Source organism: Bufo bufo, chromosome 7, assembly GCF_905171765.1.
Source record: "Bufo bufo chromosome 7, aBufBuf1.1, whole genome shotgun sequence".
Taxonomy (NCBI): Eukaryota; Metazoa; Chordata; class Amphibia; order Anura; family Bufonidae; genus Bufo; species Bufo bufo.
The window spans coordinates 205,007,665-205,079,753 of record NC_053395.1 but is presented as its reverse complement, the minus strand read 5'-3'; the positions used below and the strand labels follow the sequence as shown (position 1 = coordinate 205,079,753).

At 46.4% G+C, this 72,089-nt stretch overlaps 1 protein-coding gene across 1 annotated transcript; it reads right to left on the bottom strand.

Annotated features, from left to right (window-relative positions):
- Positions 1-20,372: 20,372 nt before the first annotated feature.
- On the bottom strand, positions 20,373-59,554 carry STAM2 (signal transducing adaptor molecule 2). Its single transcript, XM_040441349.1, has 14 exons — positions 59,382-59,554; positions 53,836-53,920; positions 50,012-50,087; positions 49,795-49,890; positions 48,057-48,203; positions 47,850-47,919; positions 38,453-38,642; positions 37,188-37,282; positions 34,205-34,293; positions 32,956-33,043; positions 30,070-30,124; positions 28,380-28,533; positions 23,771-23,949; positions 20,373-21,780 (listed from the first exon to the last, which is right to left on the bottom strand). The coding sequence occupies exons 1-14, from the start codon at positions 59,419-59,421 to the stop codon at positions 21,591-21,593; spliced, it is 1,554 nt and encodes a 517-aa protein (XP_040297283.1). The 5' UTR covers positions 59,422-59,554; the 3' UTR covers positions 20,373-21,590.
- Positions 59,555-72,089: the final 12,535 nt, after the last annotated feature.

Sequence of the window (72,089 nt, the reverse complement as noted above, 5' to 3'; positions counted from 1 at the left end):
GTGATGACACCACCCCTGGATGAAGTATCACCGAAACGCGCATGGAGGTTGGCGTCATCCTGGACAGAGACACATCATGGGTAATTTATCTTAACAATATTAGGGCTCATGCACACGACCGTATATATTTTGCGGTCCGCAAAAAATACGGATGACGTCCGTATGCATTCCGTATTTTGCTGAATGGAACAGCTGGCCCCTAATAGAACAGTCCTATAACTGTCCGTAATGCAGACAGTGGATATAAAAAGTCTGTTAAAATGTCAGGTTTTTGTGCTGTAAGAAAATGAAACAAAAAAATATATCATTTCAGAACTTTTTCCACCTTTAATGTGACCTATAAACTGTATAACTCAATTGAAAAACAAACTGAAATCTTTTAGGTGAAGGGAAGAAAACGAACTGGGGATGTAGCTGTGTTCAGAATTAAGCAATCACATTCAGAATCCTGTTAAATAGGAGTCAGCATACACCGGCCATCATTTAAAGTGCCTCTGATTAACCCCAAATAAAGTTCAGCTGCTCTAGTTGGTCTTTCCTGAAATTTTCTTAGTCGCATCCCACAGCAAAAGCCATGGTCCACAGAGAGCTACCAAAGCATCAGAGGGATCTCATTGTTAAAAGGTATCAGTCAAGAGAAGGGTACAAAAGAATTTCCCAGGCATTAGATATACCATGGAACACAGTGAAGACAGTCATCATCAAGTGGAGAAAATATGGCCCAACAGTGACATCACCAAGAACTGGATGTTCCTCCAAAATTGATGAAAAGACGAGAAGAAAACTGGTCTGGGAGGCGACCAAGAGGCCTACAGAAACATTAAAGGAGCTGCAGGAATATCTGGCAAGTACTGGCTGTGTGGTACATGTGACAACAATCTCCCGTATTCTTCATATGTCTGGGCTATGGGGTAGAGTGGCAAGACGAAAGCCTTTTCTTATGAAGAAAAATATCCAAGCCAGGCTACATTTTAAAAAAACACATCTGAAGTCTCCCAAAAGTAAGTGGGAAAAGGTGTTATGGTCTGATGAAACCAAGGTTGAATTTTTTGGCCATAATTCCAAAAGATATGTTTGGCCCAAAAACAACACTGCCCATCACCAAAAGAACACCATCCCCACAGTGAAGCATGGTGGTGGCAGCATTATGCTTTGGGGGTGTTGTTCTTAGGCTGGAACTGGGGCCTTAGTTAAGCTAGAGGGAATTATGAACAGTTCCAAATATCAGTCAATATTGGCACAAAACCTTCAGGCTTCTGCTAGAAAGCTGAACATGAAGAGGAACTTCATCTTTCAGCATGACAACGACCCAAAGCATACATCCAAATCAACAAAGGAATGGCTTCACCAGAAGAAGATTAAAGTTTTGGAATGGCCCAGCCAGAGCCCAGACCTGAATCCGATTGAAAATCTGTGGGGTGATCTGAAGAGGGCTGTGCCCAGGAGATGCCCTCGCAATCTGACAGATTTGGAGTGTTTTTGCAAAAAAGAGTGGGCAAATCTTGCCAAGTCAAAATCTGCCATGCTGATAGACTCATACCCAAAAAGACTGAGTGCTGTAATAAAATCAAAAGATGCTTCAACAAAGTATTAGTTTAAGGGTGTGCACACTTATGCAACCATATTATTTTATTTTTATATTTTTTATTCCCTCTACCTAAAAGATTTCAGTTTGTTTTTCAATTGAGTTGCACAGTTTATAGGTCACATTAAAGGTGGAAAAAGTTCTGAAATGATTTATCTTTGTCTCATTTTTTTACATCACAGAAACCTGAGATTTTAACAGGGGTGTGTAGACTTTTTATATCCACTGTATATATATATATATAATCTCTGTACAACCCCTTCCTCATAGAAGAGTTGCCTATGACAGCCAAGAGACACCAGTGGTTACATTTGGCATAGGAACAATTTCTTCTGTGTATTAGCATTTCAAAAGAAAATAAATAAAAAAATAAAAAAATGGCATTTTCTTAAAATAATCTATGATCTCACACGATCTATAATGTGGTTTATTTTTATTATCTTGGAGGAAGTTGACAAGAGCATCGCAAGGTCACAGGATCCCCATAGTGCAATATTCTCTTCTGCATCTATCCCAAGGCCCCGGGACAGAAATATAAAATGGAGACCTTCCACAATGCCACTGGTCAGCGAACCATGTAGAGCCACCGCAATCCATTTATCAACACATGGAAGTGCAGGCTACATAGGAAAGGAATGCAATGCAGCAAGGACGACATAGGTGAAGGGTGTGCACCGTGTCCACTTACATATGACATCATTTTACCTGGCAACCGGGGGTTGTCCAGGTCTACAAAAAGTGGTCTGCTATTATCCAAAACCAGTATCACACCTGGCCTCGGGTTGTTCCAATTATTGCTGCATTCAAGTGAATGAGGAGGAGCTGCAATACCAGACACAGCCCATAGACAATGGTGGCGCTATTTCTGGAAAAGCAAAGCAAATCCTTATTTTTAAACCTGAACAACCCTTTTAATTTAGAGAGACTGTTAAAAAGTAATTTTAATAGACAAATTGCAAAACAGAAGAAAAGACTGTAACATTTGTGTCTTCATGCTACATAATGGAGATGTCAGGACTGTGGTAAGACCTCTGGGTCATGTTTAAAGGAACGTTACACAATCAGTGGCCCCGGAATGATGGCTCCCCACTTTTTGGCTGTTGCAGATACTCTTGTGTCACGATGAATCCAGGGATATCATAGACGAAATTAGGTTCTTTGTGAGTCATCCCATAATTTTTCTATCAAATTTTTTGTCATCTACAAATGGGGTTATCTTCTGCTGGACCTTTGTGTCAGGGTCCTCCACAGTTCGAATGTGTGTGGGTTACAATTATATAAAAGAAATTACCAGATTTTTTTACCTTATAAGATGCATCTGATTATAAGACGCACATAGGTTTTAGAGGAGGAAAGTCATAAAAAACCCTACCCTACAGGGAAATTTTCCAATAAGCCAATGCCCAGTGGAGCCACCGGGCCAGGTAAATAATGGTCTGATGCTCTCAGCATTAATTGTTAGAAGCATTAGGTACTCATATTGTCCTGATGAAGGGGGCAGTCCGCCCCTGAAACGCGTAGACCAATATAAATAAAGACCCACTTTATTTTATCTACCCGAGTCCTGTCTTCTGCAGCAGCGCCGCTTTTTATAAGGTTCACTTTTTTTAAACCTATCCACTATTCTATAGTGTAGGGCAGGCGGCTGTGGCAGTGAGGTTTTCTGTAGTGTGGGGCAGGCGGCTGTGGCAGTGAGGTATTCTGTAGTGCGGGGCAGGGCGGGCGGCGGCGGCGGCAGTGAAGCATTCAGTGAATCTGAATACCACCAGCCCGCACGTCCTTGATCTGCAGCCGAGGTCCATTCCAGAGGAAGAGAGACCAGAGCCATTCTCCTCCTCTGCACTGCCGCCCTGCATGTCACGCTGATTGGTGGTGATCGCTGGCGGGAACCGCTGCTCCGCTGCATCCACCAATCAGCTTACTCTTGCCAGGCTACACACGCCACTGCTGTTAGGAAAGGAGTGTTACTGGCTGCTGTGCTATCCCCTGGACCGTATCCACCTCTAATTTCTGGGAGAGTAACAGCCTGGATATAAAGGGGCGCTCAGGGCAGACCTGGACATTAAATATGTATTAAATATAACTATAACCCTTCTCATCCATAGGAATGCCCCAATGTACTGCAGTACATGGATGTATTCTTAAGGATAAGGGGGGTTATAGTTATATTTAATATAAACACTGTTGAGGGACTAAACCGTAATTGGTGTTTATTGGTAGGTATTTATATTGACAATAACCCCCCTCATCCTTAAGAACGCATCCATGTACTGCAGGATCAGGACGCATTCTTAAGGATGAAGGGAGGTATAGTCATATAACACAACAGTGCGTCATTCACAGATTCCCTTCATAACGGTGTGTAAGCAACAGATCCTCCATAACAGTGCGTCAGTAGCAGATGCCCCATAACAGTGTGAAATATTATTCTGTTATTTTATTACATTTTTTAGCACACCTTTTGGTTCAAAATATTTCTTTCTTATTTTCCTAACCTAGGTTCGTCTTATCTACAGGTGCGTCTTATAAAGCAAAAAATACGGTACTTATGTACCTGATCAACGCCCACAGGTGCCCTCCTGAACTCAACTGGATCACCGTCCTCTGGACAGTCATACAGTTGAATACTGTGGGAATGGCGGCAGTATTTTGTGCTGCACTGTGGTATTTGGTTCTGCTGGGGTGGTATTTTGTACTGCACTATGGTATTGCTGGCCCTGTCTACTTCTACTTAAAGTGGCCTTGGAAAAAAAATAAAAAGTGGCCCCATTTAGTAGGCAGGTCCAAATTGACAGAACGCGGGGCAACACAAGTAGGCGAGGACAGAAATACCTTAGTGCACCACAAAATACCGCCCCAGCAGAACCGAATACCACAGTGCAGCACAAGATACTGCCTCAGAAGAACCAAATATAACAGTGCAGCATAAAATACCGCCCCCAGCAGAACCGAATACCACAGTGCAGCACAAGATACTGCCTCAGAAGAACCAAATATAACAGTGCAGCATAAAATACCGCCCCCAGCAGAACCAAATACCACCGTGCAGGACAAAATATCACTGCTGCAGTATTCAACTGTATCACAGTCCTGAGGATGGCAATTAAAACGTTGAATTCAGGAGGGCACCTGGGTCGCTGGCCAGATGCGCCTAGCATTAATTAATACTGACAGTATCAGATGTGCCCTGCCGGTGGCTGTAAAGAGGGCTGAGGAGGCCTCCTGGGCATTGGCTCACTGGGGTCTGTCAATATGGACCCACCTACAACATGGGGCCACTTTTATTTTTTTTCCAAGGCGACTTTAAGTTCCCAGTCCATCCCTGCTCATCCCAGACCCCCAGTTTTCATCCGACCCCCAATGAGACCCCAAATCCCCATATCGATTGAGAAGGACCATAAATCGTTGTTCGTCGTTAAGTAATGTCTCTGTAAATTTTGGTCGTACCAAGTTTCCTGATGAGTCACAGAGGTGCGGTTTATTTCAGAAGGCATGTATTTGGGTGTTGTCAGGCTGCCCCCTTTTTTCTTGGTCTTGAGTGAGAATACACGTGAGACATGTGTGGGGGTTTAGCTCTATCTCCAGGGTCTCAATCACAGAATTCTCGCTGACAACCGTGTTGATTGTCCAAACAGTGCATTTATTTTTGACACCAGCACCAACAAACATGGTACAAAATGAAAACCTGCCCGTCTGGGCTCTACCTAAACATATAACATAAATTCCTGACTCACCTATACAGAGCGCAGTTCACACACTGTCTCTGGTGTGGCTTTCTCAGCCAGTAGTCCACCAGCCCCCAGGCTGTAGCACGGTCAGTCCAGACTATCTCCCAGCCTCATGGTCTCTCAGCCTTGTCCAGCTGAGACTACACTCACAGAGCCTCCAGTAGGACTGGGTTTCACAAAAACTCTGTCTCCTTTCCCAGACTGGGAGCCACACCCAAGTCTAGCAACAGGATTAAATACCATCCTTGGACATGGGCATATTCCGAAATCCCGGACTGGAGAATGGGGAACAGGCACCCACCCAACACATTGCCTGTTCCCAGTAAAACCTGCCCCGGACTAGCTGGAGCCAGCTAAGCTAACTGTCTGGGTGTCCACCAACTAACTTGGTGGCCACCTATATCTAGGGCCTTTACTCCACTAAGGCCGGGCCCCTTGGTGACACACTCCTGGTGCAAACACCACCCCTTTTTTCATGCTTCCCCGGGACTTTACTGCACCCATCACTATTCACATTGCCACACATGCTTTAAAACAATCGCCACGCTCCCCATGTGATTGTGGACACAAGTAAATGCGAAACCTTGTGTGCAAAACTGCACGTCTATGGAGCTTTCCATTTGGACTGACAAGCGTTTGGAGACGCGGCAACACAGAAGAAGATTTGTCTTATTAACAATATAGAAGCAAACTGAGCAATGAGCAGAGATGCATAGAAACGGGATGGAGAATGTTTGCCTGATGGTGGTTTAGTGGGTGGTTCTGGGGTTGGCCAAAACCATTAGGATAACAAACCTTCTCAGCATGGAAACACCTTAAAACCTGAGAACTCCATCTACAAGACCAAAATCTTCTGATGTAAATATCGGTTGACAGATCGGTCGACGATCCAAACAATGATCACCTTTATGAAACTTTTAGATGAAAATAGGAACATGTAAATTCTTATCATTCGTACGGAAATAGTTTGATCATTCACAAAGAAATATCTTTACGTGTACGTGTAAGAACCCTCACTTTACTTTCTAACTTGCTTATTATCATGTCATGGGACCTTTTTTTTTTTTTTTTTAACAAGAAGGGGTTGTTCAAAGGGGAGAAGCCCTTAAAAGAGACCTTGACTTATGAATAAGCAGTGAGCTATTGATCTCCTACCTGATCTGCTGAGGTCTCGTCGCTGATTCCAGGAATAAAGCAGCAACATCAATCCCAGTAGGTGATGAGCCACATTAGGTACTAAAAGGGTCGTCTACTTTAGAAAACCCATTTTCATTGCCCTGTTTTTGAATTCCACGTTAATACAAGGACCCTCATCTATCAGTCAGAAAAGAAACTGGTTCTAAAGAGTGTTTCTCACTCTATAGGACTCTTGGATTACATGAATATCCCCTTCCTTTCAGTAGGACCTGTGTAAATGCTTCCTATATCCTATGGTGGTGCTCCATGGGAACTGAGCATTTGCCAACAAGTTCCTCCACAGATTACAGCAGATCCCTGGGGGGCCTCGCTGTGAGATGCCTGTGATCAGCTTCTAATTTGCAGACAATTTTAATAAAAAGGTAGAAATTTTCATCAAAAGACTGCACGGTTGGGTCTGACCTCTCGGACCCCCACGATCCTGAAATCTAAAGAGCTGAAGATGTTTTGGATTGTTCTAACCCAGCCCTGTGCACGAACTCGTCCATGTTAAAGGGGGACAGCTGTGGTTCCCTGCGCAACCGGATAGCAGGGAGAATGTAAAGGGGCCGCAGTGACAAACCAATGCTGCAGTCATGTTATTTGCAGGATTGTGGGGGTTCCAGAGGTCATAATGTGATGGTATATCCTAGCGATGTGTTATCCCTATGGACTGTACTGACAATCCGCTCTCTCCTAACCTAGAAGTCCTAGGAGGACACAAGAGCCCTTGCATGAAAATGAAGGTTTACTACTACAAGTTGGAGGAATGAGGTCAACAGGACAGGTTCCCCTTAGATACAGATGTTTATGCAAAGAGGTACCTCCCAAGGAATTGAGAACCATCTCGTCAGAACTATTAGAAGTGGTCCTCTATGAGTCAAGATCCAACCTTCCAACAAGCCTTGGGATTTGACCAGGGAATTTAGCCAAGCAAGATGTCCATCTGTAGAGAGCTGTTTCGGGGTGCTTGTCCCTCATCAGTACGAAGAAGGATTCTGGCTCGGTGCCTTGGGCTTAGGCAGAGAGCTGAACCTCCTTAAAGAGACCAGTCCTGCATGGAGACTTACTGGAAGTAATCCAGGGCATGGAGACTCATTGGCAATGCTCCATGGGAAACGAATATGAAAAGATATATCTCCCAAAAAAAAGAGAAACATCTCGCCAAGTGGGTCTCCATGCAGGACTAGATTCAGCACCCCGCCTGAGCCAATACCCCTGCTTACTGTATCTCAGCTTCAGAGTGGACTTTTCCAGCAGAAGACCCAACAAGGGGACTCCTATGATGTCTTAAAGAGTCCTGTCCTAAAAAAAAAAGTCAAGGATGATAGAGATTTACTATTGTAGTTTGTGTTTCATTTCTACACCATTTTCGGGATCTCTGCTTGCTGCTGGTAGATGGATTCATTGATTACATCTGCAGAAAGCCGATCCTGATCATTTCCTGCTGTAGGGAGCAACGGTACATCGGAATGAAAGGTGTGCTTGTGAGAAGGACTAATGTTTCCATACACTGACAGCCAGCAGAAAATTCTAAATGCTGAGGAACTGAACATAATGTATATTAGAAAGTTATTAACATACACTTTGCTTACATCAGGGTAACATATGTGTGTGTGCGCATGTTGCTGACAAATTCATAGCTTTTAGATCTCCTGCTCCTGAATTCTGCCTGCATCTGCCATTAGGGGGAGCTCACTGCATAGAGATTAATACAGCTCCTAATAGACACTGCATGCAATGAGCTCCCTCTAGTGGCAGCTGCAGATAAACAGAATTTTACCATGTAACTCAATAACAATGTAAAGGCAGCAGGGGCAGTGCCCGTCACCACAGTCTCTCTAAGAGAGGCATGGTCGTTGCACTATGGCCACCTTGCTTAGCACCATTTTTGTATACGTATCAGGCAACCTTTCAGCTTTCCCACTTTGTTGTAAGGACAGACTCGTTTTTTACCCTTCAGAAAGTAAACCAATTCCACCTGTACTGTAACACTATAAATTGTTACTGTACTCTTGAGAATATATAATTTCATAACTGTGTACATGCCTTTAGCTAATTACCAATTAACACTGTCATTATTGCAAGAGCTCCTACAATCAGTAGGACGTCTCACTCAGCTTCTATTACGTTAATGACTTCCAACATATCAAGTGCATTGATGTCATTAATGAAAAAGCTACATTAAAATACATCATATACAATAGATAATGCAAAACGCTCAATATATTTCAAATCTTTCTACTGTATGTCCATATTATAATATGTTACATGTGATCATTGCTGCCCTCCTGTTAAAGCAGCAGTTTGTCCTCCAGAGAAGCTCTTCCTAATGTAACTGGTTGCAACCATAGCCAACCAAAGCTCAATTTGGTCACTTGGTCATCCAAGGCACATACATATAATTATATACCGGTAGTTCTCTGTTCTCCACTCCCCCTTATCCCTTTCTCACTCCAGTAAGTGGCCTTTATCACGTAGAGAAAGTCAATACAAGGCACTTACTAATGTATTGTTATTATCCATATTGCTTCCTTTGCTGGCTGGATTCATTTTTCCATCACATTGTACACTTATCGTTTCCATAGTTACGACCACAATGAAATCTATTCCATCAGAGGTGGCCGTGCTTGTACACTATAGGAAAAAGTGCTGGCCTCTCTGGTGGCCGGGACCATAAAAGCGCACATAGGCTGGAGCTTTTTCCTATACTGTGCAAGCACGGCCACTGATGCTGGATTGCAGGGTGGTCGTAACCATGGAAACGAGAAGTGTATAATGTGATGGAAAAATGAGATTAGCCAGCAAAGGAAGCAATATGGACAATCACAATACGTTAGTAAGTGCCTTGTATTAACTTTATCTACATGAGAAATGCCAATTGCTGAAGCGGGACAACCCCTTTAACTTATCTACAAAGAAGAAGGAATGCCAACAAGTGCACCAGAAACGGAAATCTATGCCCGTTAGGGGCTGACGTAGATTTCAGGTGTCATTTGCTCCATTTTTCTGCTGTAAATATTGGTAATTTTTTCCCCCCGACAGTTTGGCCATGCCCCTCCCACCCTTTTAGAAGTGGGCGGAGTTTAGCATAAACAGGCAAAAAGTTGCACATTTTTTGTGCAAAGAGGGGCTTTCAGTTTGCAACTTTTTAGCACCGCTTTTCAGGTGCAGAGGCCTTGATATATTCCTCCCTCAGTCTGTGATATGCTTGTTGTGAGCTAATTTGCATACATTTTTCCCATGAAGCATTGCCTGAACATAAGTCTCCATACACCTCTTTGATAAGAACCAGTACCCCCCAAGCCGTATCTAGGGCATCTCAGTAAGCCAAGCCCGTAACCTGCTCTGTGCTGATGAGGGGCAAGAAACCTGGAACAGTTCTGTCTACAGATGGCTCTCAGTCTCTGATTTGGCCGACTTGAGACCATTTTCATGGTTTCCAATTATTAGAGAAAATACCATTTTACAATACAACCCGACTTTGGATAGGTGATAACTTGAAAACTTGGCACAACCCCTTTAATTAGTTCAGGATGATTTTAAATCTCCTTAATATATTTCACATGCATTCATGAATGTATAATACAGTTATTATCCTACCTGTCTCAGGATGAAGCTCGTTGAGGTGGTACTCCCATCCGATCTCTTCAGCCTACTTCTTCTAGAACTTGTCCCTCTTGATACCTCAACAACAATGGGGGAAATTCTCTAAGTACATAGAAGACCGGACCAACATCTCTAGCTACTAGGCTTTCATTTGGATCTTAGTGACTCTCATATCTCCAACTACTCTGACCCAAGCAATATACAGAAGAACATTGGAAAACTAGGAAGACCCCTTAAATATCAAGTAGACCTGTGGCATGACACAGTATCTCCTATTGAATACCTTTCCTACAACCACACTACAGAAGCATATGGTCAACTTTTAATACCACCCTTCCCTGGCACTGCTTCCATCTGGTTCTCTGCCCTAACCTTCACATACAATGGGTGAACTTGACAAGAAACAACCTAAGACTATACCTGGAAGATTGGAGTGTGCAGTGCTTCAGTTATTCCGTTTTTGGGGTAGGAATTCCTGGACATGTCTACAAGAACATGTCCTCTCAGCTGGGGTAAAGGAAGATAACCATACGAAGCTCATCAGCCCTCTTGTGTTGGGTCCCACTAGTTCTCCACCACCAAGATCATCGTCAATGAGTCCTGTTCTACAGAGCTGTCATCTTCAGCACCACAGCTCCAAGCACAGCATTCAAGAGCAGGGAACTGACTGCTGAGATGACTGGATCACGGATGCTTCAGCAAAGTCTGTGCAGCTCAATAGCAAGTCCTCCATCCATCCAGTCGTAGATATTCACCCTTCTTCTTCAGCCTGGCAAAAGTAAAGGTGCTTGCCAGCTTTGACCTACCTCTCAAGGTCTTCCAGGAAGAGTGAGCTGGACTGGCAGTCTTGAAATGTAGATTGAACACAAGACTCTGATAGGCTGCTGATTCTCCCAAGACCTGCCTTAATCGAGGAGACGTGAATTAACCTGTGATGACCCAGAGAAAATGTTTCTTCTCAATTTTTTTCGGGGGATTTTAAGACTTTTCCAACCTCCTTACCTCAGTGCTGCATACATTTCACTTATTCTGTTTAGGATTCTTAATGAACTCTCCAAGGCATCGCCATATGTCTCTGAACGCATCAATGTTGTACTTTTCTTAAGGACAGCTTGTGCCGAGCTCTAACTGCAGCCTTCTCTATGTAGCGAGGAGTCTTGTTTCTTTCCCAAGCCTCTCGAAATCCTTAGTACTGCGCCACGCTTGGCAGAGACTTGGGAGGAAGCCAGATAATTGGTACCTTCATGTTCTTGCTCAGTCACTGTTCCTAGAGAATATTTTGAATCCAACCATCCTATTTATGGCACCTAAGACAATGTCATTGTTTTTTCTCATTCATAAGAAATTTAAAGCAGCAACAAAACGGCGAATAAAATGCACAAAGCTCTGCAATTACTACAATTACGTGCCGTTATATCCGTGTTTCTAGAGGCGTGCGAGATAAGGTAACGCTCACGAAGGCAGAGATTATTCGTCCAAAATCAGCCTCTCTCCAAACCAAATGGCTGAGAACAGGGAATAAGGGCGCCTTGACACGCTACAGATTTCCGCAGCTGAAAATGAGTCCCACTCAACCGAATTGGGTTTGCAGAAATCCCTCTGCTTGCCCCCTTATTCAAATGAATGGAACTGATTTTCAGTCGCAGAAGTGAAGGCAGCCTGACACACTGAAGTCATACACAGAGAAAAGAAAGGAGATACTTTTAGTTGAGTGTCTTAACAATGGAAGCGAAAGGGTAAAAAAACAAACCACAATTCAAGACCCTAAAAGGGGTTGGCCCATCTCAGACATTGGTGGCATATCACTAGATAGGGAGTTCCAAAACTTTCTGAGCTCAGCTATTTTCAGAACCTCTATAGTGGTGAATAGACAGCATGCCGCGCATGCGCACCCATCTCTCCATCGAATGTTATGGGACTGGTGGAAATATCCGAGCCAGCACATAGTGGTGAACAGAGGGCAGCCGTGATTGCGCGGTGCGCTTTCCTTCACTTCAGGGTTCTGGAGATAGGAGACAGTTCCAGAGTTGGGATCTGCAGATACTGTATGCTTAGTGTATGCACGTGTCCACTGAAGCCAATGACTGGCTTCAGCAGTCTTGTACCAGACATGATACTTTCACACTTGCGGCAGAGTGATCCGGCAAGCAGTTCTGCCACCGGAACTGCCTGCTGGATCCGGCAATCTGCATGAAAAAAGACAGCATTTGTAGACGGATCCGTCTCTTCGCATGTCATCCGGAGAAACGGAACTGTTATATATTTTTTTTTAACAGTATTACCGGTCTGCGTCTGGCATTTCAGTATTTTTAATGCACTTTAAACACTAATACATTTCAATGTAAATTAATGGCGGATTCTGGTAACTGATCCGGAATTTTGGACGGAGAAAATACTGCAGTATGCTGCGGTATTTCCTCCATCCAAAACGCCGTTCAGTGATTGAACTGAAGACATCCTGAACGGATTTCTCTCCTTCAGAATGCATGGGGATGAAACTGATCAGTTCTTTTCCAGTATTGAGCCCCTAGGACGGAACCCAGTGCCGGAAAAGAAAAAAACGCTAGTGTGAAAGTACCCTAAGGCTGGTGATTAGCCACAGGGTCACATGCATGCATGGCACGTCATTGCTATAGTGAAGTGAAAACAGCAAATTCCGGCAATAGCAAAGTTTTCCTTTAACTGTCCCATCAGGGGAGTTCTGCGTAGAAATCAAATTCAGAGAATTCATTTCTGCTCCTGGCAAAACTGACTTTTCAAGTCTCAAGATGACTTGAATTTCTTTCCATTTTTATGTGGCTTTTAGCTGACAAGACAGGTAGGTATGTAAGGCGGAGTTCAAATGCTGCAGAAACTTATGTAACTGGCCCCTTCATCTGAATGGGCTTGCAGAAACACATGCCCCTGCTGCAGAAACCTTAGGCTGCATGCATGTCTGCGTGCGGTCCTGGAAAGACGGCCTGTGTGTCCCTGACTCTGACACAAACTCATTGCATCTTAGTGATTTACGAGGCAGTGAGTTCCAATCTGACCGTGGGTCTATAATGCTGTACTCACATCATGTCAGTACAGTACAACAGACCCGTGGTCAGCTAGGAAATCACTGCATTGTAAATCACCACAGTGCAGTGAGTTCGGCCAAGGAGATGTGGCCGACACATGGGCCGTGTTTCCCGGACTGCACGCCGTTTGGATGAATTAGGCTTCTTGCACACGAACGTATTTTTATTTAGTGTCCGTTTGCGGACCGTATACGGAACCATTCATTTCAATGGGTCCGCAAAAAAAAACGGAAGGTACTCCGTCTGCATTCCGTTTCCGTTCCGCAAAAAAAAATAGAACATGTCCTATTATTGTCCGCATTACGGACAAGGATAGTACGGTTCTATGAAGGGCCATCTGTTCCGTTCCTTAAAATACGGAATGCACACGGATGTCATCCGTATTTTTTGCGGATTCGTTTTTGGGGACAGCAAAATACATACGGTCGTGTGCAAGAGGCCTTAGAAAGTAAAACATTCCGGCATAGTCACCTTGCTCGGCCCTGTGAATCAAGAAGAGGGAGGGGATGGAAGAGGAAGCAGTAGGAGCAAGCTAGTCCTACAAGACAGTAGGAGCCATTTATCAAAGACCAGCTTTTTTCGCCCTGGACGATGCGCATAATTTGACGAGGTGCGAATCCTCTGGCCGTGTGCACCTGGAGTAAAATTCTAATCCACTTCCAGAGTGGAGTCGTTTTTTGTCATCCTTTATGTCTGAAAATGACCGGGGGGGGGCGCGCCTTTCTTCTCTTGATTGACAGGGCCAGGCAGCGCTGCTCTCCTCCCGACTGTGTTGCAGAACGGGGTCTAGTTAATTATTATTTTTTTATTCAAAAACTCCATAGTGCCCGGTTTAAAGGGGTGACCCAGGAAACTATAGGCTAGGTCATCATTATCACATCGCCCCCCGCGTTCACCAGAGCTCTGCGGACTCCCAGCGCCGTACATTGTATAGTGTCTGTGCGTAGTAGTAGTATGTCACATGGCCTAGGAAGAGGCTGCGGAGCTCAGAGTACCCGGCCTCCTCAAACAGCTGATTGGCGGGGTCCTTGGGGTCGGACCCCCGCTGATCTGATATTGATGACCTATCATCAATATTATTTTCAGGACCTGTGAAATTCCTGGTGAAAGACTCCCTTTTGGAACTTACCACAGAGTCTTGTATCACTTGGATTTTCTGTAATTTATTTTTATTTATTTTTTTAAACAAACAACACCACTTTTTGGCAGAATTTTTTTAATTGGTAACAATCCTGAAAATAAATATAACAATTTATTATTGTGTAAGGAAGAAAGAATAAGCAGACATCCCATAAACACCATGAAACCTTCTCGTGATGCCAGAGCAAAGAATAAAATTATCATTACACTATCTACAAAGTGTTTCTCCGATAAAGTGATAAGATTACAAGTTAAACATTATCTTCCGCCGGCGCCCCTCCCCCTCACAATGCTGCCGGGTATGTACAAACCTAAGAGTAGTCCCCTCCGCCCAGAGAGAAATGGTTTACATAGGGTAAAGAGATGTATATATCTCCATCTTCACATAAACAGCCGTCTATAGAAGACATGGCCAACGCGTGCCTTTCGAGCTGCTGTCGGACTACAAGTATCAGCATGCCCTAATGCTTGATTCATCTATATACACCATTTATACATCTTATATATTATAAACTATCATCTGTAAATGCAGTCGGCCTACATCGGCTCGCGCTCATCCAGGTCGTTAGGCAGATTGGCGCTGGACGTTGCGTCAGACGACGTGAGAATTTTTTTTGGGACTGGGCAGCAATAAATCAAGAAAGTACAGAATATAAGAGGTGAAAGGAAAAAAAGAAGATACTGTAGATCTGGTGCGACCGCCGTGTAGAATTTAGGAAACAACAATCCCTATTGTATATAAAAAGGGGGGGAGGGGGGGTTCTGAAAATAAACTACATTTCCATTCTACATTAGGCGGCCATATTACCGATCCCTCATATTTGCTTCAGCGCCTTTGCTTGTGTATTAGGGAGTAATTGCACAACTGCCAATTGCCCAATATATTGTATAAAAAGCTTCCTTTAATAGTTGGGTGGATCTGGTTAAAGGGGTTATCTGGGAATTTGATACCGATACCCTATCCTCAGGGTAGGTCATCAATATCAGATGGACACCTGGGACCCCTGCTGATCAGCTGACCTGCGTGAGAGCTTAGGCCAGTGATGTCACCATACATCGGTCATGTGACCTAGGTGCAGCTCAGACTCATTGCAATACCAAGCACAGCCACTATACAGTATATGGCGCTGTGCTTGGTAAGCTCTGAAGAGACTGGCACGCCTGTGTACTCAGCGGCCTCTTCAAACAGCTGATCGGCAGGGGTCCAGGAGTCGGACCCCCACCAATCGGAGATCAATATCAAATTCCTGGATAATCCCTTTAAATGGGTATTCCCATCGCACACATTTACGGCATATCCACATCCATAACCAGAGGTGGAAACAGCACAGCACGCTCAGCTGCTTCCATCACTCTGACCACCTCTGCTAACCTCATCCAGGCAGGTCGGGGGCCCCATTCTAGAGATAGGTGCAGCTGTCAGACACGTAGGGCATATCCCAGAGATGCCCAACCTGCGGCCACCCAGCTGTTGCAAAACTACAACTCCCAGCATGCTCAGACAGCCTACAGCTATCAGGGCATGCTGGGAGTTGTAGTTTTGCAACAGCTGGAGGGCCGCAGGTTGGGCATCCCTGGCGTAGCCATAGGATATGCCATAAAAGTTAGAGGTGGAGATACCCCTTTAATGATGGAGAGCGGGTGCAGGCACAATCAGATGAGAGGAGAGACACGGAGCTGCGTTGGGTGGTCTCAGAGCTATCAGGGCATGTTGGGAGTTGTAGTTTTGCAGCTCTGTTCTTATTTGGTGGAATACAGAAGCGGGAAATGGCGCTTGTATTGTCCATTCGGCCCATGAAAAGCGGATACACAGAATTTGTCTGTTTGCCCCTATAAGCCCAAAGGGTGCCACCTGTAAATGGAGGGATTGGGGCAATTGTATTTTTCAGTGAACTGCTTATAATGCAATTCCCTAACATTTAAAGTGACTCCATACAAAATCTATCAAACTGCCTGTAAGGGTTTAAAGGGGCTTCCCAGGATTAGAGATAAAAACATGATCTTCTACTAAAAACAGCGCCACACCTGTCCATGGGTTGTGTCTGGTACTACAGCTCCACTGACCCAAATTAAGCTAAGCGGCCATCATCCTCACAGCCTGTGGAGAGGCGCAGAGCTGTTTTTGGAAGAAAGCAGCCACGGTTTTCTACAACACCTTTAAAGAGTCACTTCCAGAATACTTGTTTTTCTTTTTAGTTAAGGTGCATTTTTCTAGGCCACAGTCTGCGTCGCTCGCCACGTTCTTCCTGTGAAAAAAACGACAAAAATAGGCAGCGACGTCCACATATGGGGTCATCTCCTGTAATAAGTCAGCGTCTACAATCCAGCAGAAGGGGCAGAGTTACAAATGTGAAATGCAAAATCACCATACAAAATGGCCAATGGAGCCTGGATACAACAGCGCCGCCCTGCAGTACAAAGATGGTTGTGTATCAGCAAAACAGGCCCGCCGGTGGGAAAACACGTCACGGTTCAGAGGCATGGCGCTAGTAGACCCCCCATACACACAGAGAAGAGCCCAGTACTCCTACACTCAGCAGCCCTTGTTATTGCAGTACCTTCTGGAAACAGGAGGGGCCGCCGCCACCCGAGGTCTATTCTACAAAAGGGACATCTGAAGATTTTTGCGCGGCCCTTTCGTTTAACGTCTCTTGGTCTTGAAGGGGTAGCCCCCTCTGGGACACGGATAGCATATCGCAAGGAAATGCCATCCATGTTAGACAGGTGACAGAACAGGACCCTTGAAGTGAACAGAGAGAAGCAGCGCAGGCGCATCCACCATCCGTTCACTGCGCTTGCGAGATGTGCTCTCTATTCACCGCCATGGGACTTTTGAACGTAGATGAGCACGCTCACGTGGTGAATGGAGAGCATAATGGCGGCCCTGATCTCTAGGTAGGTCTCACCTCTGGGACCTGCACCAGTCTGACATTGATCCAAGCAATATGCCATCAATGTCCCAGATGGACCAACCCCTTTAAAGGGGTCTTAGGGGATTAGAATAAGCCTCTACTATTTCACTAGAAATAGCGCCACTCTTGTCCACTGGCTGTGTCTGGTAATGCAGCTCAGTGCCATTAAAGAGGGACGGACGATTCCCCCGACAAGTCTGTTCTGTGGCCTCCTTTCTAAGAACTCTGTGCTGCTCCTCTATTATTCCTCCTGTAATATTAATGAATGGACAACTGGGTGCTTCCATTCTCTTTGTCAGAGGGCCGTGCCACTACACGGTCTGGTAATAGCTGTGTGACCCACGGCTGATACCACCCACTGCATACCAGGAATAACAGAGGAACGGCACAATAAGGAGCTCTAGGAATGGCTATTTTATAAAAATATTATCAGAAGAATTGACAGGTCCTCTTTAACACGACTGAAACTAACCTGTGATACCGGACACGGCCTGTGGACAAGTGTGGCACCATTTCCAGTAAAAAATAAATAAAAAAAAGTTGTGTTCTACTCTCATACAACCCCTTTAAAAGTGAGAAAGCTGATCTGAGGAACGCATCTAGATACAAATAATCACTTTAAAACGAGGTTAAAATAAGAACTCCAGAGGCGTCTTTATCCGTGAAAATCTTTAAAAAAAAAAAAGTATTACATTTGTAGATGAAAAACCTATCTAAGAAGAATTACAACTTCAAGGGTTAGTCACCCAGCTTTCCCAGACTCCTGAATGCAATTCTGCCTGGTTATAGGTCCAGAGTCTATTATCCATGCATAAGCAGGGGCAGATATACAGTTGGGGGTTTTTGGGAAAGCTGGGTGACAACCAGCACCCATCCGCACCCTCACTGAGGATTGATATTTGATTGATATTTGCTGGTTGTTTCTTTGATTTCCCTTTTATTCTCAGTGCGAGGCGTATTCGAGATTTCAGTGATGACCTGAACCAACCGACTGGGAACAAAAAGGGGGGAAAAAAAATAATATCAATGAAGTGTAATTCCTTTTTATTACATAGGGTATAAGGCGGCATGGTGAATGGTGCCAGAGGGCGGCTTACCAAAGCATTTCTCACTAATGAAAGGGCATCTGTCAGCAGTTTTGTACCTATGACACCGGCTGACCTGTTACATGTGCACTTGGCAGCTGAAGGCATCTGTGTTGGTCCCATGTTCATATGTGTCCGCACTGCTGAGAAACATGAAGTTTTAATATATGCAAATGAGCCTCTAAAAGCAACGGGGGCGTTGACGTTGTTCTCTCTGCAATTTGATTGAAAGGCCCAAGCTGTTTAAATGTGTTTACACTGCCTGATCCTGTCAATCAAAGTAGAGAGGGTTCGGCAGTTGCAGAGAGAGCAACAGCAACGCCCCCATTGCTCCTAGAGGCTCATTTGCATATATTAAAACATCATTTTTCTCAGCAATGCGGACGCATAGGAACATGGGGCCAACATAGATGTCTTCAGCTGCCAAGCGCACATGTAACAGGTCGGCCAGTGTCATAGGTACAAAACTGCTGACAGATTAAATGGAGCTCAAGAGGAAAACGGAGGCAAAACCCAAATAACATGAAGATGGGATGAGATCGCAGAGTCAATAATTGCCAACTAAGAACCCTCCTAACATCGCAGATTCCCTGCCGACTTCCACCATGACATACCTGCATTGACATTTAGGCTTTATCCAGTTTTAAAGGGACTGTCTCAGGTTTCCTATGGCCGAATGCACACGGCCGAGAGCGGTCCGTGGTATGCCGGGCTGGATTCCTGTTCAGAGCAGGAGCGCACGGCGTCATTGGTTGCTATGAGGGCGTGTGCTTCATGCCGCCGCTGCACTACAGTAATGCACGCATATAGTGTATTACTGTAGTGCAGCGGCGGCATGAAGCCCACGGCGTCATAGCAACCAATGACGCCGTGCGCTCCTGCTCTGAACAGGAATCCAGCCCGGCATACCACGGACCGCTCTCGGCCGCGGAACACGGCCGCGTGCATTCGGTCTGTTTGAGGACAATACTGGAGAGCTGAGGCTGCGGAACTCGGGTGTGTATATGTATATATATATATATATAATTTAAAAGGATTTGCTGCAGTATTTTTAGCGTAAAAAGCCAGACTTGGCCTGGACTCAAAGAGAGAGTCTGAATAACCCCTCCCACAACCAGCTGTCAATCATTCTGGGTGGGCGGGGACAGACAGACCACCCGCCCTTTCTGGCTTTTCACAATATATATATTTATTTATTTTTTTATTAAACTTTTTTCATTTAAATCCCATTTTCCCCCCCAATTTGCTATCTAGTTTTTATTTCATGGCCCTCAAGCAGTGGTGACTCATTCATGAATACAGACCGCTCTCGCTGCTCAGCTCCTATTTTTCTCGCATTTCGTCAACCCCCTCATTGCGAGGATATTAATTACATCCCTGCAAAATCTCTCTAAATGCTTCACAGCCCCATTCACCTACCATTTTAGGAATGTGAATTCACACATCAACACGTACAGCGATCATAGGATCGGGTTAGGTCACAGAGTGACAGCGCGGTTAATGGTTTTCGAGGCGCACGTACGATTTTACGCGACTGCAAAAACCCCCGACAATGTTGGAATGATTGCGATAATTGCAAAATCACCTGCAAGGATGGTGAACGCGTCCACTGAGATAAGTCGCTTTGGAGAACCAAGGATTAGAAAAGCGAGATCTGCTGGATTTTCAGAAACAGCACCGCCCCAGTCCACGTCAGGTACTGCGGGCATGCGCCCTGCTGCTCCACATTCATTCTCTATGGGGCTCCCCGAAATTGTAGAGAGCTGCACTCGGCATTCCCATAGAGAATGAATGCATCACAAGGAGCATGCTCAGCCTGTCGCTCCATCAGGATGGGAACATGGAACCCTCATTTTCGGGATGGGGTCCCTCCCAGTGATCAGTTAGTTATCCTCTATCATGTGGGTACGGGGATAACTTTCAGATTTGGCAGAACCCTATTAAAGTAAATGGTGGAGAGTGCAAATGCTAAACCAGACACCGCTAAAAGTGTTCTGAGGGAGAAAGCTGGACACAAGCAATGGACCTGGCAGAAATAGGAGACATGGAGGAAGAAATTATACTTCTCCTTCCTGCGGGAAAAAAGAAATAAAAAATGATGGAAAACTGCAGTATACGCCGCATGTGCGATTCCAGCTTTCCAACCATCACAATTTGACCGTGCCAAAAAAAGGCAGAGAACCTACGGGCAAAACTGCAGCTACTTAAAGGGGTATTCCGGGAATGTCAAGTGATCCCCTATCCACAGGGTAGTGGATCAGTGCTGTGACTCCCATAATCATGGGCACCCGTACCCCGCAGGGCCATCCAAAATGAACGGAACGGCAAAACGCGCATGTGCACTGCCATACCATTCATCACTATGGGACCTGCCAGATCCTGTGGATAGGGGATAACTTGTAATTACCGGGGAAGTTTCCAGTTTCCAGAGCAATAGAGAAGCGTTTCATGACAACCCCCCTCAGGCTCAGCGTTTAGAGAGGTAGGTAGGCTGAAGCCCTCTAAATCAGCATTTTGGGAGTCTGTCCCCCACTAGTCAGAGCATCTACACTTTAAAAATGCAGCAAGCGAGAAATGTGACTTCCCAGGAAATGTGTTACCATTGTTTTTAAGACACAGGGAAAATGACGGCAGAAGAATTAGAACTGGTTACCTTTTACGTCTTTATAATGCGCTGCCTAAAAGCCTGGCCGTTTATACATCGTCTTAATTCAACCAGTTGGCGAAATTCTGCTGTTAATGGCTACGTAACCTGGAGCCGCTCAGTAGAAGGCGGTGTAATGTCGAACTGATCGCTGCCGCGCCGCTGTCTGGCAGGAGAGGACGCGGTACGGACTGTTGGAATCTCAGACCTGATCATGATTGGATCTACAAAACAATACTCTGATCTATGATGTATAAAACCACTGAGGAGCTGGGACTGACGGGACGCTTCCCCTTTAAACAGCACATCTCGGCTTAAATCTACCAATGGGGTTGACTAACTTTGCAAATACTTTGCTTTATTTATTTCGCACTGATTCCAAGTGACGTCACGGCTTTGCTCTATGATGGATGCCATTAAAAACAGAGAGCACGCGGCCGACGGTCATGTCACCGCTGCTCTGTGGTGACAAGAAGACCGCAACGTCAAATAATCAGTGGAGAAAGCAATGAATCTGCAAAGTCACTTCACTTTCTGAGTAGAACTAAACTGGAATGTTGTAAAATGCTGTTTGAAAGTAGAGTTTTCCTTTAAGAGGCTTGTGACTGATACACGTAAAGATGTACAGAGGCCTTTAAGGGGCACAGTCTCAGAGCAGGGGCTGCTGGTAGTAATTTTGGGCTTGTTGAGGGAGAGCGTGTAAGGGGGCAGCCACTGTGTAGCCGGGTCCGGGAGGCAATGAAGATGTAGTGTTCTGATAGGCTGACATATCGGCGGACATTCCCATTGGCTGGCCATAATTTGAATATGGAGGATTTGAACCCGCATCGTGTCCAGTGCTGCAAATAAAAGAAAAACAAATACTGATTGTAGCAGACATTAAAGGGGTTGTCTAGGCATACTATCCTACGTGATCAGACATCAGACATGGGGAGACACAAGTGCAAGCTGGGCAATGGTCTGTACCTGCAGGGATCGTACACGTGTTAGTATATGCATGGATGTACCGTGTTAGTGTTCATGCTGCTTTATATCCATCTAGTGGCTAGTTAGTATTTAAAGGGCATCTGTCTGCAGTTTTGTAGCTATGACACTGTCTGACCTGTTACGTGTGCGTTGGTCCCATGTTCCTATGTGCCCGCATTGCTGAGAAAAATGATGTTTTAATATATGCAAATGAGCATCTAGGAGCAACAGGGGCGTTGCAGTTACACCTGAAGACTCTGCTCTCTCTGCAGTTGCCGTGCCCTCTGCACCATGATTGACAGGCAGACGTGATGGCGTTTTCACTGCCTGGCCCTGTCAATAAAAGTGCAGAGGGCACAGCAGCTGCAGAGCTTCTAGGAGTAACGGAAACGCCACCGTGAGCTCTAGTGGCTCATTGGCATATATTAAAACATCACTTTTCTCAGCAATGTGGGCACATAGGAACGTGGCAATGTCCAAATAGAGTCAAATGAATGGGGCGGCACCGCTAATGTCCGTATGGTGATAGATGGCTTTTCACGTACCCTTCTCTTTCAAACAGCATTCGTGGTGCACAACCTGACGTTAGAAGTACATACAATCTTCGTATAGTAGATAAAGAAAAGAGGGCGGCACTCACCGCTGTAGTAGCAAAACCTCTTTATTCTTACACGATGGTACGGATAAAATAAACATTTCTTTATCTACTATACGAAGACATATGAACATGGGACCAACACAGATGCCTTCAGCTGCCAAGCGCACATGTCACAGGTCAGCCAGTGTCATAGGTACAGAACTGCTGACAGATGCCCTTTAATATTATAACTTTCCTATGCAGGCCGCTGTAGTGGTTGCCTCTGACCCTCCTGGCATCATAAATTCAGCTCATAGTAGCCATCGTTTCAAGATCAGCTCAAAAACAAGTAGCGTCCATCTTCATCTTCCTCACCAGACATAACGTGGCATCGCTGGTCAGTTCCATATTGTATATTCATGTAGACCGATTACTGTATTCAATGTTATTCTGCACAGACCACAGGCTCATTCACTACAGTACGTACACTCCTTTCTTTTCCTCAGTTCCACCCTTTCCTTGCAATGAAAGTAAGGCTACTTTCACACTGCCGTTTCTGGGTCCGCCTGTGAGATCTGTTTCAAGGCTCTCACAAGCGGCCCAAAACGGATCAGTTTTGCCCCAATGCATTCTGAATGGATAAGGATCTGCTCAGAATGCATCAGTTTGCCTCCGTTCAGCCTCCATTCCGCTCTGGAGGCAGACACCATAGCGCTGCTTGCAGCGTTTTGATGTCCGTCTGACTAAACTGAGCCAAACGGATCCGTCCTGACACACAATGTAAGTCGATGGGGACGGATCCGTTTTTACTGACACAATATGGTGCAATTGAAAACGGATCCGCCTCCCATTGACTTTCAGTGTAAGTCAAAACGGATCCGTTTGCATCATCATGAACAAAAAAATGCTAATTTTGTTCATGGTAATGCAAACGGGTCTGTTCTGAACGGATACAAGCATTTGCATTATAGGTGCGGATCCGTCTGTGCAGATACCAGACGGATCTGCACCTAAACGCAGGTGTGAAAGTAGTCTAAAAGTTGGATTTACTCCTCTGTGAATACATTGCTAGGAGGGATTTTACCTGCCTGTCAGCTTCTGCCTCGCTGACACATAAGGAGGAGAGAACAAGTCCTGTTAATTGAAATAGGAGCCATACAATAGTAGCTGAACATCAGACTGCACTGTGTCCATCCATGTCCGACATCAGATCGAGGGGGAGGATAGGTCTACACAACCCCTTTAATTTGATGAAAAGATCCAAACATGACAGGCAAGTAGATTACCTCAAATACGTCGTTTGAGCCGCCTGGGTGGTTACTGTTGAGTTGATGTTTGGTGGTAGAGATCTCAGGGGGCCTATCTGATCTGGGTTCATGCTGTATGCTTGAGAAAGTGCTGAAGGATGCACCTGGGGTATACCGTGCACCATATAGCTACCACCCTGAGGTTGTCCAGGATAACCCTAGGAAAAAAAAAAAAATAAAATACACATTATGCCACTGACTGAGGTATGAGTCTTCATGGTTACAGATTACGAACCCTGAGTGAAGTCTGATCCTACCGTTATGTTCCTCATTTGTAATCCAGAGTGTGGGTTAACGGACATAAGATCCGAATTTCTGTGCGTTTCTGCAACATCTCTTTATTTGTAACATATTTCTAATTTCTTTTTTTGGTGAGGATTAGATGCGGTCTTGCCGCAGGTCTCATCCTTCTTTTTAAAAAGGTGAAATCCACAGCTAAAACCGCAAACATAATTGACATGCTGCAGACTTTGAAATCCGCACGGCAGGTCAATTTACACACGGAGAAAAAAATCTGCAAAGTGTACATGACATTTGTGTAATCTCATACACTACGCTGGCACTGTACTACACTGTGGTTTTTCCCGCACAGGAATGCGCGTGGAAAAAGCACACGTATTCCTGAACATGTGCAGGTGGCCTAAAAGGAGGCAGATGGAAGGGAGTAACACATAACGGTAGGACTGGCCTAAGTGGAATTTATTAGTAACCACACATAGAACTGCATAGGAGCTTTGAACACAACACAGTAAGAATATTGCTTCTTTTTAGCTCATCACTCAAGTTGCAGCGTTCGATAAAATAAAAGCAAACATTTCTATTTACAAAGCTTGAAACAACCATCAGGACCCTGTGATTCATACTTCACAGAGAGAGAGAGAGAGAGAGAGAGTCGAAGCCAACCAGATGGGAATGGCAGGGGCCAGTAGCTGGATGCCTTGCACCAAGTCACCCTTTGAGGCATGGTGTCAGACCTGTCAACTAGCTAGATCGAGTGTCCAATAAAAGTTATGTTTTAGGTAGTTGGTCTCAGTGATAGCGATTTTGACTTTACAACTACCTTTTGATTATTTTTCCCTTGACGAGAATGACGAGCAGGTAACCTTTCCATAGACGGAGGATACAATCATGTGGTGAGAAGGAGGGGGCTTTTCTTAGGCCCCAGACCTGTGAGCAAAGTGCCTTGTTAACGAGCGCTGCCCTGAAGTCAGTACAGAGGTCGGCATAAAAATGGTCAAAGAGGAACAAGATGAAAGCAGATGCTTCCAGGAGATGTCATCTTGCCAGGTGTATGAAAAGACCAGAATCCAATTTGCTGCTTCTCCCGGACTAGCGCTGTCGCCGCAGTCAGAGATTCAGGCTGACCTTCATTATTCACAAGCTTCTGACTTACACGGGTCAGCTATTCTGAGACTTGCATAAGCAATCTCGGGAAGGGAGGCCTGAAATTTATGGTTCCCCTTTAAAATGAAGGGAAGGGGTTATGATTGGATTTTTTCTGTTTTGGGTAGGAGTAGATCTGGCATCTTAAAAGGGAGTTCGCCAGCACCTATAAAGTGGCGTTGAATAAAACTAACTTGGAAAACCGCATCTCCTTGAAATTGTGATTGTATTTTGAGAAGCGTCTGTAGCGCCCAGTGATGTGAACCTGCGCGCTACCCTCTGGTTCAAACATATCAAGCATTTGGCTGACCATGCACCTGCCCTACTTGCTCCACCCTTAGCCCCGGCAGAGGATTGGCAGTGGAGAGATGGTGTCAGGAGGAGGAGTGGGTAGGCTAATTGAGCTAGGAAGATGTACTGGGAGGATGTCAGCTGGCCAGAAGTCGGCACTATGAATCATGGGAACTGAAGTGCAGAACATGAAGCAGTCTCAAACTGGAAGTTTGTGATCTAAAAGCCGCCGAGTTCACCCGCACGATGGGCAAACTGTGAAATGAAGTAAAAAAAAAATAATAATATTTGGTGCATTAGGGCTCATGCACACAGCTGTAGCTGGTTTTGCAGTCCAGAAATTGCTGATCCGCAAAACACGGATACCGGCCACTTGCATTCTGCATTTTGCGCAAGGGCGCGTCCTGCCTTCTGTTAGAACTGCCTATTCTTTTCCGCAAAATGGGGCTGTGGAACGGACATACGGATGTGGACAGCACTCGGCGTGCTATCCGCATCTTTTGCGGCCCCATTGAAACGAATGGGTCTGCATCCGATACATGCGGACCAAAACCACGGTCGTGTGCATGAGCCCTAAATCAGATTAAAAATAGATAAATTAAAAAAAACATGGCGAGAACTTCTTCAAAATTGCAGATCAGCATCAGAAAACCTTTGAAATACAGCATATTACAGATACAGGTCTGTACGCGTATTAGCAAAACGACACAAAACATTGGTCGGCCCAGTATGTAGCACTTTTTAAACTGATCCAATCATCAAAAAAAAAGGAAAAACGCTAAATATGCAGTTAATGATTCAGCTGGGAACCGAATCCTGTGACAAAGGATTATGCCAAACCCTGAACTGAATCTTGAGCAGACATTTGCATATTAACATTAAGCAGAAGGGACCTCAATTCAATTATTTTTAGCTCTGGGAAACAAATGGGAAAATGAAGATTTGGGTAACGCCTGTAGAAATTTGTCAAGGGCCCTTAGGAGATCTCTATAGACCGGCGCTCGTACATATAAATGTTTTTGATGCCTATAACCCGGTCAGTTTTGAAGGTTTTGATTAAAACCTTTATGCACAACAGTGAGGCAGTACAGAACCCATAGCAAAATCTTTCTTATACATGGGGGACATCCAAATCCGCGACCTTCTGCGATCTCGGGCAATCACCGATCTCCACAAATCCCTTTGGTAGCAGAGTGACTACTGTCAGGGTGTAAGGCGAGTGCCCAGAATATCTACTGCAATGTTTCTCAACCTTTCCAATGCAAGGAATCCACAGGGATAAAAATTTCCAACTGAGTTCCCCCATAAACCATTCAGAGCATTCGTCAGCAGTTCCATCTGATTTGACAGAAAGAACAGAGCATTCTGAAGGATCTCATTATCAGTCAATGAAGTATGTCGGGGACGCTCTTGGTGTCAGTCAAGTGATGGATCCAGCACTGGGTCATGGTTTCCGTTCTGAACAGGGGAACAATATTCTGCCTATTCATATAGGATACACATCAAATCACAGCAGGAGATAGGACCCTCCATCAGCAGGCTGAACACAGACCGCACACCAGACACCTTCCCCTGTATACAGACCCCAGGATAGAACCCCCCTCTACACAGGCAAGTCCCCCCCCCCCCACCCTCATTTACTCTACATAACATTGTGTACACCAGAAAGATAAATCCATCATTAAAGCAGTAATCCGATCTCTAAAATATCCCCCCAATGCCCGGGTCCCTTGTACGGATTATACCCATCTGCCCTCGGTCACTTGCGTTGCTCCAGATCCCTGCACGGCCGTCGCTGCATCTCTCCGTCCCTTGGATTAAAACATCTGGTGACGGGGGGAGCAGCCAATAACAGACCACGCCGGTGACAAGCCCTCTCGCGGCCTGCTATTGGCTGACCCCCATAATTAAATGTTTTGATCCAAGCGACGGGGAGATGCAGTGGCGGCCCTGCAGGGATCTGGAGCAACGCAGGTCCCCGGGAGCAGATAAGTATAATCCATACAAGGGGCCCGGGCATTGGGGGGATATATTAGATACTGGATAACCCCTTTAAAAGAAGAAGTTCTCCAGGCTTTTGAGGAAATCTTGCCGATCTTCTGTCCTATGGATTAGTATTTACCCCGATGTCTCCGCGGCACTCACACAGGCTGCGGGCTTGGTCGCTCAGGTCCCGACCGGATGTGCGCCCTTCTCTTCCTCTTCAGATACATTTACTATTATGCTGAATAGGAAAAGAAGAGCACACATACGGTCGGGACCTGAGGGGAAGTGCCCGCAGATGGTGGCATCAGTGGTTCAATTAAGAGGTAAGTGCTAACTAATTAGGAGGACAGAAAAAAAAAGCAAGATTTCCTAAAAAGTCCAGAGAACCCGATTAACAAGGATTTGGCCCAAACTTAATGGCGCTGATCAAACCCCGCGGATCCAAGTTGATATCCCCTTACCTCTAGCAGTAGAGGAGACAAGAGAATTGGAATCATTTTAACTGTGGTGACCATTAAACAGTTAAAACCATCCCAACTCCAACAATTGAAGAGTAGGAGGGCACTTCCAAAAACAGAACATTTTACCGAACAAAACAGCGCAGCATTTACCAATGAGATTCTCTCACAGGTATCTGCGACCTCAGAGAGGTCATTTTGACTGGATTTTCCCTATACACTTTTATTAGTCCTATCGAACAATGTAATGAAGAGGCCTGTAAATCCCGGGTATCCTGACATTCACACTAAAGCTGCCTGCACATGATGTTGAAAAACCGCAGTGTAATACAGTCCCGGCAAAGTGAATGAGAACTGGGGACACAACCTTTGCTGCGATTCCAGTAACAGAGTCCACTGCCTTATTTAGACGAATTGGTCTTTTGTCTTAGAAAAAATGTTTACAATGAAACATAATAGGGCGCCCAAACCTGCATGGTGACCCCAAGTGACGTCGGGGGGTACTGCGTCTGTTGAGGAGGCTTGCTGTACATAGAATACATCGGAGCTTCATTCACGAGTTTGTTGTAGAGCTCCAAAGCTTCCAGCACCTTCACATTCAGTTCCGACAGCTCCGAATGTTTCCTGCAAACAGGAGGGACACTTAGAACTACACAAGCACAGCAGATAACTGCTCAAACATGAAGGCGCTCAGTGTAAGGGCTCATGCACACGACCGTATGCCCTCCGAGACATACGGTCCGTGAGCTGGCCATATGTCCCGGAGCGGCATACATCGTGCGCACCGGAGCGCACCGCATCATAGGTTACTATGATGCTGAGCGCATCGGGCCGCCCGCGGGGCTATTGTTCCGCACTCATAATATCATATGAGTGCGGGACAATAGTCTGGCGGGCGGCCCGATGCGCACAGCATCATAGTAACCTATGATGCTGTGCACTCCCGTGCGTACGATGTATGCCGCTCCGGGACATATGGCCCGCTCACGGACCGTATGTCTCGGAGGGCATACGGTCGTGTGCAAGAGCCCTAAGTGAGTGCACGTCGTGGGTGAAATACTAATGCGGCCCAACAAGTGCACCCATAAGGCACAGAGCAGTACAAAGCCTCAAATTTTAATCGCTGGCTTTGTGCCTCGCTAAACGATCAGTATACACGCACCATATCAATATCATTGCAGAAAGACTGTATCCATTAAAGGGCCCTCTCTCCTTGTTCATGCTTATTGCACTTGTCTGTATTACGTATGTGCACCCCTTGTACATGTACAGCGCCATGGAATGAAGGGCGCCTTAATAATATATAATAATAATATGGACACGAATAGACAACGGCATTAGACGTCTGAAATGGAGCAATGCTTCCTCGTTTCACGCTGTGACATGCACATTCGTACGGTATTACCAAACTAACCGTGAAGAAGAATTCATGGAAGCATTTTAATAAGGTAGAATACACATGACTAATGCCATTATTAGGGTAGGTTCACACAGAGGGGTTCATTCATTAAAAGACATGCGACTATGGTAAGCGAAAAAAAATTGTTGCAAGTGTCCTTTTTAACTGTCCGTGCAACAATATTTAGTAGCACGGCCGGTTTTATGCCATGTTCGACAGTTGGGTGGGACGGGAGTGTCGAAAACAGGCGTAAGTATTTGCAAAAAACTAAGCCAGCCCCTGGCGCAAGGACTGCCACAGAGCTTCATTTATGACGAGGAGAACGTCTCATCATAAATTAGACGAATCTTGAGGCAGCGCAAGAGGGAAACTGAGAACGGCATAAATAGCCAGTCTTCATAAATGTGCCCCAGAGTTTTGAGGCAGATTTTCCTGCAGGTTTTTCAGCCAATGTCAGAAGTGGATCCAAAAGGAACCGGAAGGACTTCAACTTCTCTCCTCAATGAAGGATCCACTTCTGGCTCCAGAAACCTGTAGGAAAATCTGCCTCAAAAAACTTCCTCCAAGAATTCGCAAGTTCAGGTTTTTTGAAGCCAAAATCAGGTATGGATCATAAAAGCAGAGTAGGTATTGAGGACAGATACCATCTCTCTTTTTTTAATCCACTCATTTTGACTCAAAAACTGCATTAAAAAATCTGAATGTGCGGCTTTATCCTTAGATAAATACGTGTCTGGCATCTGCAGGTTTTGAGGACGCACCTGTCAATCTCCTCTAACTTCTCATCAATCATTGGGCCCATTTGTTGACAGACATCTGGAAAAGAAGAGAGTGTGAAGACACGGAGAAGACGCTGCACCTCAATGATCAGTCGCCGATCTGTTCTATGCTCAGCTTTTTACATTTTACAGAAAAAAAAAATCTTTCCTTGAAGAGGATCTGTCACTTCACCTCTAAATACACAACAGTTCTAGAGCAAATATGCATTGTGCTCAGGGTGGATAAAAATCAATGATTAAAAAATATATATATATATATATATATATATATATATATATATATATATATATATATATATATATATATATATATATATATATTGGATTTTTTAAATTTAAATCTGATTTTTTTTTTTTATATAAAATGCTTTTTGAGGAAAATATATTACCATCCAAAGGTTATTCCATCATGAAATAAAGATTCGTTTTTTAATTATGTAGAATAAGGCTGTATATGTTTAATTTTTTGGGGTAAATAAATTCCATTAATCCATTCACCATGTCATGCTCTTCCAGAGGTTTTTGTAAGATTATTGGGCAGTTTCTCTGCCTACAAGATATTATCACAGATAATTGGTTTACTTTTGCAGTTCTCAAAACTGAATTTGACTCAGCAGAGATCACAGGCCTCTTCTTCACAGCTAAAATGTTATAACCTGAACAGAGTTGAGAAAAAGGCCTTAATCCTAACTTCTACAAACCTATGAATGCAGAATCAACCTAATCAAACTAATATGAAAAGTTGTTATTCTAAAAAGCTTCATCTACTTGCATATTATAAATTATACCAGCAAGAATTAGTCTTTATGTAGAAAACTTTGATTTAAATCAAGCCTTAGTGACTAGTGATTATAATCAAATCCACCCTGATTGTGCTTGTCCTCTGTTATTCCTTCTAGAAATGTAAGCTGAAACTAGAGTAAACTGGGTATTACCACACAGTGCGATCAGTGTGGACAGTAGCAGATTGTGTAGGGTATATACCCCTCTGACAAGGGGAAGGGTAACACCCAGTTGCCAATTCAAGCCTACATTTCTAGAAGGAATGACAGAGGAGAGGCATAACACAGCGTTGTAAGGAAACATGACCCAGAACGGCTATTTCATGAGGAACACACATATTGACTACAGCAGACATGTTAGGAGAGCGACAGATCCTCTTTAAACAGATTTCAATGAGTGGTAAACGCCATCAGTTTGATTGTGTTCCATTTCTATTGCTTTGGGAAGGCAGAAAATCGTAGTCTGCTAAGCTGTTATAATTAGTGGAAAAAATCTAATTAAAGTCTGTGTGATCTGTTAGGCCTCTGCCTCAATCTGCGCTTTGACACCAGCGTGGACAGGGCCAGAGTTTGCCTGTTCTGTAAACCATAGCACGAAGCTTCCTGTCGCCACCCAGTAGACGATATAGCCGGCTGCTACCTAGAAAGTTTACATTTTAATATCTCACTTTGTAGCTTGTACCTTTGTCTGACATCAGACGTGGAGAGACGTTATTGTATACTGTCCAAAACGTAACAACTATCATGCACGGGTCCTATGCTAATTACCGGGACCCGTGCACAATACTCGCTGGGCGACAGACATTCGGTAAGGGCTGTTTCGCACGAGCAGATGCCGTGCGTGTCATCCGCTGCGTGAATGGAAGCCAAGCCCCGCTCCCATTCACGCAGCGGAGGACGCGCACGGCATCCGCTCGTGTGAAACATCCCTAACCGTCCCTCCCAGTGTGCAGCTGGGTCTCCCCACATCCAGTGTCAGATCAGATGGGAAAGGATACCTGGACAATCCCTAAGGCCTCTTTCACACGGGCGTTACGGGAAAATGTGCGGGTGAACACCCGCGATTTTTCCGCACGAGTGCAAAACATTGTAATGCATTTTGCACTCGCGTGAGAAAAATTGCGCGTGTTTGGTACCCAAACCCGAACTTCTTCACAGAAGTTCGGGCTTGGGATCGGTGTTCTGTAGATTGTATTATTTTCCCTTATAACATGGTTATAAGGGAAAATAATAGCATTCTGAATACAGAATGCATAGTAAACTAGCGCTGGAGGGGTTAAAAATTTTTTTAACTCACCTTAATCCACTTGCTGGCGCTGCCAGCATCTCGTCTGCCTCCTTCTGTGCTGAACAGGACCTGTGGTGAGTATTCATTCCAGGATCTTTGATGACGTCACTCCGGTCATCACATGATCCATCACCATGGTAAAAGATCATGTGACGTACCATATGATGACCGGAGTGACGTCATCAAAGGTCCTGTAACTGTACTTAATGCTCACCACAGGTCCTATTCAACAAAGGAGACAGAAGCAGATGTCGGGCTACGCGATCAAGTGGACTAAGGTGAGTTAAATTATTATTATTATTTTTTTTTTAATCCCTCCAGCCCTATTGTACTATGCATTCTGTATTCAGAATGCTATTATTTTCCCTTATAACCATGTTATAAGGGAAAATAATAATGATCGGGTCTCCATCCCGATCGTCTCCTAGCAACTGTGCGTGAAAATCGCACCACATCCGCACTTGCTTACGGATGCTTGCGATTCTCACACAACCCCATTCACTTCTATGGGGCCTGTGTTGCGTGAAAAACGCTCAAAGAGGAGCATGCTGCGATTTTCACGCAACGCACAAGGAATGCGTGAAAATCACCGCTCATGTGCACAGCCCCATAGAAATGAATGGGTCAGTATTCAGTGCGGGTGCAATGCGTTCACCTCCCGCATCGCATCCGCGCGGAATACTCGCCCGTGTGAAAGGGGCCTAACAGTTCAATGGCTACTTGTACAGCAGGTGTCCTGGAACCGGGGAAACATTTTGCCTCCATATAAAATAAAGATATTTATGTATAATACAATACCTTCCAGATCAAGGAGATTGACTGAATCTGGCTTGGGGTCTGTTGGATCGATGCTCTGAAGTAAATGTAATGCCTGGTTCATTTTTTCCTGTAATAGAGCAGAGGATTCTTTGTTTGTATTTTATTACATTCACCTCAGAGTTTACAATGCTGTATTGTCATATTTACCGCAGCCAATGGAGCTTGTCATCCAAAGGGGTTATCCGAGTTTTTGTCTTAAATAAACCCCCCCAGCCATTGGGACCATTGGAGAAATCCATACTCCCCTGGTCCCCGCCATGCAGTTCCAGCTCCCTGGCTGTCTTTACTGGACTTATGATCCAGTCTGTCGATTTCCTGCATGGATGAAGGTCACGTGCGCCGCTGCAGTCAATGACCCCATGAAGAGATGCACGTAACACAGTCCGTGCAGGAAGTTGACAGACAGGGACCTGAAGTCTAGTGAAGACGGCCTAGGAGCCGGAACAGAGTGTTAGGAGACCAGGTGAGGATGGATTTCTCCACAGGTCCTGCTGGATGAGGGCAGATTTAAAAAATAAAACCTAGACAACCCCTACAAAAGGGTCTACCAGGATTTATAACCTATCCACTTGACATTTGTATTGGTGAGAACGCTGGAACCACATTGACTGCCTCCTCCCAACCTGAGGACCAGTAGTGGTCGAGCATGTGTCTCTCCACTCCATCAAGGTCTATGTCAGTTAAGGATGCAAACAAGACGGGGCAGTGGACTGGAGTCCCCCCACTGTAGTGATTGTGAGGGTCCCGGGGGTCAGAACATCTTACATTTACTACCTATCCATAGGACAGTTTTGAATACCCCTTTCCTGCCCTTATAACCTACACAGTCTGGCTACCTGGGTACTGTCTACAGCAGGGATCAGCAACCTCCGGCACTCCAGCTGTTGTGAAACTACAACTCCCATCCTCCTGTCACTTCTGTGAGAGTTACAAGAACAGCCAAGTAAGTTTGCACGCTGGGAGTTGTAGTTTCACAGCAGCTGGAGTGCCGAAGGTTGCTGATCCCGAGTATAGAGTATTGTATAATAACAGGCAAAAAAACTCAAACTATGATCTTTCTACGACAGCCATTGCATATCCACAGAACATAGTCTAGGCTCTACTTCTCTCATTTTATTGAAGTTGCTGTCCTGTTATCTTCCAGTTCACCTCCGAGTCCCACAGCCGCCATTGCTGACCTGATACCTCTGCTGTAAATAAGAGTCTTAAGGAAAAGAGCTGAACTTACTTCATCTATGAACACTGGCTCCGGTTCACATTTTGCTGCTGCTGCTGCTTCGAGGACCTCTTCTGAAGCGGGAGAGCTACAATCAGCAACTGCGAAACAGACATAAAATGCAGGAAATGGTGAAGAAGCATATCACAAAGCGGAAAACATAAAATATTTAATTATAAAAATATTCTTAAAAGGTGGCCAAGTGTATGGGGGGGGGGGGGGTGCATTGTAATACAGCCCTAATAGTATGGGGTTTTGGTTTTTGGATTACCCGCATAAACATGGGGAGAACACACAAACGCCATGCCTTTGGTCAGATTCAACACAGAAGACACCGTAGAGATGACACAGACATCAGGTCACAGGTTGCGGTGAGTGTCAGTGCCATCCGAAGCAGGAGAGGTAAGTTCATTTACTTATATATTCTTATGTCTGATGGAGCTTGGGGGTCTGATCTGAGGTTTGAGGAGGAATGGGGTCTGATATGAGGTCTAGGAAGGAATGGGGGGTCTGATACAGAGGTCTGAAAAGAAATGGGGGTCTGTTATGAAATCTGAATTTTTTTTTCTCTTATTTTCCTCCACTAGATGCGTCTTATGGAGCGAAAAATATGATATATACTAGGACTAATGAAATCATGGGTATATTTACAGTGTCTGGATGTGAATTCTGGCTTTTCTTGGGCTGGTGAACCAATGATGACCAACCATTTATGAAAATCATCATCGTTTTTCTTGTAAGGAGATGCATTTGCGTTGACCAAAGATGCTAAAGCCAACTACAAGGACAATAAGTCCCGATATGACCTTGGAAGTAACAACGGAAGAGGAGCAAAATGTGACCCAACTGCAATTATGCAAAGGGCGGAGGCTTCGGCGATGAGATGCAGCACATACACCGCATTGTAGTCTTCTCTATAGAAAAGCAGCTCATTAGGCAGACATCAATTAACATTTTCTGCTCAGGAAGCAGAGGAAACTGAGAACACAGCAGCCATCTGTCGGGCACTGCTCACACGCTTTTATTTGCATTTCCACGCAGACTGTAGCGGTGACATTTATCAAGCTGAATGCACTTATTCCCTCCAATTATTTACCTGCTCTTCAGCCATATAGATGGGGGGGGGGGGAATCACCATTCTACATTTAAAGGGTCTGTCCAGCTAGGAAACAAGCCGCTTTAATCTGACTCAAATGAAAACAGATGCAACATACTAACAGACTTTTATTAAGAAAGGCACCCTAATGTTGAAATGTCAGCGCTGGTCCTGGTTTCCGGCATCTCGGCTTCCACATAGATTTCGACATAGCAGACAGCTTCCCCTCCGAGTCAGTGACATGACTGCAGGGCGAATGACGCTCGGCCCTGTATGGCAGTGTATGTGGGAGTAGAGGTGCCGGACACAGGGAAGTGTTACCGGTGTACATCAAACAATCCACAGGGACAGGGGCCAAATACTCATCCTTTTGGGGCCCCCGTCAGGGCGGTAGGCATTGACAAACTTTTTTCTTAAACTGACAGAAGGCTCAGACGCAATATGCCCCAAGCCGGTTTAAAATGGCCACATTTTAATGTCGGTATTACGGCCAAGACTCAGATCCCCTCCCGTTTCTACTGAACACTATGGTGACTAAGGCCTCTTCCACACGAGTGTTACGGATTGCCTCAAGAAGCGTTCAGTGAAACTTGCGCAATTTTGGTAACAATTTTTTTCAGTTTTTTCTGCGCCTGCGTTCAGTGGTTTAGTTTTTTAAGCAGATGCAATCAGTTTGGTGAGTTTTTCACATGAATGAAAAAAGTTGAAGAATTACAAACATCTCCTAACAACCATCAGTGATGCCTCTGAACAGAAATACAGTGCAGTGGCAGACGTCTACAGGATATACCACAGTAAGTCACGTGTATCCCTTGGCAGCCTTTTTATGGCAATTACCCTCTGAAAAAAACAGGCATACCGACATATACCAGCCCAACGGAGGCCAAAAGGGCACTCTTAGGACCTCTGCTGAGAAATGCTTATGCTAGGTCTACACGACGACATGTGTCGCGCAAAACGATAGGGCACAACTACACTGCAACATATGTCACGCGACAATTTTTATGATGGTAGTCTATGGTGTCGCACTGCGACATGCGGCGACTGCGACAGTCGCAGAAAAATCCATCTTGAATGGGTTTTTTGCAACTGTCGTGTCGTAGTCGCAGCATGTCGCACTGCGACACTATAGACTACCATTATAAAAATTGTCGTGCGACAAAATGTTGCGCAACAAATGTCGTCGTGTAGACCTAGCCTTAAAAGGGATTGTTCACCTTTTGGGGGTGTTTGGGCAGGCCAGTCTAATGGCCAGACTTGCAATGGGAAGCATATTTACCTGCTCATTGCCAAAGGTTCCCGACTCCTCTGCCGACAATGACTGGCCACAGTGGTGACCTGGCCCCCTTGCGTCACATTAATTAGTCACATGACACAAGGGGGCAAGTCACCGCTGTGGCCAGTAATTGGCTGCAGAAGCATTGAAGCGGATCTTGTCCTGAGCGAGACAGCAGGGGACTGAAGGAGCCAGGACCCAGCAGCAAGGAGCAGGTAATTGTGCTTCTATTTAGAGGGTCTGCCCAAACACTCAGAAAAGGTGAACAACCCCTTTAATATACAAGCAGGGATTTTTTCCGGGACATGTTGAATGTAGGATTTAAATCCAGTGTGCACGGAGCCTAAACTCAGCAAAATAGAGCCAATGGGGATTTGGCTGCAATTTTGCATATATATTATACACAGCAGCATTACCTATGTATAGACCTGAAGACAGCCGCTGCACCCCTTTACAGGCACAGGTGTGACCCCATGCTAATGCTATGGATAATGTCATAATACCTCTAACGGCTGACTCAAGTAGACTTCTACTGTCAGTGACCACCCAGTGCCGGCAGTCACCTCTAAAGAGACAAAAATGACCGGATACGTTCCATTAACCTACTCTGCAACGTTACCTACCTGCCTCAGGCTCCACATTTAAGGTTGAAGAGACAAAATTAGATGGGAACAATCCAACACCTCTGTGATTTTCCCCCTTCCACCAGTTTGTGTCACTGCAAATGAATGTCAGATAAAACATGTTAGGTTGCACTTCCAGTGATCACATCCATTGCACCTATTTTCTATCAAACACATGATTTATTTGCTGATTTGCAACGTATATGATATGTATGCGCTCGGACACCGCGTGCTGATGTCTAGCTCGGTCGATCAGCGGACAGGAGGAGTGTGCAGAGTACAGGCAGTGTTACAAAAGCAGTGCTCCAAGGATTCGGCCCCGCCTCCTGGTGCCCCAACGTGCTCATTAGCATATAAAAACGCAGATATCTCTGCAGCTGTTTAAAATACACAGACAAAAGAAAGGCATCGTTTTAATCAACCCTATCAGGCTGTAGCCTGTTTTTATAGGCTTGATCATGATGACAGAGGCTCTTTAAAAAAAAAAAAAAAACTGCTATAGTTTGAAAAAACTAAAACAAAAAAACTAAAAAACAAACAAACACCAACATATTAATAAAAATCCCCTAGGTGTCATCATGTAAAAAAAATTGCAAAAATTATTTTGGTAGTCCAACAAGAAAGTTAAGGTCGTTTAACCACCATGTGGCTAAATCACAAAACAGCATCTGGGTCATTAAATGGTTAAAGGGGCTGCCTCACCTGGAACACTGGTGGCAATGTCAGATAGGTTCAGACCCGCACCTACCTGTTCATTCATTTCTTTTGCTATTTTCAGAAGTCCTGTAGAAATGAACTGAGAGCGGATCGTGCAAGTGGCGGCCACTGTTCTATTTGCTTTTATGGAATTGCTGGAAATAGGCGAGCTATTTTCCACACTCCTATATCAATAAATGGAGGGGCTGTCCATGCGCGGTGCACTCTGGTTCTCTTTGGGAGCTTAGTTCTGACCTGTACCTATCTGATATTGGTGGCATATCCTAGCGATATGCCACCAATCATCCAAGTAAGACAACCCCTTTAAGGGATAAACTGAGGCTACACCGTGGAGGACGCAATAACCATGAATGTCATGCAACCTATTCTGCAGCATGAAATATACAAAGAAAGGGAGAAGGGACTTGGCAGAAGAGTCACTATCCAGGCTGCCCACCGACCACACTGCTGACAGGTGAAGACTGAAACATGACCCCCATCATCCTGCATTTCCACATGACTACATGTCATCAGTTACACACGGTTTATGGATCAGAGATCCTTCTCACCTATCATCCAGCACAATGATGATTTCTCCACTTTTGAAAGTCAACTCGTTGTCCTCCACAGCTTCAAAGTCGTAAAGAGCTCGGACTTTCCTCCCCATCTTCTGACTGTCATGTTGTGCCTCCACCGTCGGGTATAAGGATTTGATCTCTGATGGTTGCGTCTTTTGCTCTTGCAGAGATAACTCAATTGCTGTGATTTGAGAGAAAATGCATTAGCTTTTAATACAGACAAAAAGAACATTTAGGATAATGGTTGAAGGTCCCAGGGTTGAGAAGGAAAACCAAAGGCAACTGCATCATGACCACCTGCAGTTCCCATGTAAAATCTTTTGGTAAACTAAGTCCAGTTCATTAAAGGGGTCGTCTCACTTCAGAAAATGGCATTGATCATGTAGAGAAAGCTAATACAAGGCACTTACTAATGTATTGTGAATCTCCATACTGCCTCCTTTGCTGGCTGGATTCATTTTACCATCACATTATACACTGTTCGTATCCAGGGGTTACGGCCACTGCTGCAGCGCAGATACAAGGTGCCTGGGATGGGAGCCTATGAGCGCTACCACGGTCCTGGCCACCAGAGAGGCCAGTGCTTTTTCCTACAGTCTGCAAGCACGACCACTGCTGTATTGTAGGGTGGTCATAACCCCTGCATACAAGCAGTGTATAATGTGATGGAAATGCATTAAGGCCTTCTAATACACCTTTGTGGACATTTTTTTTTTATTATTGCATTGTACTCATTTTTTTTATCTTTATAAAAAATATGGAATCCTTTTTTCTGTACAGAGCTGAGATGCTCTAGTTGCACCCTGTGGATTTTCTGTCTTTTATGTCAGACCAGGAGCTGACGGACTCCTTATCTCTGCTCTCTGACATTATAAACACTCATTAGAGCTCAGTGATTATCTTACTGATAAGAATGTGGCTTAAATAAGTGTTTATGACCTCTCAATACAGTTTAGAGATAAGGTTTATTAGATGACCGGCACAAAGTGAAAGTACCAGTCACACAGCTACATAAACAGCAGCTCAATATTTTTAATAACTGGCAATTGAAAAAATTATTTTTAACCAAAAATAAGCAATATGCAATAATAAAAAAAATTGCCTTTGAAGGTGTACATAGCCTTTAAACAGTATCTACTCAAGACTAGTATTATTATCTAGTAGCTAAACATGAATGTCTGTCCTAAATTGTGATTTAAATGCCTGTGTTTTCAGCTTTATTAGGTACTCACTACATGAATCCATATTATATTAGCACCATAAAGCCACCCCATTCCAATGTGGAGTTTAACACATGACCCTTATCTTCTTGAATATATCATTATTTTTGGACTATAAGGCGCACAAAATCTTGCTAAAGTGTGCAAGTGTCTTATAGTCCACAGTCAGGGTGGTCCAGCAGTGCCAGACCTTCCTGACTGTTTCTTTAATGATCTGGCAGCATGCTCATACAGTGTTTGCTGGATCAATGAGACAGCCAGTGGTATACTTCCAATGGAGGCAGACCATGCAGCTGCTATGGGACCCGTGAGGGGAAGGGGCCTAGACACCTAGAAATGCTGGGAGTTGTAGATCTCTGCTTTTATATCCGTCCCCATGTAATGTCCACTGATGCCCTACAATAACAGTTTAGACATGCTGGGGGTTGTAGTCCTCTCCTCTTATACCGTTCTCCAGATAATGTCCACTGATGCCCTATAATAACAGTCTGGACATGCTGAGAGTTGTAGTTCTCTCTTATACCCCTAGTATGGACATTCTGGGAGTTGTAGTTCTCTCCTCTTATACCACTCTCCCTATTATATACACCGATGCCCTATCACAATAGCATGGACATGCTGGTAGTTGTAGTTCTCTCCTCTTATACCCCTCTCCTCATAATGTCCACTGACGCCCTATAATAACAGTCTCGACATGCTGGGCATTGTAGTTCCCTCCTCTTATACCTCCTCCCTGTAATGTCCACTGGTGTTCCATAATAACAGTTTGGACACGCTGGGAGTTGTATTTTTCTCTTCTTTTACCCCCTCCTTGTGTTTCTCTCTAATTTCCAATAATAACAACCCAGTAATGATGATATTTGTGGTTCTCTTGTCATTATTATGATGTTCGGCACCATCAGAGGTGTGTATTAGGCTTTGTGCACATCTGCGCTAGTAAGTGTCACCATTCTGCTCTGTCATAGGAGGACAACAATGGAAGTCGCAGTAGTGCCGGATCTGGCACATCACGGACAAGCAGTTAATTTTACCCCAGTGCAAAATCTGTAACATGTGCCCAAGGTTCTACAAGTCATCTAGGCCTCTTGCACACAAACTTTTTTTTTTTCCTTTTATTTCCGTTTTTGCGTTCCGTATACGGTACCATTCATTTCAATAGGTCCGCAAAAAAAACGGAATGTACTCCGTATGCATTCTGTTTCCGTTCTAAGATAGAACATGTCCTATTAATGTGCGCATAACGGACAAGGATAGTACTGTTCTATTAGGGGCCAGATGTTCCGCAAAAAAGAGAATGCACACGGATGTCATCCGCATTTTTTGCGGATCCGTTTTTTGTGGACCGCAAAATACTGAAAAAGCCATACGGTCGTGTACAATAGGCCTTAGTGTGTGTGTGTGTGTGATATGCATACTGCAGAGCTGTATGTGTAATATATTTACTGTACAGGTGTGTGTGTGTGTGTGTGTGTGTGTGTGTGTGTGTGTGTGTGTGTGTTATGCATACCGCAGAACAGTGCATAATGTGCATAAAGCATTGCTGTGTATTTACAATATGTGTGCTGCAGGGCTGTGTGTGTATAATGTAGAGCTGAGTGTGTGTATGTTTGTATAATATCATGTTCATGGAGAGTTACTGCCACTAGGAGGCGACACTAAGCACAAAAGTGTGAGCTCCTCCCTCCAGCTATACCCTTCCTACAGGAACTAAGCTAAAACAGTTTGTGCAATAGCAGTAGGAGAAGCAAAAGAAAAAACAGAAAAACCAAAACAATTCCAAACCCAGAATTATGCAGGCCATGACGAGGCCCGCAGCCAGAGAAAATGGGTGGGTGCTATGTCCCCCCCAATGAATGAAAGAGAAAGATTTTACGGTAAGTATACAAATCTAGTTTTCTTATCCGTATCATTGGGGGACACAGGCTTGACCTTGGGACGTTACAGGGCAGTCCCAGGGGTGGGCCATAATGAAGAAGCCCTCCGGCCAATCAGAGAACCGCCATCTGCAATACTCTACACCCCAGAGAAGCGTCAGAAGAAGCAAAAGTGTGTACTCTGTAAAACTTGGAAAAGGTGTGTAAAGATGACCAGGTAGCCGCCTTGCACACCTGAAGGGCCAAAGCCCTGTGATGTACTGCCCAAGAGGCCCCCCACTGCCCGAGCAGAATGAGCAGTAACCAGGAAGGGTGGGGCCCGGTCACTGATGCGGTACGCTTCCACAATGGCCAAACGAATCCATCAGGAAATGGAAACTTTGAAAGCAGCCACCCCTTATCTCGGTCCCTCTGGAATGACGAATCGAGAATCCGTCCGTCGGAAAGAGGACGTCTGAGACAGATAGATGTGAATGGCCCGAACCAAATCCAGAGTGTGGAGCGACTGTTCAGGAGGATGAGACGGGGCAGGACAAAACAAAGGGAGAATGATCACTTCATTGAGATGGAATGCCGACACGACCTTCAGAAGGAAGGAGTGGACAGGGCGAAGGACCACTTTGTCCTGGTGGCGGATAAGGAAGAGAGACCGACGGGAAAGAGCCGCTAGCTCCAACACCCTACGGATGGAAGTGATTGCCACCAAAAAGGCCACCTTGTAGGATAGGAAGTGAAGAGACACCTGCTGCAAAGGTTCAAACGGAGAGGTCTGGAGAGCACTGAGCGCCAGATTAAGGTCCCACAGATTCAACGGAGGACGGTAAGGGGGCGCAGCGTGCACCACCCCCTGCAGGAAGGTCTGAACCGCAAAAAGCAAAGCCAGGTTTCGTTGAAAAAGAATGTAAAGGGCCGAAACTTGCCCTTTGAGGGAACTGATAGCCAGCCCCAAGTCCACGCCTGACTGCAGGACGGACAAGAGTCGAGGCAACGAGAACCGAATGGGAGACAACAGGTGGCGTTCATACCAACTAAAGTAAGACTTCCAGGTCCGGTGATAGATCCGGGAGGACGATGGTTTCCTAGCCCGAATCATGGTCTGGAGAATAGCATCCGAGAAACCCCAAGCCCTTAGTACGGCGGCTTCAACAGCCATGCCGTTAAATGTAGCGACCCTAAATTCAGGTGGAAGATCAGTCCCTGCGACAAGAGGTCCTCCAGAAAGGGAAAACGCCAGGGTTCGTCGGCATGGAGGGAGACTAGGGATGCGTGCCATACTCTGCGTGGCCAGTCCAGGATCCACAAGAATGAAGGGCAGACCTTCGGACCAGATTTTTGGGAGAAGACGGGGAATGAGCGGAAGAGGAGGGAACATGTAAGGAAACGTGAACTGCGTCCACAGGATCACAAGGGCGTCCGACGCCGAGGATCCTTGGACCTCGCCACAAAGGTCTCTACCTGCCATGGAATTGTCGGACTGAACCCGAATCGGATACCCCCAGAGACGGTCTGTCCAATGAACCAGAGAGAGACAAAATCGCGCACAATTCCAAAATATTGATCGGAAGTTGGCGTTCCTCGCAGGACCAGGAGCCCTGGACCGATAAATTGTTCAGAACTGGTGTCCGTCGTCAACACTATCCAGCGGAGGGGAAGGAAGGAGCGGCCCGACGTCAGCATCGGAGACATCAACCACCACCGAAGGTCTTGGTGCGTCGGACAGGGAGACGGATGAGTCGATCCAGGGAGGCTGGGGAACAGTCCCAAATGGACAGAATGCACAGCTGAAGAGCCCTGGTATGGAATTAAGCAAAGGGCACTGCTTCGAAGAAAGAGACCATGTGGCCCAGAGCCCTCATGCACTGTCGAATGGGAAGAGGCTGAGTCCGCAACAAAGGGAGGATCTGACGACAGAGAGCGGAGAGTTTGTCCGAGTGCAAGAAAATCTTGGCCTGATCGGTGTCGAACAGCATGCCCAGAAAGATCAGCTGCCGAGATGGATGAAGACATGACTTTAATAGGTTCAGAACCCATCCAAAGCATTCCAGGGTGTCCCGGACAATGCGCAGGCTGTCCGCTGTTGCCTGGAATGACGGACACTTGATCAGGATATCGTCCAAGTACGGAATCGCCACTATCCCCCTGGTAAGAAGCAGAGCCATGACTGAGGCCAGAATCTTGTTAAAGACTCTGGGAGCTGTGGCAAGACCAAACGGAAGGGCCACAAACTGGTAATGAAAAGGTCCCACTGCGAACCGAAGATATTTCTGGTGAGCGACGCAGTTGGGAACATGGAGGTAGAAGTCCTTGATGTCCATGCCCGGGTCCATGGATGCAATGACCGAACACAGGGTCTCCATTCGGAAGCGGCGGAGCCGAAGGAATCGGTTGAGGGCTTTCAGGGTCTAGGATGGGACGGACCGTTCCTTCTTGGGAACTACAAAGAGATTGGAGTAGAATCCGCGAAAACGGTCTTGAGGCGGAACCGGGACAATCACTCCCTGCCGCAGAAGGGAGATTATAGCCTGAAAAAAGAAATGGGTTGCGGATGCAGAGGTCGGAGGGGACGAGCGAAAAAACCGGGGCGGAGGTGGGGATCGGAACTCCAGTTTATAACCCTCCGATATGACTTCTCGCACCCAGACATCCGAGACATGAGCTAGCCAGACATGCTGGAACACATGAAGACGACCTCCCACTCGACTGGGGGGCGCCAGAGGCCACCCGTCATGCAGAGAAGGACTTGGGGGTATAGGGCTTAAAGCCCTGCTGGCGAGGACGCCAGGGAGGGCGAGGCTTAAAAGATGGCTTGTGCTTCTGCTCTGGGGCAGATTTGTCGACTGACCGCTTCAGGCTAGAGGAACTGCGAAAGGGCCGAAAGAGGTCTGTGTTTTTTTTAGATCTGTTAAAGCGCGTCCTGCTCTATGGCAAATGGGTGTTTTTACTCGCTTTAGCATGATAATCTCATCCAGACGCTTGCCGAAAAGTCTGCTACCTGCAAAGGGGAGGGACATCAAGGCCCGTTTAGAAGCATTATCCGCCGCCCAGCATGATAGCCACAGGGTACGGCGAATAGCCACCAAAAAGGCCGAAGAGCGAGCCAAAAGCCTGGCCGCGTCCGGAGAGGCCTCATAGATGTAAGAGCTGGAGTGGGAAAGTTGCACTGCAATATCCGAAAGTTCCTCCGGGGAGTCCCTAGAGACGAGGCCCTGACGTAGCTTGTTTCCCCACTCGGTCATAGCCTTACTAACCCATGTCGAGGCAAAAACCAGGCGCAGGGCAGTGCCAACTGCTACAAAAGAAGATTTGGCAAAGGATTCCAATTTCTTATCCCTTGGGTCAGAGAAGGAAGCCCCATCCGCCATAGACATGGTGGTATTCTCAGCCAGGCGGGATACCGGAGGGTCAACAATAGGAGAGGACGACTACCTCTTTGTCAAATCCTCTGGAAAGGGATAAAAGATGTCTAAGCATTTCTGTAAAGCAAAATGCCTGTCAGGGAAGTTCCATTCCTTGGAAAGGGAGGAATCAAACTCCAGGTGGTTGGGCAACACCTTTGGAGAGTGACGGGATAACCTGAAGAAAAAAAACAGAACCGGCAGAGGAGGGCACAGGTCCTCAACCCATAAGGTTTCTATAACCGATGCGATGAGATTGTCTACCATAGTGGACAGTTTGGAAGACTGGTCCTCCGGTAAGACAAAGTCAGCATCTGACAACTTTTCCTCAGAACACGTCTCTATAATGAGGACGCGTCAGAGAGACTCTATGGGAGGTGGATGAAATGGGGGGGCGCAGACGCCCTTCGAGGAGAGGGTGGTCTGGCCCGTTTTGCAGGGCGGCAGCAGAGGGGTCCCCAGAGTCTGACTGGTCAGAGGGTGGCCGTGTGGCTAAACGCCCCAGCATGTCCACAATGGCCCTTTTGGAATGGGAAACGTCCTGCACCATCTTAGACAGAGAGCGCACCCACTCCGGCTCTACCATGGGCTGGGCCGGAGGGGCGACTGGGACAGGGTCAGAGCCACTTGGTGGTGGAGCAGAGCAAGAGGAGCAGAGGGGGTCCGACTGACCAGATGGGAATTTTGAGCGACAAGAAGCACATGCAAAATGTTGCATGGAAGTGACCGCCGGCTTTGGGGCCTGGGATCTGGGTTCGGACATAGCGAGTACCTGTGGTGAAAGGTAGATGGGTAAAGCTAGACCCTGTTGGGAGGAGGGGAAAGAGCTTACCCGGCATGTGCCCCTTACTGCAGCCTGTCCTGAGCAGGAGATGGGTGGATTCAGAGAAACCAGCGCAAAAAATTTGCGCCAGAAAGCCAGATGAAGGAAGGGGAAGCGGGGAGAACTCATGCCCCGCCCCCATAATGGAGTCGGCCGCCCGCAAAAAAGAAAAAGGAGCGCATCAACTGACTCCCCAGGACTCTCCCCCACACCCCCAGTACAGTGGTGGTGCTGCAAGGAGCCCTGGCCGAGCGGAGATGCTGGCCGGGTGAGAAGTATCCGCGGCAAGCGGATCGGAAGTAGGCCGCAGTAGAAGCCAGGGCCTCAATTTACAAGTGGCCCCGGCAGAGGAGAATAGCGGAACTCCACATGAAACAGGTGTCGGTCGGGCAGGTAGGGGGGTTAGGGTGTTTAGGGCCCAGAAAGAAGCTTGGAAAGTACAGAGGGCTTCCCTTCACCCCACCTCCACAGGAGAGCTGACATGCAGCTGTTAACTCTTTTCCTGCCTGGGGGGACTCTTTTCCTGCCTGGCTTTGTGGAAGCCATCCTAGTAAGTAAACTGTGAAGGGGAGAGGGGGGCTTGGAGCCAGGAATACTTACCTGTCCGGCATCTTCTGCCCCCCTGGTTCCAGCCGGGTCACCACCTTCGGTGTGCGGCCCTTTGGGGAGGGCCACTACACCGGGACAGAGGGGACTTTTAGTGGTGACCTGAAGGCTGGTGGGATGCAGAGGCTTTAAGAACCTCTGGTCCTCGTCTTCTGGAAGGAGCAGCGGGCTTGGGGACCCCCTGGTCTCCCATCTGCTGGGTCGGAGTGCAGGCAGCTAGCACCGCCTGTAATTCCGCTGGAAGAAAGGAAAAAATAAAATCAGCAGACCTGCAAAGCAGGAAGATCTGCCTCCTACAGAAACTAAGCTAAAACTGGTTTAGCTTAGTCCCTGTAGGAAGAGTATAGCTGGAGGAAGGAGCTCACACTTTTGTGCTTAGTGTCGCCTCCTAGTGGCAATAGCTATACCCAAGGTCAAGCCTGTGTCCTCCAATGATTTTCTGTTGCCTAAACCTGGGGTGCGTCTTATAGTCCAAAAATACATTATATTGTAAATGTTCCAAAAAAGTGAGGCTCTGTTGACATAAAAGGGGTTATCCGAGAGAAAATAAAAATAAATGTCCCCCATATGCCCGCGGCCCTCACACTGAATGTACTTACCTGGCTCCCGGCGCCACTCCTGATCCCCACACAGCTGCTGCTGCTTCTCCCCGTGCACGGATCAAAACATCCAGTGTTGGGAGGGGGGCGGGGTCAGGAGTGAAGCAGCCAATGGCAGGCGGTGACGGGGACGAGCCTCCCTACCATCACGGGTGACGCTAGGGAGGCTCCCCTCTGTCACCGCCTGCCACTGGCTGCTCCCCCCCCGACACTGTATGTTTTAATCTGCACACAGGGAAACACAGCAGTGGCGGTGCGGGGCCCAGGAGCAGCACGGGGAGCGGGGAGCCGGGTAAGTAGATTTAGTGTGAGGAGCCCGGGCATATGTGGGACATTTTTATAGTCTCGGATAATCCCTTTAATGTTAAGGGATCCAATCATAACAGATTTCAAATAGATCCCAACAAATTAGGACAGATCCCAGTGGCTTATAATGAAGTCTGTCTGGTTATCATTGACAGCAGGTACAGATCTGCGCGCTCTGATATTCTTGCTGTTAAAATTCAAAGGAACCTCTGGCTGGAAATGAGAAACACAGAGAGGACGTACAGTACTCCATAGAGGAGGAGATGAGGGGTTATTGAGTCCCTTGGGAGAGGAACTATATGACTATGTGGCATTTGGAGAAAAAAGTAAAAAAGGTTGTTGTGCACCCTTGATTCAAAATGTTGAATGTTGTGGGACCCCTCTAGAAGAGGATCACAGGAGTCTTCTGTTGCAGTAACAAATTGTGTGACAAAGGGAAATTATATCCACGCTTGCTCTGTAGTAAAGTCACAAAGCAATACCCAACAGTGTGATCGCTACTCCCTTTCACTGCGCTGGATTTACATTATCGGCATGCGGCCAGTCACGCCTGAAATAAACCTACCTTTAGCGATATCTTCGTCCTCTTTGTTCTTGGTGGTTACTGTCCCGTTCTTCGGAGTATTTGTGGCGCTCTGAGGAATAACAAGAACATTTGAAGCACACTCTCTATCAGCAGGGGGAGGTTCAAAGAAAGAATGCAGTAATGCGAGCGCTCGCCGCCCAGACACGAACACACGAGTTAGATAAGATCATCGCAAAGTCAACGCACCTGAGAGCCGGAAGTAGGAAATGTCACTCCTTCTTCTTTCAGGGACTTGATGGTGGCCGATATTAAGCTGAACTGGGGATCTTTCTGAAATTCATCGGACCATTCCACCATCATCGCTTTCAGTTTCTCCGATACTTTTGGATGTGCCTAGAAATTGGTAAGTAACATGACAGGCTGGTACTCGGGGAGCCGGCTGGTTTGTATCTTTGCAGCGCACACTGTGTATTTCTGTATCACATGGCGGTATTTGTGCAGATAATGAAATGCGCTAACACCATATTTGGGATATGTACCGCAAATGCGACATATGCACGAGGCCTAAGGCTAGGTTCATCCACCATTTTTACCAGACAGTTTAGGTATATGTCTTTTACTGCATCCTGCAAAACAATGCTGCATACTGGTAATGCTCTGTTCACATCATGCTTTTCATATACGCTGGAGGTATATAGCAGGAAATGTTTTTTGTTTTGTTTTTTGCAGTGGCCACTGTAAAGGTAAGCACGGTCTGCTGTTTTTTTTTTTTTACTATACATTAATATAAAGATACGGAGATGGATAGATAGATTAGATAGATACATAGATGGGTAGACACAACAATAGCATTTAAAGCAGAAGCTGATTACAGTTAGAAGCAGCCGTGCAACTGCACACAGCAAGGAGATGATGGGAGTGGTGCTAGCAGAAATGGGAGTAGTAGCGCTTGCGCTCTCCATTCACTTCTATGGGAGTTCCAGAAATAGTAGAGCGAGTTCACTCAGCTCTTTTTGGAACTCCCTTAGAAGTGAATGGAGAGCGCAGTGCTCTCTCCTTCAATTTGGGGGACCTGTACCTTTCTGACATTGGTGACATATGCTAGTGATACTCCACCAATGTGGGAGGGGGTGAGGGGCTGTATCATCTCAGACAATGGGGGCATATTGTTAGGATATGCCCCCATTGTCTGATAGGTGCAGGACCCGCACCTATCTCGTAAACGGAGCCTTGAAAGTCACGGAGGGCGCACCGCCGCCCTCGATTCATTTGTATGGGGCCACCGAAAATAGCTGAGCGTTGGCTCCCCTATTTCCATCTGCCCCATAGAAATGAATGAGAGCGGTGGCCGCACATGCACGGTGCGTACTCCGTGACCTCCTAGCAATATGCCCCCCATTGTCTGAGAGGATACAACCCCTTTAATGTCTTTTACTCTTTGACTTTAGATTTTACCACTTCAGATTTCAATGTTTTATGTTTGAATGTATATCCAGGCATTATAAAAACACATCTATCATCTCCCTTATGTGCAATCCTCGCTGCGTTGGGCTAATTCTAAGGGCCCTTGCACACGACCGTATGCCGTCCGAAACATACGGTCCGTGAGCGGGCCATATGTCCCGGAGCGGCATTAATCGTGCGCACGGGAGTACACAGCATCATAGATTATAATGACACGTAGGGCCGCCCGCGGTGCTATTGACCTGCACTCATAAGATCATATGAGTGCAGGAGAACGGCCCGATGTCCACAGCATCATTGCAATCTATGATGCCGAGTGCTCCCGTGCACACGATCAATGCCGCTCACGGACCGTAGGTCTCGGAGGGCACACGGTCGTGTGCAAGGGCCCCAAGGCTCGGCTTTAGCACAGAGGTTCAGGCGGAGAAGGCCGTTTATTGAAGGTTAAGCAGAAATCAATAACGTTGTTGTTGGAAGTGGTGGCAAACATAAGAAATGAAGAAGCTAATTATAAGCGTACCTTATTTATAACTCCGCGCACCTCGCTGGCAAAATCTCTGGAACATATTTCTAGATGAAAAGCCTTCCCGCAGTTTGACACGCAGGCCCCTAATAGCTACAGGGGGGGCAGGAGAAAAGGCATTTTGATGAGATGTATTTCTTAGCTCACAGGATGTTAAGTAACTGCTGTGTCTGGGAAGGAGTATGGAAATCGATAGAAGGCGGAATCTACTCACGGTGAGAGCGTGCAGGGCGACGTGGGGGACCTTGTGATTAACCCTTTTCATTATCGCCTTCAGGCCGTCCTTGGTCCTGGAAAAGGAAAAAACACAGCAGCCTCCATTACCGACGGCAGACTGAATGTATACCGGTTCAGCAAAGTCCCAGAGCGTACAATGATCATAATGAATGTATTTTATCTGAGAATTATATATTCTGGACCTTATAAAAGGAGGGTCTTCCAAATGACAGATATTTATAGTTTATACCATACAGAGGGCTCCACCTCTGGACGGTCAGATTCCTATATACACATTTCAGACGTTTATGGCATCTCCAGAGATATAAATATCCATTGGACTGAAGTGGTGGCCGCACATGCACGGCTCTCAGTTCTGTAAAAAGCCAAGCATGCTTGCGAAAAAGGTAAAAAAAAGTTGTACTAAATTTCAGCCTGCAATCTTCATTTCTTCATTCATTTTCAGGATCGCTCCTCCAAACTTTCAGATTGCAAGCCACTCCTAGTTTCAGATGTGTCTCATGTGGATACGTCCCATACGGTAATGCATGCTGGCGAGGTCCGTGTCCAGGATGTTGCTGTCTTCACTAGCTCTCACATATCAGGGCAGCTTCACTCCTGGAATGATTTCAGCTCATGCGGAATCTAGTCTCCCTTGTGCGGACGGTCACGTGTGATTCCCCTACCGCCTGGGTGCTCTGCTTTCCTCTTCATGCCTATACAGTTTACTGTATGTGATTCTCCCCTGCAAACTGCCTCGTGCGCTTTCCTATCTACAGCCTGCCCGGTTTGCCTTTCCATATAATTTAGAAGTGCACCCCCTTCTCTACACTATGATCTCCTGTGTCCCCCCCCCCCCCCCCCCTCTCTCTGCTGCTATAACTAAAGGCCCCTTTACCTTGCCTGATGTCCAGGCAGATTATCGCTCGAGTTTGTAGGAAAGCTAGTCAGCAATTATCTGTCAGTATAAATGTGCCGCCGATTCCTCGGGTAACAGGATTGTTGGTGCGGTCACCTGAATCTTCATTTGCCATCACCCGTTCGTGCCGTCTAAACAGCGCTCTTCTGCCAGCAGACCACGATTCTGTACGGGGACGAGCGATGGCGTTAGCGATCACTCCTCCCCATACTGTGGAGGAGATCGCCTAGAGGCTCATTTGCATGTTTTTAAATGTCATCTTTCTCAGCAATGTGGGCACATATGAACATGGGACCAACACAGATGTCTTCAGCTGCCAAGGGCACATGTAACAGGTCAGCCAGTGTCATAGGTACAAAACTGCTGACAGATGTCCTTTAAGGAAGACTATTCACATAGGTGTTTAAAGGGGCATCACCATCTCAGTCGCTCATATCTGCAGCAGCCAGTGGTGGTCGGAGTTGAGAAACAGGCTGCGCTGTCTCCATAACTCTCATTCACTTCCATTGGAGTTACGGAAACAGCGTAGCAAAGCCCAGCTGGCTTTTTCCCAGCCACCTCATAAAAGACCTCATCCATGAACAGATAAGACAGTAATAACCCATTAACTTAACGTTTAGGAAGGAGATAAAAGGTGTCCATAGCCTTTAAACAGTTCTCATTCCCCATCCAAGCACCCTGGCGCCCCTGTCAGGATCCCGATCTATCGGACACTTATGGCATTTCCATAAATATCTAATGTAGGAAACCTCGGCTAACATGTCACTACATGAACGTCTGGCCCTGGTGTACAGGTCTAGCCATATGGTCCTTGGATGATGAACCCTGTGATGGCCGCTCCAGGAGGGACATTGTTCGTCCACATATGATAACGATTGACGTCATCCATACAGGAAGGTATATACAGGTGGGAAATGTCTTTATAAGGTCCTGTAACCAAACCATAGAGCCTGTGTACACGAAAGAATGCAAAACCGTACCAAGGAACAACCTTTATTTGCCGAAATTCTAATACCCCTTTTATATTACAGGGCCCAATGACACCAATGCCAATGTACAGTGTGTCTGAGCGACAATTCATCTAAGGCGCACCATGAACAGAAAAATCTGCTCCGTGCCTCAGCGCGTACACTAAAACCGGTACAGTCGTTAGTTAAAGAGGTATTCCCATCTCAGACAGTGGGGGGCATAGCACTAGGATACGTTCCCATTGTCTGATAGGTGCGGGTCTCACCTATATTGCAAGCAGCGTTTTGGCGTCCTCATTCAGAGCGGAACGGAGCCAAACTGATGCATTCCGAGCGGATCCTTATCCATTCAGAATGCATTGGGGCTGAACTGATCCGTTTTGAACCGTTAGTGAGATCCCTGAAACGGATCTCACAAACGGAATTCAAAACGCCAGTGTGAAAGTAGCCTTACATGGATAACAAGCTGCTATATGGAAGCAGTAAGGACTTGTTACACAAAGTGTATAAGAAAACGATACAGTCTTTTATTACACAGTTATTAAAGGGGTCGTCTCAGGCAGGTAACCCCCGTCCAGGTGCCTATAAAGCATACAGGTATGGTAGCTCAGGGCGGCGAGTTGGTCTGTAAAAACGGCTCCTGCTCCGACCCCAGCTGTCCCCGTATTACTAGGATGGCCGTGTAATTATCCCTGCGGCGGTCGCGGCAGAGGAAATGCCTATCTGCCCGCAGCTTCCCCTATCAAATCATCTGTGACTGCTGCAGCCAATGACGTCTTGTGTCGGCCATGTGGCACGTCACTGGGTCATTTGCTGCATGGGTGACACTTTACTGCAGCAGCAGCAGTCACGTGACCCGGCGTCAAACCAGATTGTGATGCAGAGAGACCCGGCAGGGTGGCGATGGAGCCGAAACCCAGCGGCAGGAGTCCGCTAAGTATCATTTCCACGAGGGGTCCAGCCACGATGTGGGTTCTGATGAAAAGCTGCACAAAGATGAGCAAGAGCCTTTTAAGTTGCACAAAAAGAATCTAGCGTACATGCATCGCACCACATTTAATATGACACTTTTCACACCTCGTGGGGCAAGGGGACATAGTAGGACAGGCGAGACCGAATTTACACCAACCCGTGCCAAAATTAAGCCAAATTTGGTACAAAGTAAGCCAACCAACAGGTGGTGTAAAGGTAAGTAAAGATGCACGAAATGTATCACCTGCCACTGTGATAAATTTGGCGCGTGCTCAGACCGCCTGTTGAAGTTTACACCGTCTAAAAATTATAGTGTACCCGTACTTTAGCAAAACTTTTGATATGTCATATCGGAGGTTCTGATTGGTGGGGGTCCGAGTGCTGAGACCCCAAACGATTGCTAGAACAAGGAGTAAGAAGAGTCCACATAGGGCGCAGGAGATAGAAGACGGGCTCATAGACTCTCTATTGAGCTCTATGAGGGAGATTTACCATTCCCTGTGTGCGGGAAAAGTGCCGTTAAAGTCGCGACTTCTAAAAGGGGGCGTGGCCTGCCAACGCAACAAACTTATCTTCATTTACGCTGTAAATTAAGCCAGAAATCTACGGCGTCTGAGCGGTGACAGATTTCTGGTTAGGCGCGCAGACTGCAGGAGGATGTGCCTCCTCTGGCAGTGCAGAAAACGCCAGTCTTGAGAAGTCTCCCCTTATGTGTGGGCATTTCTTTCTCCTCGTTCTAGAGATCAGTGTGGGGGTCTCAGTACTCGGACCCAAACGTTTTGCTATAGTACAGGCGACTGTAAATGGGATTAGTAAACCCACCCCTCTGTGTGATACCATACCATGTGGCATAAATAAAAGCAGGGCGACACCTGCGGCACGCGGGTCCCCTATGGTCAGCTACAAGTGAGCGACACGTTGGGGTCGTTCCAGACTTCAGAAAACAAGGGACTGAAACCTTACCCATTGGGGGTGTTCGCGATTTTGTCGCAGATGTCCATGATGAGGCCCCAGTCTTCAGCCGTGTTGTATTCATTGGTTGCTTTCTCTGAAAATAACAGAAACCAGAAATTAGCGATAAAATCAGGCAGAACCCACACAATATGTCAAGGTGGAGCTCAAAAGATGAACTTCTAATGATGATAAAACAACTGCTAACCCCTGTGCCCTCACTGCAGACTGCTAGCCATTCATTCATAACTTCTAGCAGGAATAATAAAGGAACGTCACAACGTAGAGCCATAAGAATAGAGGCTCCAGAATTGTTATCACATGGGGGATGCAAGTAGACAATTCGGGAGAGGTGACGGCTAACCAGGTTATAGACGTACCTTACTTTGGGACTAGTTTGGCAGTGCTGGTAAAGAGTTACTCCAGAAGATTACGACACGGAGTTACCCTTTAGTCACCGCTCCGGACATGTCGCAAGTACTTGTCATATAACAGAATGCACAGTCATAGTAGGGGTCTCCCGCCCGGGCCCCTCACACCCACACAGTACAAGCTCAGTCCTCCTGAACGGCCTCCTCCCATGACATGGATTACAGTCCTCAGTTGCTTAGTGCTCTCCTGTCCATTCCTCTGTTATTCCTCCTGTAACGTAGGCCAGTATCAGCACTGATTGGACAGCGTCAGGCCGTCTAGGGACCCGCTACTTAAAAGATTAAGCCCCACCCCCTGACTAAGCCCCGCCCCAGTCTGTCCTCTGAAGAAGAAGAAGGGGCAACAAGAGATCTGTTCTCTGCAAAACGTTCCGTTTGCCGCTGAGGCTCGACATTGGCGGCATGCCTGCAGCGGTGGTGAGGATCGGCGGTGCTGGGACGGAGGGGGGGGGTGGTGAGCGTACGAGCATAAATGTCCGACTGCAAGTCCCAATGAAGACGAGGATGGGACGTGGGCAGCGCCGCAGCATATGCTGGTGATATGTCGTCACGAGTCCACAGGCGAGAGCAGATATAATGAGTGACCTCCAGTGATAAAAGCCGTAAGTACTAGATGAGAATAATCATAGCCGTGATGACCCGCGCCTTCATCCCTGTAATAATCAGGTTCTCCCTGTGACGCACAAACACTCCACCATGACGCAGCTAAAGCGGTAATAGCGATTCCATCTGTGCCGACTAGAGAACGGTCACTAATTCTCACTGGGGGGGGGGGGGGGTATTACGACCTGTCATCTACCTATAACTCTGCATTAGTACTGCTGTGAAATCTACCGCCAAATATGTCCAAAATACAAAGTCTTACGAAATTCCGTTTCCAGAGCACAGGACACGCGGCAGCGCTGATCCATCAAGATCGGCGTGTGCTGCCAGAGGAGCAGGCCTCGTCATAGATTAAATGCCTCCCTCGGCAGTCCAAGTGCCGGACACCATTTATACCCGGTTTTGGCATAAATGATGACAAATGTGCCTGGGCCCACGGTCCCGCCGAAAATGCCAGTTGCGAATAATGTACGACAATGGCTTTTAAAAAGCCGGAAGCCTGGTTTTTAGCCTTTTTAACAGCAAATCCATAGAGTAAGGGGGATGATAAATCTCTAGTATTTTTTAGCAGCGTTCAGGTAAAAAAAAAAAAAAAAAAAAACAGCTCCAGATGGAAGTCTAGGGGAAATATTAAACACAGGACAAATAGACGATTATATGTGTTGCCGTTTTTTTTTCACACTAGTGATTCCTTTTTTTTGGGAGGGGAATCAAAGGCATTTTTTTTTCAAATTGCAACGGGCTCTGGGTCTGGCCCTTTCCCCTTCTCCCTCTCTCTAGATACACACTATGGGGCACATTTATTAAGACCAGCGTTTTAGGCGCCGGTCTTAATAAGCCCCTGTAGCTGGCAGTGGTTCCGCCTAAGTCATGAAAAGGCGCCGGCGTCTCCATAACTTTGGCGCATCCAGCGCCGGTTCTAAATGTAAGACCGCTCCCTTGCCGTCTTACATTTAAACCAGGCATAGAAAATGGTAAAGGACAACGCGCCCCCTTTTTTTGACCTGGCGTGAGCAGGGAAGAAGTCGAAGACTCTGACGCACCGTGGCGCCAGATGTATGACCCCCTATATTGCCAAATGAAGCCTGAAAAAAAATCCCACAAAAACCACTGGTCAAGTGAGGTTTATTTGAGCCATTTATGGGGAGAAGTGAAGCCTGAATCGCGCCCGTCATTAGGCATCAGGTGTGTTTTATGACTGCAGCGCTCACTGCTCGGAGCCGGATTTACTTGGCTTCAGCTACACAGGGAGGCGCGGTGCGGAGGGGATCTGCGGGCGGCCGCTCACCTTTGAACACTATTATTACAGGTTATAGATTTATAAATAGGGACCGCGCTCACTGGCGCTTTACAGCATTCCACGTCCAGCCTTTATTATAGTCCATAGCTGCATTCACAGATCTGCTGGTTGAAACTGGAAACAATCAGCAAGCAGGTCATAAAAAAAAACACAATGAAAGCAAGATGGACAACTCTGATATGGGTCACTTCAGCAAGTGGTGTTTATCATGTGGAGAAAGTCAATACAAGGCACTTACTAATGTATTCCGATTGTCCATATTGCTTCCTTTGCTGGGCGGATTCATTTTTACACCACATTATATACTGCTCTCCAGCTGCAATCCAGCAGCGGTGGTCGTGCTTGGACAGTATGGCCTCTTTCACACGGGCGTCACGTTTTGGCTCAGGATGCGTCCCGGGTGCATTGCGGCAAACCCGCGCAAGTAGGTACCCAATTGCAGTCAGTTTTGACTGCGATTGCGTTCCGTTGTTCAGTTTTTATCGCGCGGGTGCAATGTGTTTTGCACGTGCGTGATAAAAAACTGAATGTGGTACCCAGACCCGAACTTCTTCACAGAAGTTCGGGTTTTGGGATCGGTGTTCTGTAGATTGTATTATTCTCCCTTATAACATGGTTATAAGGGAAAATAATAGCATTCTGAATACAGACTGCATAGTAAAACAGCGCTGGAGGGGTTAAAAATAAATAAATAATGTGCGACTGCACATTAATCCACTTGCTCGCGCAAGCCCGGCTTCTCTTCTTCCTTCATCTGTGAGGAAAAGGACCTGTAATGACGTCACTGCGCTCATCACATGGTCCATTATATGATACATCACCATGCAAATAGATCATGTGATGGACCATGTGATGAGCGCAGTGACGTCATTACAGGTCCTTTTCCTCACAGATGAAGGAAGAAGAGAAGCCGGGCTTGCGCGAGCAAGTGGATTAATGTGCAGTCGCACATTATTTATTTATTTTTAACCCCTCCAGCGCTGTTTTACTATGCATTCTGTATTCAGAATGCTATTATTTTCCCTTATAACCATGTTATAAGGGAAAATAATAATGATCGGGTCCCCATCCCGATCGTCACCTAGCAACCGTGCGTGAAAATCGCACCGCATCCGCACTTGCTTGCGTTTTTCACGCAGCCCCATTCACTTCTATGGGGCCTGTGTTGCGTGAAAAACGCACAATATAGAGCATGCTGCGATTTTCACGCAACGCACAAGTGATGCGTGAAAATCACCGCTCATGCGCACAGCCCCATAGAAATGAATGGGTCCGGATTCAGTGCGGGTGCGTGCAATGCGTTCACCTCACGCATTGCACCCGCGTGGAAATCTCGCCCGTGTGGAAGAGGCCCATAGGAAAAAGCGCAGGTCTCTCTGGTGGCCGAGACTGCGGGAATGCACATAGACTGGTGCTTTTTCCTACAGTGTGCAAGCACGACCACCGCTGCTGGATTGCAGGGTGGTCGTAACCATGGAAACGAGCAGTGTATAATGTGGTGGAAAAATGAATCCAGCCAGCAAAGGAGGCAATATGGACAATCACAATACATTAGTAAGTGCCTTGTATTAACTTTCTCTACATGATAAATGCTATTTGCTGAAGTGAGACGACCCCTTTAAATACTGATGATGACTATCCCGAGAATCTGCTGTCACACGGTCACTGCACAGTGAATGGAGTCTTCTGCTTCCAGCCCCGGCAGCTGTCCATAATCAGCAGAATGGAAGGACCCCCACCAATCGGATATCGATGACCTATCCTGAAAGGACCCAAAAGTGGATGATCCTCGTGGACAGCCCTGGATCAGGCTGCGATTTGAAAAAAATGTCACTGACCCAAAAAAAAAACACAACACACCTCAAAGGTGCAAAAGCATCACCACAAAAAATCCCTGCTAATCCTGGGTTTAATATTTCCCCCAGACTTCCAGGTGACATCTGGAGCTGCGGTTTTTTGGCCTAAAAATGAATAGCAAAAAACTGCACGAAAAACACCAGAAATAACCTCCGTGTGACACCTTCCTAAAGAAAGACTCCTACAGGAGTCAGTCAGCGGTCGCCCGAGGAGAAGGAGCCTCCTGTAAAAGTGATCTGTGACACAGCGTCTGCGGGGAGAGAGAAGCGGCGCCTAGGGAGCGTCGCTCATCACAAAAGTTATCGGCAGTCAGGACAAGAAAAAAGTCCATGGAGGCGTATTACGACATGTGCCGTACTGCTGCACGGGCGAGGGAACTACCCTTAGGGCTCATGTACATGAACGCATTTTCTTTCCGTGTCCGTTCCATTTTTTTTTGGCGGACAGTATGCGGAACCATTCATTTTAACGGGTCCGCAAAAAAGATACGGAAGTTAGGGCCTCATGCACACGGCCGTTGTTTTGTTCCGCATCCGAGCCGCAGTTTTGGCGGCTCAGATGCGGACCCATTCACTTCAATGGGGCAGCAAAAGATGCGGACAGCACTCCGTGTGCTGTCCGCATCCGTCGCTCCGTTCCGTGGCGCCGCCAAAAAAAATATAACCTGCCCTATTCTTGTCCGCGCTTTGCGGACAAGACTAGGGCAGGTTATATTAAAGGCTGTCCGTGCCGTTCCGCAGCACACGGACGCCATCCGTGGTTTGCGGACCGCAAAACACACAACGGTCGAGTGCATGAGGCCTTACTCTGTGTGCATTCCGTTTCCGTATTTACGTTCAGCAAAAAAATAGAACATGTCCTATTACTGTCCGCATTACGGACAAGGATAGGACTGTTCTATGAAGGGCCAGCTGTTCCGTTCCACAAAATACGGAACGCACACGGACGTCATCCGTATTTTTTGCGGACCGCAAAATAAATACGGTCGGGTGCATGAGCCCTTAAAGGGATAGGCCATTAGCACCTTAAAGGGGATGATGTCACCTGAGCCAAGAAAAAGAAGAAAGAGTTAAACACGTGACTCTGTAAAGGACAAGTGACAACTGCCTCATCACATCCTGTATGGGGGACACACAGTCAGCGGCCAGATGCAGGAAAACTGGAGCAGTTGCCCCTAGCAACCAATCAGATTGCAGCTTCTAGCGGACTGGAAAATGAAAGCGGCCCCTTGATTGGTTGCTACTGACAACCGCTCCATACTTCCCAGCCCTGATTATGCAGCCATGTCGTCACTATACGGAGCCTATGAGCGCTGATCCTACGGGGTGGTCGGTGTCTCCGGTCCTTTATCCCGGGGCCTAACTCACCGACATCCTGGTCGAAGGGGTTGGAGCTGAACAGCGGCATGGCTGTGAAGGGGGGAGACGTCTCCGTGAACCAGGCTTCTGTCAGACTCTTCCTCGTCCGGCTTCTCCCCGTCACAACATCCAGGACAACTGGCTTCCGTGTGCTCGGGGCTGTCCCTTCCCCGCCTCTCAGGAAAATCAGTTCATTCCTACGTCCGTTAATGTGCGCCCCCCGTCATGACCGTTCTCCCTGAGTACAGACACATATGAACGCCGTCTAGAACGCGGCCGTTTCAGATCTGCAGCTTCTATCCGTGCGGTTTGGTTTCAGGCACTGACAGGGACAGCCCGGGGTGAGGGCCTTCGTCTATCAGAGGTCCTCAGCAGTAGGAAGAGCAGCGACGCTGTGATGAGGAGTGTCACGTGAATGACGTCATCGGGATGATAGCGCAGAAGTGGAGGGTGGGGGCGTTGACGAGGCTCTGACGTCATGAATTAAAGGGGGTGAACTGTGGGGGGGTCTCTGTTGTTTGACAGCCGCATTTATTTAGCCCCTTAAAACTTTATGACTTTGTAGAAAATTTGTAGTTTATTTTTTAAGAACTTAAGGACATAGAAATTTATTAGCCAAGAGCCAGGACTTTTTCTATTTATTTTTATAATATATTTTTTAAATTATAATTTTTTTTTGTTTTTGGGGGTAAAAAAAACTGCACTTTTGCCAATTTCTTGGGGTTTAGTTTTTATTGTGATGTCATTCACATGTATTCCACAGCTCGATCTGGTGACAGTGACACCAAATTTCTAATTATTATTATTTTTCATGTTTTACTGCTTTTGCATTTAAAAAAATCACCCTTTTATTTAAAAAATAATTGTTTTTGCGACGCCATATATTATTTTTTTTACTTTTCTGTTGCTGCACCCACCAGCTATAGCGCGGCCACAGCTCCATCCGTCTGCACCATCCGCACGACAGTTAAAGGGGATGTCCAGTTCTACAACAGTGTCCCCCGGACAGCGCTGTATTGAAGGGGTTTTCCGGTGTAGTTGCTGACAGGCCCAAGCCGCTTCCTCATCCTGCAGGGACTGGAAGCGGCCAGGAACGGGGCAGTGGCAGGATCGGGGACAGGTGTGTTTATTTTAAAATGGGCGAAGGTTAGTTGTATTGGGGTTGTCAGCAACTAGGCCCAAAAACCCCTTTAATACAGTGTTGTCCGGGCAGTCCCTTTAACATTAAAAATGTCACCTGCTCCATTCCTGTGCCGAGGGTCCGGTCCTACCACTTTTGTGTAAATTCCCTGGTGGGGTCACGTGCGCCTGCGGCCAGGAACCGACCTCACCAGCGACATGTCCTCAGGCGGCACATGACTTCTGGGTCACGGAAGCGTGCATTGCTTTGGTCTACTTGGCGGAGAGGACACGCCCATTCTCTTCAGGGGGTCTATGAAAACCATAAACTAGGACTGAAACGATTACTCGAATACAAAAAAATCCTCCATGCACATTTTTGGAATCGAAGATTCGTTTGTGTCATGTGACCACGGAGCGGGAGTGAAGCGCTTGCTGTTACTTACTGCTCCGTGGTTACCCGCCGGCCCGCACCGCGCTGCACTTTCAGCCCTGACACATCGTCAGGACATAGTGCACGTATTCGCGCACTAAGACCCGACGCTGTGTGTTGTCAGGACGACAGTTCAGCGCGCGGAGAAGAAGACGGAGGAGCTGTGGAGCGGCGCCCCCTACAGGAAAGGTAAGTACAGACACTGGGGGGGCGAGCTGATGGCACTTATAGGATGGGGGCCACAAAATGTCTCAATTCTACTGGCAGGCAGCACCTGAAGGAGTACAGTGCCACCCTGCTCAATGATTCAAGTTTGTCCACAAATCCTAACTATAAGGCTCCATTCACACGTCCGTGGCTGCGGACAAGAATAGGACATGTTCTATCTTTTGCGGAGCTGCGGACCCGAAGATCGAGGCCGCGCTCCGCGGATGCGGACAGCACACTGTGTGCTGTCCGCATCCATTCCGTCCCCAAATGAATGGGTCCGCACCCGTTCCGCAAAACGGATGCGGACCCATTTGCGGACGTGTGAATGGAGCCTAAAGCTGTCCAGATACAGGAGATAACGCCCTCCCGATCCCCCCATACACAGAGACGCTCAGCCATGCATGTGAATGGGAGAAGGGAATAATCTGGTACCAGACCCCTCTGGCTGGCGGCTGATCTCCAAGAATAAAAGGGTTGTACAAGTGAAATCCAACACGTCGACCCTTCTCTCCCTGATATCTGACGTCGCGGGAGATCCCACACACATTAGATGGTCAACCGACATACATCTAATGTCATGGCCAGCTTTAGAAATATGAAGGGTTAAAATCAGCAGTATATTACTGCAAGACATCAGTCTTAACTGTAGACTAAAGCGGAGGAAATCTTACAGGACAAATGTATAGAAGAAGCTGGAGATCAGAGATGAGCCGCTGGCCAAGGATACAAAAGAATAAACTGAAGGCACTTAGGGGGGCAGCACGTGGCACTTAGGGGGGCAGCTCATGGAACTTAGGGGGGCAGCCCATGGCACTGGGGGGAATGGAGCTGAAGGCACTGGGGGAACAGAGCTGATGGTACGGGGGGGGGGGGGAGGTGATGGCACTAAGGGGAACTGATGCACTTGGGCTGATCGCACAGGGGGGAACCAAGGGTGTTGGGGACTGAAGGCGGGGGGGGGGGTCTGATGAGTTTTTATAAAGGATTACTCGAAGGATTTTTTCTTATTAGATTACTCGATTAATCGTAAAAAATAATCGGTACAATACTCGATTAGTAAAATAATCGTTGACTGCAGCCCTACCATAAACAGAACAGAGACGCCATCTGTGCACCATCTGTTTTTCACTGATCCATGGCATCGAAAAGGTTCTGTTCTTTGCAGATCAACCACAGATATGTCCTGAACTTGGACAGACGGACGTGTGAATACACCTGTAGCTGTGAGGGAAACTAGTTAAAGGTTAAAAGTTTTTTATTTGTTTTATTAATATTTTGATAATATCTTAAAAATAAAGCCAGAAATGGCGGATGTGTAAACATAAAACATCCGTGAGGTAAGGTCAATTGGTCATGTGACATAAGGGGGGGGGGGGGGGGTGTAGGTCACTGTCGCGGCCACTAATAGGCTACAGCGGTGCCAAAGCGGATGTCTACAAGTGGGGGACCTGAGCCGGTCGGGGAGTGAAGGAGCTAGGACCCAGTAGTGGGGAGCAGGTCTTGCCAGGAGGGGGGTTTGCCAGAAATCCCCAAAAGGTGGCCAACCCCTCTGAGCTTACATACTTGATCCGATTCTACTGCTTATAGCGTTGGTTTAAAATTATTATTTTTGTTCTGAAAAAAGCCACTACAGTTTTTTGAGCCAAAGCCAGAAGTGGATCTAGCAGGAAGAAAAAGTATACATTATTCCGATATATTTCCTGTTCATTTTAAAGAGGCTTTATGAGCATGATCAACCCAACTCATTTTTCCATACGCAAATGAGCAACTTGGAGCACCAAGGGGCAGGGCTGAATCCTTGGAGCACTGCTTTTGTAACATCCCCTCCTACCTCCTTAAAGGAGTTGTCCGGGTTAAGAGCTGTACCCAGACATAACCAGAATTTCACCAGGGCAGCCCCCCTGACAAGAGCATCGGAGCAGTTCATGCTTCAAAGCTCTCCTTTGCCCTACGCTGAAGGCATTTTTTGGCCTTCCGGTGACGAACCGGGCTCTCCTTCGTGCTGCCAGGCGGAGGCTTCCGCCCAACAGTGAGCCCGGTGACATCACCGGCACTGAGGGGCGGGCTTTAGCGCTGCCCTATGCTGTAAAACGGCTAGGGCAGCGCTAAAGCCCGCCCATCAGAGCCGGTGCCGTCACCGGACACACTGCCGGGCGGAAGCCTCCCCCTGGCAGTGTGTTATGGTAAATAAAAGAGCCCTTGCCCCGCCTCCTGGTGCTCAAACTTCACATTTGCATATGAATAAAAACACAGATTTCTCTCTGTTTAGCATACAGACAAAAGAAAGGTATTGTTTTATTCTGCATGATCAAACCCATCAGGCAGCGTGCCACGTTTAATAGGGTTGATCATGCTGACAGAGCTTCTTTAAAACCACCTCCGGACCGCTGTACGCACAAACACGTCCTGGAGGTGGTTGTTTCATTCCACCTGGACGCGCCGGCGCGTCCTCTCGCGAGACGCGAGATTTCGGTCACAGCCGGCCCGCGCATGCGCATCGCGGGCCGGCAAAAGTTAAAGGACTATTTCATCAGCAACCTGCCAGCCAATGATCGTCGCTGGCAGGTTGCTGATTTTTCAAAAATCGAATCACAAGCCAGATAACAGATCATATTAGTAAATATGATCTGTTATATGGCTTCTCTGCCCCTCTGCTGGTCCTTTTCGTCGGTTGGTTCCAGCACAGGAGCAGACTGAACTGTGAGTACACACAAAACACTACCCTTAGCCCCTGATCACCTTCCATCACCCCCATCATCCAAATTAACCCCTTGATCGCCCCCTGTCAATCACTTAGTGAAAGACAAAAAGTGATCAGTGTAAACTGACACTTTTTTTTCACTAGTATTGGCTGTTAGGTTTTAGGGATAGTTTAGGCCCCTTGGTTAGGTAGTTAGCGTGAGTTAGCGCCCAGCCCACCGCACCGCAGTCACTGATTCGCTGATTAGCGTATCGCTAATCAGCATTTGTACTTTTATAGTATCTGTAAGTGATCAAAACTGATCACGGTCAGATCTATAATAGTATTAGTGTCACCTTAGCTCGCCCTCCACCCAAAACGCAGTGTTTGCCCGATCAGGCCTGATCGGTCGCCCACACGTGCGTTCACCCACGCCCGCCGCACCGCAGTGACAAAAAATAATTTTTTTTTGATCACTGCACATTCACTTTACACGCTCTGCGGCGATAAAAAAATCAGTTTTGATATTTTTTATCAACCGCAGCAGCCTCCGGTACTTCGCTAGCCTCCCCTTTGTAAGACAGGCTTGCTTTTTTTCTTGGGTAGTCTCAGGGAATACCCCTAAATTTAGTAGTCCAAAATGTCAAACAGGGGGTATTCTTCTGAAGAGGCCTACAGGATTCTGACCCAGTCGGATGAGGAGTGGGAACCCTCATCTGACGAATCTAGCGGGTCAGAATATGAACCTGTGGAAAGCAGTGGCTCTCTGACCCAAAGTTCGGACGAGGAGGTGGAGGTCCCTGGCAGCACCAGGCGTACCCGGCCCCGTGTCGCTAGACCACAGGTTGCGCAGGATCCGCTTCAAGAGCAGCAGAGTGGGGCTGTCGCTGCCGGATCACGTGGTGAGGCATACACCAGCAGCGCAGCCCTTCCTGGACCTAGTACCAGCACTGCCGTACAACATGGTGAAGTAGCGAGCACCAGAAGGGCAGTTGAAGCTGGTACGGTGGCACGTGCACTAGTTACCCCGTCGCAGCCACCGCACAGACAGGCCCGTAGAGCCCCTAGAATCCCTGAGGTGCTGGCAAACCCTGATTGGCAGTCACCAACTTCAGCCGCACCTGTAGTTCCCCCTTTCACCGCCCAGTCTGGAGTTCGGGTTGAGACGGCTCAGATCAGTACGGCCCTGGGATTTTTTGAGCTGTTCTTGACTGCAGGGCTCTTGGACTTAGTCGTGGCAGAGACAAACCGGTATGCCACACAATTTATAACCGCAAACCCGGGAAGCTATTATGCCCAGCCTTTCCGGTGGAAACCAGTCCAAGTTTCCGAACTTAAAATTTTTCTGGGCCTTCTCCTCAACATGGGCCTGACAAAAAAGCATGAATTGCGGTCATATTGGTCCACGAACCCGATTCATCACATGCCCATGTTCTCTGCTGCTATGTCCAGGGCACGTTTTGAGACCATCCTTTAGCGACAACACCACCTCCCGTCCCAGAGGCCACCCAGCTTTTGACCGGCTCCACAAAATTCGGCTCCTCATAGACCATTTCAACCAGAAATTTGCAGATTTGTATACCTCTGAGCAAAACATCTGCGTAGACGAGTCCCTAATACATTTTACCGGGCGCCTTGGCTTCAAACAATACATCCCAAGCAAGCGTGCCCGGTATGGGGTCAAATTGTATAAGCTCTGTGAAAGGGCCACAGGCTATACCCACAAATTTCGGATCTATGAGGGAAAAGATCAGACCCTGGAGCCGGTCGGTTGCCCTGACTACCTGGGGAGCAGTGGGAAGACAGTCTGGGACTTGGTGTCACCCTTATTCGGCAAGGGGTACCATCTTTATGTGGACAATTTTTACACAAGTGTGGCCCTCTTTAGGCATTTGTTTATAGAACGGATTTGCGCCTGTGGCACCGCACGAACTAGTCGCGTGGGCTTCCCCCAACGGCTTGTAACCACCCGTCTTGCAAGGGGGGAGAGGGCTGCCTTGTGTAACGAAGAACTGCTCGCGGTGAAATGGAGAGACAAGCGTGACGTTTACATGCTCTCCTCCATTCACGCAGACACGACAATCCAAATTGAAAGGGCAACCCGTGTCATTGAAAAGCCCCTCTCAGTCCACGACTATAATGCGCTCATGGGAGGGGTGGACTTCAAAGACCAGATGTTGGCTCCCTATTTAGTTTCCCGCAGAACCAGACGCTGGTATAAGAAGGTGTCTGTATATTTAATTCAATTGGCGCTGTATAATAGTTTTGTTATCTACAGTAAGGCTGGGAGAACACGATCCTTCCTCAAATTCCAGGAAGAGATCATCGAGAACCTCCTTTATCCAGGAGGTTCCGTGGCCCCATCCACCAGTGTAGTTAGCCGTCTACACGAGCGACATTTCCCCAGTGTCGTTGCTGGTACCTCAACCCAACCGTCACCCCGAAAAAGATGTCGTGTCTGTAGCAGGAGTGGAATAAGGCGTGACACCCGCTATTTCTGTCCTGACCACCCTGCCCTATGCTATGGAGAGTGTTTCCGGAAGTACCACACACAGGTACACCTAACATAGGGATCACATCTCACCAGGACAGGCACACAGGGCTATTAGGGCCCTTTCTCTCACAGCTGCTGCAAACCTCTCCTTTCACCTGGGATAAAGTGCATAATGTACTTCGCCACATCTTTGGGCGATTTGCGCTTTGCACATTGTCCCATGGGGAAGGAGAGGTTTGTTCTATAAAGGTAAAAAAAAAAAAAAAAAAACACCAGTAAGCAAAAAGGTAAATGTTTAGTTCAAAAAGTTAAATTTTAGATGTTCTCTTCCAAAGTTAATAAAATTATTGTGTTGCGGCCTGGTTTTTTCTTTTTTTTTTTTTACCTTCCAGGTGGACCAACCGATCGACTAGCTGCAGCACTGATGTGCATTCGGACAGAAGCATTGCGCTGCTGTCAGATTACACGCAAGTCGGTGTATGCGGCGCTGCAAGACGAGATTTCTCCTCTGCAGTAAAAGATACGTTTGCCGAGGCATATGAGCTGAGGAGGTGGCGGTGTTCCTATGCTTTGGCAAACACTTTGTATATAAAAAATAAATAAATCCCGGCAATGATTTATTCATCCACATCGATTGATGTGAATGGAGAAATCGGGTTTGCCAGGGCATACGAGCTAAGTGGGTATGGATGTTGGGCGGAGCTCCTATGTCCTGGCAGACGCCTTTCCCCTCCTTTTTCTTTTTTTGGCAGAGATTTTTTCATTAACATTGATCGATGTGAATTAAGAAATCTGTGCCGTTCATTTTTTTCTTTCAGCCCAGAGGCTGAACGGAAAAAAAAAATCTCATTACCCGTATGCTCAATATAAGGAGAATAGCAGAAACTCCTAATGCTGGGCATACATGTAATGATTGCGGAGACCCTCAAATGCCAGGGCAGTACAAACACCCCACAAATAACACCATTTTGGAAAGAAGACACCCCAAGGTATTCGCTGAGGGGCATATTGAGTCCATGAAAGATTGAAATTTTTGTCCCAAGTTAGCGGAAAGGGAGACTTTGTGAGAAAAAAAATCAAAAAAATCAATTTCCGCTAACTTGTGCCCAAATTTTTTTTTTTCTATGAACTCGCCATGCCCCTCATTGAATACCTTGGGGTGTCTTCTTTCCAAAATGGGGTCACATGTGGGGTATTTATACTGCCCTGGCATTTTAGGGGCCCCAAAGCGTGAGAAGAAGTCTGGTATCCAAATGACTAAAAATGCCCTCCTAAAAGGAATTTGGGCCCCTTTGCCCACCTAGGCTGCAAAAAAGTGTCACACATGTGGTATCTCCGTATTCAGGAGAAGTTGGGGAATGTGTTTTGGGGTGTCATTTTGCATATACCCATGCTGGGTGAGATAAATATCTTGGTCAAATGCCAACTTTGTATAAAAAAATGGGAAAAGTTGTCTTTTGCCAAGATATTTCTCTCACCCAGCATGGGTATATGTAAAATGACACCCCAAAACACATTCCCCAACTTCTCCTGAATACGGCGATACCACATGTGTGACACTTTTTTGCAGCCTAGGTGGGCAAAGGGGCCCACATTTCAAAGAGCACCTTTCGGATTTCACAGGTCATTTACCTACTTACCACACATTTGGGCCCCTGGAAAATGCCAGGGCAGTATAACTACCCCACAAGTGACCCCATTTTGGAAAGAAGACACCCCAAGGTATTCGCTGATGGGCATAGCGAGTTCCTAGAATTTTTTATTTTTTGTCACAAGTTAGTGGAAAATGATGATTTTTTTATTTATTTTTTTTTCTTACAAAGTCTCATATTCCACTAACTTGTGACAAAAAATAAAAGTTCTTTGAACTCACTATGCCCATCAGTGAATACCTTGGGGTGTCTTCTTTCCAAAATGGGGTCACTTGTGGGGTAGTTATACTGCCCTGGCATTCTAGGGGCCCAAATCTGTGGTAAGGAGTTTGAAATCAAATTCTGTAAAAAATGACTGGTGAAATCCGAAAGGTGCTCTTTGGAATGTGGGCCCCTTTGCCCACCTAGGCTGCAAAAAAGTGTCACACATCTGGTATCGCCGTACTCAGGAGAAGTTGGGGAATGTGTTTTGGGGTGTCATTTTACATATACCCATGCTGGGTGAGAGATATATCTTGGCAAAAGACAACTTTTCCCATTTTTTTATACAAAGTTGGCATTTGACCAAGATATTTATCTCACCCAGCATGGGTATATGTAAAATGACACCCCAAAACACATTTCCCAACTTCTCCTGAGTACGGCGATACCAGATGTGTGACACTTTTTTGCAGCCTAGGTGGGCAAAGTGGCCCACATTCCAAAGAGCACCTTTCGGATTTCACCAGTCATTTTTTACAGAATTTGATTTCAAACTCCTTACCACAGATTTGGGCCCCTAGAATGCCAGGGCAGTATAACTACCCCACAAGTGACCCCATTTTGGAAAGAAGACACCCCAAGGTATTCGCTGATGGGCATAGTGAGTACATGGAAGTTTTTATTTTTTGTCACAAGTTAGTGGAATATGAGACTTTGTAAGAAAAAAAAAGAAAAAAATCATCATTTTCCACTAACTTGTGACAAAAAATAAAAAATTCTAGGAACTCGCCATGCCCCTCACGGAATACCTTGGGGTGTCTTCTTTCCAAAATGGGGTCACTTGTGGGGTAGTTATACTGCCCTGGCATTCTAGGGGCCCAAATCTGTGGTAAGGAGTTTGAAATCAAATTCTGTAAAAAATGACTGGTGAAATCCGAAAGGTGCTCTTTGGAATGTGGGCCCCTTTGCCCACCTAGGCTGCAAAAAAGTGTCACACATGTGGTATCTCCGTATTCAGGAGAAGTTGGGGAATGTGTTTTGGGGTGTCATTTTACATATACCCATGCTGGGTGAGAGATATATCTTGGCAAAAGACAACTTTTCCCATTTTTTTATACAAAGTTAGCATTTGACCAAGATATTTATCTCACCCAGCATGGGTATATGTAAAATGACACCCCAAAACACATTCCCCAACCTCTCCTGAGTACGGCGATACCAGATGTGTGACACTTTTTTGCAGCCTAGGTGGGAAAAGGGGCCCACATTCCAAAGAGCACCTTTCGGATTTCACCAGTCATTTTTTACAGAATTTGATTTCAAACTCCTTACCACAGATTTGGGCCCCTAGAATGCCAGGGCAGTATAACTACCCCACAAGTGACCCTATTTTGGAAAGAAGACACCCCAAGGTATTCCGTGAGGGGCATGGCGAGTTCCTAGAATTTTTTATTTTTTGTCACAAGTTAGTGGAAAATGATGATTTTTTTTTTTTTTTCCTTACAAAGTCTCATATTCCACTAACTTGTGACAAAAAATAAAAACTTCCATGAACTCACTATGCCCATCAGCGAATACCTTGGGGTGTCTTCTTTCCAAAATGGGGTCACTTGTGCGGTAGTTATACTGCCCTGGCATTCTAGGGGCCCAAATCTGTGGTAAGGAGTTTGAAATCAAATTCTGTAAAAAATGACTGGTGAAATCCGAAAGGTGCTCTTTGGAATGTGGGCCCCTTTGCCCACCTAGGCTGCAAAAAAGTGTCACACATCTGGTATCGCCGTACTCAGGAGAAGTTGGGGAATGTGTTTTGGGGTGTCATTTTACATATACCCATGCTGGGTGAGAGATATATCTTGGCAAAAGACAACTTTTCCCATTTTTTTATACAAAGTTGGCATTTGACCAAGATATTTATCTCACCCAGCATGGGTATATGTAAAATGACACCCCAAAACACATTTCCCAACTTCTCCTGAGTACGGCGATACCAGATGTGTGACACTTTTTTGCAGCCTAGGTGGGCAAAGTGGCCCACATTACAAAGAGCACCTTTCGGATTTCACCAGTCATTTTTTACAGAATTTGATTTCAAACTCCTTACCACAGATTTGGGCCCCTAGAATGCCAGGGCAGTATAACTACCCCACAAGTGACCCCATTTTGGAAAGAAGACACCCCAAGGTATTCGCTGATGGGCATAGTGAGTTCATGGAAGTTTTTATTTTTTGTCACAAGTTAGTGGAATATGAGACTTTGTAAGAAAAAATAAAATAAAAATCATCATTTTCCACTAACTTGTGACAAAAAATAAAAAATTCTAGGAACTCGCCATGCCCCTCACGGAATACCTTGGGGTGTCTTCTTTCCAAAATGGGGTCACTTGTGGGGTAGTTATACTGCCCTGGCATTCTAGGGGCCCAAATCTGTGGTAAGGAGTTTGAAATCAAATTCTGTAAAAAATGACTGGTGAAATCTGAAAGGTGCTCTTTGGAATGTGGGCCCCTTTGCCCACCTAGGCTGCAAAAAAGTGTCACACATGTGGTATCTCCGTATTCAGAAGAAGTTGGGGAATGTGTTTTGGGGTGTCATTTTACATATACCCATGCTGGGTGAGAGATATATCTTGGCAAAAGACAACTTTTCCCATTTTTTTATACAAAGTTGGCATTTGACCAAGATATTTATCTCACCCAGCATGGGTATATGTAAAATGACACCCCAAAACACATTCCCCAACTTCTCCTGAGTACGGCGATACCAGATGTGTGACACTTTTTTGCAGCCTAGGTGGGAAAAGGGGCCCACATTCCAAAGAGCACCTTTCGGATTTCACCAGTCATTTTTTACAGAATTTGATTTCAAACTCCTTACCACAGATTTGGGCCCCTAGAATGCCAGGGCAGTATAACTACCCCACAAGTGACCCTATTTTGGAAAGAAGACACCCCAAGGTATTCCGTGAGGGGCATGGCGAGTTCGTAGAATTTTTTATTTTTTGTCACAAGTTAGTGGAAAATGATGATTTTTTTTTTTTTCTTACAAAGTCTCATATTCCACTAACTTGTGACAAAAAATAAAAACTTCCATGAACTCACTATGCCCATCAGCGAATACCTTGGGGTGTCTTCTTTCCAAAATGGGGTCACTTGTGGGGTAGTTATACTGCCCTGGCATTCTAGGGGCCCAAATCTGTGGTAAGGAGTTTGAAATCAAATTCTGTAAAAAATGACTGGTGAAATCCGAAAGGTGCTCTTTGGAATGTGGGCCCCTTTGCCCACCTAGGCTGCAAAAAAGTGTCACACATCTGGTATCGCCGTACTCAGGAGAAGTTGGGGAATGTGTTTTGGGGTGTCATTTTACATATACCCATGCTGGGTGAGAGATATATCTTGGCAAAAGACAACTTTTCCCATTTTTTTATACAAAGTTGGCATTTGACCAAGATATTTATCTCACCCAGCATGGGTATATGTAAAATGACACCCCAAAACACATTCCCCAACTTCTCCTGAGTACGGCGATACCAGATGTGTGACACTTTTTTGCAGCCTAGGTGGGCAAAGGGGCCCACATTCCAAAGAGCACCTTTCGGATTTCACCAGTCATTTTTTACAGAATTTGATTTCAAACTCCTTACCACAGATTTGGGCCCCTAGAATGCCAGGGCAGTATAACTACCCCACAAGTGACCCCATTTTGGAAAGAAGACACCCCAAGGTATTCACTGATGGGCATAGTGAGTTCAAAGAACTTTTTATTTTTTGTCACAAGTTAGTGGAATATGAGACTTTGTAAGAAAAAAAATAAAAAATCATCATTTTCCACTAACTTGTGACAAAAAATAAAAAGTTCTATGAACTCACTATGCCCATCAGCGAATACCTTAGGGTGTCTACTTTCCGAAATGGGGTCATTTGTGGGGTGTTTG

Excerpts from the sequence above, each read along its gene's own strand:
- STAM2 (XM_040441349.1), bottom strand. The coding sequence starts at position 59,421 with ATGCCGCTGTTCAGCTCCAACCCCTTCGACCAGGATGTCG. Across the intron at positions 53,921-59,381 it reads CCCCTTCGACCAGGATGTCG|AGAAAGCAACCAATGAATAC; the intron begins GTGAGTTAGGCC and ends TGTTATTTTCAG. Across the intron at positions 23,950-28,379 it reads CACTTGGGGTCACCATGCAG|GGTTATCCTGGACAACCTCA; the intron begins GTTTGGGCGCCC and ends TTTTTTTCCTAG.